The sequence below is a fragment of the Triticum dicoccoides genome, chromosome 2B, assembly GCF_002162155.2.
Source record: "Triticum dicoccoides isolate Atlit2015 ecotype Zavitan chromosome 2B, WEW_v2.0, whole genome shotgun sequence".
Lineage (NCBI taxonomy): Eukaryota > Viridiplantae > Streptophyta > Magnoliopsida > Poales > Poaceae > Triticum > Triticum dicoccoides.
In genome coordinates, this window is record NC_041383.1 from 579,205,541 (window position 1) to 579,277,629 (window position 72,089).

At 45.7% G+C, this 72,089-nt stretch overlaps 1 protein-coding gene across 1 annotated transcript; it reads left to right on the forward strand.

Moving 5' to 3' along the window:
• The first annotated feature begins 37,060 nt into the window (after nucleotides 1-37,060).
• Nucleotides 37,061-47,880, forward strand: LOC119364981 (endoplasmic reticulum metallopeptidase 1-like). Its single transcript, XM_037630558.1, has 14 exons — nucleotides 37,061-37,296; nucleotides 38,685-39,020; nucleotides 40,278-40,516; nucleotides 41,165-41,321; nucleotides 41,420-41,497; nucleotides 41,754-41,825; nucleotides 42,369-42,488; nucleotides 43,167-43,331; nucleotides 44,337-44,862; nucleotides 44,973-45,129; nucleotides 45,301-45,410; nucleotides 45,917-46,029; nucleotides 46,873-47,236; nucleotides 47,330-47,880. The coding sequence occupies exons 2-14, from the start codon at nucleotides 38,712-38,714 to the stop codon at nucleotides 47,647-47,649; spliced, it is 2,730 nt and encodes a 909-aa protein (XP_037486455.1). The 5' UTR covers nucleotides 37,061-37,296; nucleotides 38,685-38,711; the 3' UTR covers nucleotides 47,650-47,880.
• Nucleotides 47,881-72,089: the final 24,209 nt, after the last annotated feature.

The window sequence follows — 72,089 nt, forward strand, 5'->3', positions numbered from 1 at the left end:
GGAGGAGCTGCAGAGGAGCGGCTGGAGGCGGCAAGCCGGCAAGGGGACCGGGCGCAGGAGATGGCGCGACGGGCGATGAATCCGGCCAGGAAGAAGCGCCGGTGGCAGGAGCCTCGTGGGCAGCCACGACGAGGGAGACGAGGTGAGGAGGAGCGGCTCGGGTGGAGGGGTTGAGGCGATGGGAGGAGCGGACTGTGGCGCGGGAGCTGTGGGCGGCCGGCGAGGAGATGGTCAGGCGCAGGGAGATGGGGATCGAGGGGAGCGGCCGCGGTAGCGAGGGAGGTGACAGCGCTGAGGGGAAACGAGGGGGAGAGATTGGATCGGGGGACTCGGGGCTAGGGTTAACAGCAGGCACCGCGGCTGGGCCTTGGGCCATGGAGGAGCTGGGCTGCAGACTCTCTTCTCCCTCTCTCTTAAATTTCTGAAATAGAAAAGCCTGGAGAGAAGGAAAAAGAAGAGGGGGGGTTAGGGAAAGAAAATGCGCAAGGGGATAATTTCCTTGGACTCACAAAAATATGCTCGTACCAAGAAAAATAGAAAGAGGCATGATTGAAAGATTAAATTCAAACTCATTTGATTTAAATTCAAATGATTTGAATAGGAAGTGAGGTTTGGGAAGGTCCAAAAATGTTCGGATTTTTGCTGGAGCTCCGGAAAATGATGAAATAATTATTGGCAAGGTTTGAGGTCAAGAAGTGAGATAACAAAGGCATGGAGAATTTTGCAAGTGGGTTATGGTGATTTCCGAAATAAAGAAATACTTAATATAGCTCCCTAATATTGGAGGATATGTTATAAAGAGAAGTCACCATGTGAGTTCCCTCGGTTTAAATAGATCAAAAGATCTATGCAATTTATTTAGTTGAGTTTTAAAAATTAAATGGCATGATGGCATGATGACATGATGCAATGCAAAAAGCAAAAATAATTCACATAGCGAAACTCGGAGACCCTGGAAGGCATCTGGAGCGTCGGTCTCGGGGCGTCACAACACTCCACCACTACAAGAGGGTCTCGTCCCGAGATCTAGAATGGCACCGGAGAGAAAACGGAAGAGGAAGAGAAGAGGTAAAGCTAAGTTGCTTCTTCGACAAAAGAGTGAAACCAAAGAACCTTGAGAGGTTGAAAAGTTGAAAGAAAGAGCACAACGGAGTTGAACACAATTGAGAGCACTGCGGTAGAAAATAGAAACAAGGAACACCATTTGAACCTTGGAGGTTGCAAAGCTATGAATGACGAGTACAATGGACAAGAAGGAATTGGAACCACTCTGGTTGAAACGAGATAAACAAGGAACAAGGAAGATCAAATTCGGACAGCACTCCAGTTGAAAAGAGATGCAAGATTTGATAAGATGAAAGAACTTGAATGAGAACACAACACTCCGGTTAGATGGATAAGCACGAAAAGAACACGATCCTCAATACGAGAAGATGAGTGAAGAGAGAAACATCAAAATGCCTCCGGAAGAAATGTAAGAATGGAATGGAATGAACGGAGGAAAATTTGATCTTGAAAGAGCACGCTTACAAGAAAAGCTAGAATGGAGTTGTTGGATTAACAACAACGAAAGGATAAGCTTGTTGTGGGCTTATGGAAAACATCTCAAAATTATGAGGTGACAACCGGCCACTAACGGAAACAATTGCTTGCTTGAGATCAACGAAAAGATGAAAACTGCTTTAGCCGAGAGGATAGGAGAAAACTTGGATCATTGATAAGCACCACAATACAACATTACTTAGGGAAGGCTTTAAGTGAAATCTATACCAAGATAACTCCAACGAAGAGATTAATGGATTTAAAATACCTCATTCTTGACAACATATGAATCATGAAACATGAAGGAAATTGTCAAGAGTGACATAACACCATCTCAAAAGATAAGGTAGGAAGAATTGCACTTCGGATGCAAGATGAAGAATGCTTGAACTCCTCTGAAAAGAATCTCGATGAACACTTCGAGAAGGAATTAAATCCTTGATGAACCATCATGTAGAGCCTCCATGGAGAACTCCGGTAATAAAAGGATGATAGAAAAAAAGGGAAGTTGAAAACACAAGGTGAAGCCTTGCGATGATTTAGATGGAGCTTCGCGATGATATAACCGAGAGAAGTTGGAACTCCAGAAAGAAAAGATGAACAACAAGAAGCCAAGAATTTATTCCTCCTGAACAAACTCCGAAGGAAAGGATTAATCACTTGGATGAAACAAGAATAAGAATTATGTCATGCCTATCCTTCACCGATTTAAATTGTTTTCAAACAACGGATTTGGCATACTACTTATTCTCGTAGATAGGATTAAGAGAGACATAGCGTAAACTTGAGAAGCTATTGATGGAACCACCGGTGGGATTGAAACAACAAAAGAACGAATGAAATGATACGATAACGAAGGAAGAGAAATCTTGAACGAACCACCGTAATAATTGAAAATGAAAGTAGTGAAGGCACAATTCACCGGGAAGAATTGGAAAATGAATGAAGATACTTGGGGGGATTTAGATACATGAGAACGAAGAGATCATGAACTGATTAGAGGTTATTTGAACGATGCACCGGAAGAATTCAAGAACGAGAGTTGAAGGCTGAGAATGAATAATTATGACATGATGGCCTTCGTAGGAAAGAAAAGGAAACAACTCTTGAAATGCGTCGGATGGTTGAAAAGAATTCTCACAATCGAAAACAATTACGAGAGGATGGCATCAAGCTAGAACCATGAATCTCTGGAAGAACGGGTAAGGATTTAAGAGGAACTCTTCTTCGGTCTTCAAAATTCGAGAATGACAACGAGAAACACCACCATGAATTGTTGAGGCACTCCGGAATGACAATTTGAAAGGTTGAACCAAAAATGAAAGAATTTGAAAGATCTTGGAGAAAGACATTTGACTGATGATAATTCATTCTTACGTCAAACTTTGCAATGAATTTGAGAATAACTTCGGGAAAATTGGGAGAGTCAGGTAAGATCCTGGAAAAAGACCTGTGGGTTAGGGCCCACTCAAAAGGAAAACACCGTTGAACAATTGATTGAAATGGGGGATTGCGCCGGTTGAATTAAATGACTTGAATGAGATAATAATCTCGAAATAATTTGGACGGATTGAGAATGGAAAGACGAATCTTCCGAGATATCTTGAGCACTCCGAATAAGAATAGAGAGAGGTGAACAATTATGAGATGCACCGGCATAAGAAAGCATTTGAAACGAGGAAAGGATATGATCAACAAAGCTTGAATTGAATCCACCAGAGAAGAAAAGAATGAAAAATGATGAACTTGAAACTCCGTTAGTATCTTCTTGAGAATCACCGGATAGGAACATTGACGGAAAAGAATGGAGAGACTTCCCATCAATAAAATGGATACACGATTAAGAAATCTGAGTCCTTGAAGTTAAGGGTGGGAGGGCGGGAAAACAAAGGCAACTTGGGGCAGATGGAATGGATACCGTTGAGAAAACTTAGAATTGATCTTGCGGATGGGGAGAATGATGGGATCATCTCGAAGAGAAGCTCACCGGTTGGAAAAGAACTAACATGACAACCTCAATGATCAAGAAGAATAAGTATTCACATAGCAATATGAGAACACCATTTAGGGAAGGTATAGATTCAACATTTGACTTCGAAGCAACTCGAATACCACGACTCAAAACAAAACAAAAGATTTAGCTTGCAGAATAAGCCAGAACAAATATATGATAGAGATTTCGTCCGAAATTTTCGTGGTGGGGCCCACACGGGCTCGATTGTACAGCACCATCATGTACAAGGCAGTGCACATGACATACGAAGTGTCCCCGAACCAGCATAGCCAAGGGTTCTTTAAGACACAACGAGACCACTGTAAAAACGACCGTGGAAACGCGGACCACTAGACGTCAAACCCCAATCTCATATCATGCATCTGTCGAAAAGATTTTCTAGGAGCTACTTGAATTCCCACCTATAAAACTCCCGAAACTTTGTGGTTATGCAATCTGGTGTTGGGGATACAGGGGAAGCAATATATATCTCACCCAAAACTAGCAATTCCTACATCCAAGTTGTATCCATCCGTCAACACATAACCAAGAAACCTTCGGAAATCGTGTACCTCAACCTTCGAAAAGCATCCGTTATACGAGTTATGGCAATACTCTCGAGCTCGCCCCAGTACTGGGTTATCGAGGTTATCTCACCAACAACTGCATAAAAGAGATTTTCGATGTCGGCAAAACTCAGGTATTCCAGAACTGCAACGATAAAATTGTGACGACAACACCTCGGAGCTCAACTCCCCGGGTCAATGCCACATAATAGACAGGAGGCACCAAGAACAATGTTCTCGTCACAAAACCATCGGAACGATTCCAAGATACCCACGTGATCCTAAAAAAAATTAGTGAAATTTGAAGAGAGGAAAGTCAAAACATCTACGTCAGGAGACCTCACCAGAGCGACGAAGGGACTGGGGAGTAAAAAGAATCCTACTCTCCGATATATATAATCCTAAGACTCAAAACTTTTTTTTCTAGACTCAACAACACCAGCAAACAATCAAGCAGGGGGCTCCTAAGTCGGGGATGGCTCTGATTACCAACTTGTAACACCCACGATGCGGCTATATCTCCCACGTGTCGAAGCACGACTTAGAGGCATAACCGCATTGTGGTTTTGTCGCAAGAAGGGTCATCTTCACACAATCCCATGTAATGAACAAGAATGGGATAAAGAGTTGGCTTACAATCGCCACTTCACACAATGAACATATAATAAATCATACATCATTCAGAGTACACACACATAGTCCGACTACGGACAAAGCCAAAAGAAAAGAAGATAACCCAACTGCTAGATCCCCGATCGTCCCAACTGGGCTCCACTACTGATCAACATGAAACGAAACATAGCAACTATCCAGATCTTCGTTGAGCTCCCATCTGAGCTCGGTTGCATCGCCTGCACTGGTATCATCGGCACCTACAACTGTTGTGATAGTATCTGGTGAGTCACGAGGACTCAGCAATCTCAAAACCCGCGAGATCAAGACTATTTAAGCTTAAGGGAAAGGAAGGGGTAAAGTGGTGAGGTTGCAGCAGCGACTAAGCATATATGGTGGCTAACATACGCAAATAAGAGCGAGAAGAGAGCAAAAGGAATGGTCGTCAACTAGCAATGATCAAGAAGTGATCCTGAACTCCTACTTACGTCAAACATAACCCAAAACCGTGTTCACTTCCCGGACTCCGCCGAGAAGAGACCATCACGGCTACACACGCGGTTGATGCGTTTTAATTAAGTCAAGTGTCAAGTTATCTACAACCGGACATTAACAAATTCCCATCTGCCTATAACCGCAGGCACGGCTTTCGAAAGATTATACCCTGCAGGGGTGTCCCAACTTAGCCCATGATAAGCTCTCACGATCAACGAACGAATAGACCTTCTCCCGGGAAGACCCGATCAGACCCGGAATCCCGGTTTACAAGACATTTCGACAATGGTAAAACAAGACCAGCAAAGCCTCCCGATGCGCCGACAAATCCCGATAGGAGCTGCACATATCTCGTTCTCAGGGCAACACCGGATGAGACTAGCTACGAGTAAAACCAGCCCTCAAGTTTCCCCGAGGTGGCCCCGCAGGCAGCTCAGTTCAGACCAACACTCGAAGGAGCACTGGCCCGGGGGGGTTAAAATAAAGATGACCCTTGAGTCTGTAGAACCCAAGGGAAAAAGGCTTAGGTGGCAAATGGTAAAACCAAGGTTGGGCCTTGCTGGAGGAGTTTTATTCAAAGCGAACTGTCAAGGGGGTCCCATAAATCACCCAACCGCGTAAGGAACGCAAAATCCGAGAACATAACACCGGTATGACGAAAACTAGGGAGGCAAGAGTGGAACAAAACACCAGGCATAAGGCCGAGTCTTCCACCCTTTACCAAATATATAGATGCATTAATAATATAAGAGATATTGTGATATCCCAATCATAATCCTGTCCATCATGAAGCAATCTTCAACTTCACCTGCAACTAACAACGCTATAAGAGGGCTGAGCAAAGCGGTAACATAGCCACACAACGGTTTGCTAGGAGGGGTGAAAAGGTTAGAGGCTGACATGGCAATATGGGAGGCATGGTAAACACGTGATAGGTAGCGCAGCATAGCGATAGAACGGAGCAACTAGAAAGCAAAGATAGAAGTGATATCGAGGGTAATGGTCATCTTGCCTGAAATCCTGATAGGAAGAAGGACAAGTCCATGAAGAAGACAAGCAGACATAGTCGAACGAATCCTCACAACTCCGAAACGAAACTGAAGCTAACGAGAGAAGCAACCGGAAAGAAGAAAACAACGCGGTAAACACACAAGCATAATCATGGCATGATGCATAATCAAGTATGATGCATGTCCAGTTTAAAGAGGCATGGCATGGCAAAGTGCAAAAACAATACTACAAGTTAAATGGAGCTCAATATGCAACGAGTTGCATATTGACGGAACACCACATCAATTATTTAGTTCACTCTCGGTTAGGCTAACCAACAATATTAAATGTTGTTAAACATGGCAAGAGGTGAAGCATAATTAAACTACATATTTAGGCAAGTTTAAATGAGGTCGGAAACAAGAAACAACAATTCCGGAAAGTCCTCATGTCATTTAGTAGTTTAATGCAAACACAATTTTAAGCATTTAAATGGTTTATCATGATGCGGATGACATACACAAGTTTTATGCAATTTTTATGAAAACATTGACATCTAATATGATAGGGAGCATTTGGTCACCATGGCGGAACAAAAGGGGTGCCACGGCAACAATAACGAAAATGGTGCCACGGCAACGATAACGAAAATGGTGCCACGGCAACAATAAGGAAAATGGTGCCACGGCAACAATAGCGAAAATGGTGCCACGGCAACATTCCGGTCCTGATAACTCGAGTGAGATACCGATGCAAACGAGAAGTGTGACGTGAGCATGTCATGCAAGGATGGTGGGGTGATCCCGGATTCCGGGTTCCCACGGGTCGACGGCATGTCAAACGAGGAACGTGCACGAAACAAACGGGCATGGTGCAAACATATCGTACATCTCATACATGCAAGGGCATCTCATCGCGGTCGTCTCGGATTATACCTTCGCAGCGTGCGTTTGGGCGGAACGAGTTCGTAGTGGAAGTAGTCGTTAACGGCGTCGGTAGAGGTACTCGCGATCTTGGCGACGGTAGTTGTACACGGCAATCGTAGTGGAACTTGGTGTGTCCAAGGTCTTCGGTGTAGTGGTACACGGCGACGGCGGTAGTTGTACACGTTCCGTAGATGAAGTAGTTGTTCATGATCCGTAGATGTTCAGGGTCCACGGGGTCTTCGAGGGTCGACGGTAGGGGTACATGTTTTCGTAGATGTCCGAGGTCGTCGGGCTTGCCGGTCTTGTCGACTCGAAGGGGTACTTGGCGTCCGGTGCGGTACTTGGCGAAAACCACGAAGAGGGTACTTGTACTCGCATCATCGTGGAAGTAGTCGTTCGGGCCCCCGTGCGGACTTGGTGGTCTTGGTCTCCGCAGCGTAGTTGTACAAAAACAGCATCGGACTTGGACGAATCCAGAGGCGTGCACAGGCAGTGGTGGTCGTCCATGGAGGGGCGCTAGTTGTCGGAGAAGGACCACGCCACGGGGCTCAGCAAGGAAGGCGGGTTCGCGGGAGGCGCAGGAGGGCGACGAAGCAGCAGAGGCGATCTTGCCGGACCTGCGCCTGCGGCTGATGACGGCAGCACAGGAGAGCTTGGGGTCGGCCCTGGCATCAACTTGGCCAGGGAGATGGCGGAGGGGCTTGGAGCCGCGGGGACGGCTTGCGGAAGCTCCGGCGAGGGCACCGGTGGTCACGAACGGGCGAAGCGACGACGAGGAGGTCGGGGAAGGTCCGGGCGCGGCGTCGGCGAGAGGGTGCAGCAGCTGTTGCTACTGCCGGCGGCGAGGTCGAGGCGGAGGAGGAGCTGCAGAGGAGCGGCTGGAGGCGGCAAGCCGGCAAGGGGACCGGGCGCAGGAGATGGCGCGACGGGCGACGAATCCGGCCAGGAAGAGGCGCCGGTGGCAGGAGCCTCGTGGGCAGCCACGACGAGGGAGACGAGGTGAGGAGGAGCGGCTCGGGTGGAGGGGTTGAGGCGATGGGAGGAGCGGACTGTGGCGCGGGAGCTGTCGGCGGCCGGCGAGGAGATGGTCGGGCACAGGAAGATGGGGATCGAGGGGAGCGGCCGCGGTAGCGAGGGAGGTGATGGCGCTGAGGGGAAACGAGGAGGAGAGATTGGATCGGGGGACTCGGGGCTAGGGTTAACAGCGGGCACCACGGCTGGGCCTTGGGCCATGGAGGAGCTGGGCTGCAGACTCTCTTCTCCCTCTCTCTTAAATTTCTGAAATAGAAAAGCCCGGAGAGAAGGAAAAAGAAGAGGGGGTTAGGGAAAGAAAATGCGCAAGGGGATAATTTCCTTGGACTCACAAAAATATGCTCGTACCAAGAAAAATAGAAAGAGGCATGATTGAAAGATTAAATTCAAACTCATTTGATTTAAATTCAAATGATTTGAATAGGAAGTGAGGTTTGGGAAGGTCCAAAAATGTTCGGATTTTTGGTGGAGCTCCAGAAAATGATGAAATAATTATTGGCAAGGTTTGAGGTCAAGAAGTGAGATAACAAAGGCATGGAGAATTTTGCAAGTGGGTTATGGTGATTTCCGAAATAAAGAAATACTTAATATAGCTCCCTAATATTGGAGGATATGTTATAAAGAGAAGTCACCATGTGAGTTCCCTCGGTTTAAATAGATCAAAAGATCTATGCAATTTATTTAGTTGAGTTTTAAAAATTAAATGGCATGATGGCATGATGACATGATGCAATGCAAAAAGCAAAAATAATTCACATAGCGAAACTCGGAGACCCTGGAAGGCATCTGGAGCGACGGTCTCGGGGCGTCACACTCCGTGCCGCTCAAAATGGTCTAGCCAAAGCCAGAGAGCAGTATGTAAAAGACATACGGGTGAGTAAAATTGAAGGTTATATATGTTAGTAGCCCCCGAGACTTGAAACGGTTAAGATAATTGTTTTAAGGATCATATCTTATGCAGGGTCTTACAAAGAAGAACACGCAACTATCCCAGGAGCTTGAAGAGTGCAAGGCCCAACTCGAGGCCGCACTGGCCGCTTCAGATAATGCCAAGGGGACCCCCTCAGGTAATATATGCTTCAAAAGATAATTCCGTTGTGAAGTGCGGCATGTGTGCAACTCTGACGATAATAGTGCAGATGGGGCCGGAGTAAATCCGTACAAGCAACAACTCCTACGCCAACTAAAGGCTGGCGAGAGCGTGCTGACGAGGGTGAGGCAAGAGAAGAACAAACTTCAAGACGCCAATACCCAGCTAGCCGAGGAACTAAAGGATGTTCGTGTTCAGCTGTCTGCTTCCGTAAAGGAAAATCAGTGACTTCGACACGGCATTTTTAGTAAGTGCTTGAACGAATCTTCAAAAAAGGAATTCAGCGAGGAAGTCGTTTGACAGAGCTATGTCTGTAGGTATGCTGATAGGTCGTCCTGCGGAGGAGATGCCCGGTTCAACGGGGGACCTTCTTCCCGAGCTGTTGCAACTGCACGAACGAGTTTGGCAGGCGATGCAAGGCGTCGTCCAGGCTATGTGGCCATCCCTCTCCATGCCCGAAGGCCTTGGGGAGCTTTCAAAGAAGCTGGAGGGAGTGCGGCAGCGCTTCCGGTTGTGGAAGATATCGGCCTATCATCAAGGTGTTAGGGATGCCTGGGCCATGGTGAAGACTCGGTACACGAAGGCAGACCTGAACCATATGGCCGAGGTCGGCCCTATGGGGCCTGATAGAAAGGAGATCCCTGTCATTTTAGTATATGGCCAGGTAGAGCTGGCTGCCAAGTATTCTCAGCAGGACTATAAATTAGACAGCCTGTTGGATGGTATTGAAGCAGAATATACCGAGTCAAATTGACTATGTAATTTAAAATGACATGTAAAATGCCTTCTAGCCGAATTGTAGATCGTTTGTCATTGCGGACCTTTTCGCTTCGACCTCTGGACCCGATAGTCCGGAGTGTGTCCGAATACCCTCTCGGTTATGCAAGAACCGGGGCATGCATGGAGACCAGGCGTAGGGGTCATAAGTGCTTTAGCAGACAAGTGCCCAACTAGTTATGTTATATTACATGGTTAGTAAGAAACATCTTCCAGGGAGAATAGTTTCGTTAAGGGTTCCTTTCCCTGGGAGGCATGCCCTAAAGTGCATGTCCGAACTGCGAGAAAGAGCAGAAAAGCATCAGGGGGCAGATAAATAAACAAGAAAAATCATCTTTTAGTTCACCGACCGAATATTCCCTTAAGAACGCTAGCTTTCGGCTTCACCCAGTCTGAGGTACACATCCGGCTGACCCGGCAGTAACAATCGCAGAGGTGCTCCCTTTACCACCTAGCCGAACGAACGGGAATGTAGGGGTAAGCACAGGAGCCAGGCAACCCAACTTGGCCAAAACTTAAGTCATATCGATGCATATAATGGTGTATAAAAGGTTCATGCGGAAGTGTCACACATGTTTTGGGCATGAGGCCCATTAATATAAACTTCTGATAAAGAAGCCCCAAGGTATGATGAGCGTGGGTGGCACATCAAGTATGTGCGAACAATCGCGCAGGCAAGCCCCTAAGGGCTTGGGAGAGAAAAGTTAGGGAGAAGGAGAGAAATACCAGGCAGCAAATTTGAAAAAATAAAAAAAGGGACAGAGGAAGGAGACGAACACGGAGTCCGGCGCTAGGCGTAGAATCTTCGTAGGCGTGCTGCGTTCCATGGGTTCGGCTCGAGTCGGTTGTCCGATGCATTTCGCAGACGGTACGCTCCACCAGTCAGTATTTGATCGATTATGAAGGGACCCTCCCATTTGGGCTTTAGTTTGTCCTTTTTCTTGTCCGGTAGGCGTAGAACTAGTTCACCAACGTTATAAGTTTTGGCCCGTACTTCTCTGCTTTGATATCTTCGAGCCCACTGTTGATAGAATGCGGAACAGGCTTTTGCCACGTCCCGCTCCTCCTCCAATGCGTCCAAGCTGTCCTGCCGATCGAGATCGGCTTCTCTTTCTTCGTACATGCGCACGCGAGGTGAGTCATGAGTTATGTCGCAGGCCAGGATTGCCTCTGCGCCATATACCATAAAGAACGGTGTGAATCCGGTAGTGCGATTCGGCATGGTCCGCAGCCCCCAGAGTACGGATTCAAGCTCCTCTACCCAGTGTGTGTTAGATTCCTTGAGGGATCGCACTAGTCTGGGTTTGATGCCGCTCATGATGAGACCGTTTGCTCGTTCGACTTGACCGTTAGTTTGTGGGTGATAGACTGAAGCGTAGTCGAGCTTGATGCCCATGTTTTTGCACTAGAGTTTAACTTCATCGGCCGTAAAGTTTGTGTCGTTGTCAGTTATGATGCTGTGGGGGACGCTGTAACGGTGTACAACCCCGGATATGAAGTCTATCCCCGGTCCGGATTCGGCCGTCTTTACAGGCTTGGCCTCTATCCATTTGGTGAATTTGTCCACCATGACCAATAGATATTTTTTCTTGTGGGTTCCTCCTTTAAGGGGTCCAACCATGTCGAGCCTCCAGACCGCAAAAGGCCAGGTAATGGGTATGGTTTGTAGGGCGGTAGGCGGCATGTGGCTTTGATTGGCGAATAATTGGCAACCGACGCATCGCTGCACTAAGTCTTGAGCGTCTGCCCGGGCCATCGGCCAATAAAATCCGGTACGGAAGGCCTTGCTTATGAGGGCCCCGGCTACTGCGTGGTGCCCGCCGAGTCCGGCATGAATTTCAGCCAGAAGATTTCGCCATTCTTCTTCGGAGATACACCTCTGAAGGACTCCGGTTGTGCTTTTCTTATGAAGCTCTCCCTCGTGGACCCTATAGGCTTTAGATTGCCCCACTATGCAGCGGGCCTCGTTTTGGTCCTCGGGAAGTTCCTGCCTAGTTAGGTAGGCTAGGAATGGTTCCGTCCACAGGGCAATGACTGCCATTATTGTGTGGGCTGACAGTGTTGTTTCGTTGGCGGAGCCACCAACTGTGTCAGAATGTTCAGTGAGGGGTAGTAAAGTTGTGTCCGGGCTGTTGTTTCCGGACTCTCCCTCCCATGATACGGATGGCTTAAAAAGGCTCTCTAGGAAGATGTTGGGAGGGACGGCATCGCGCTTTGCGCCGATGCATGCCAACACGTCCGCTGCCTGGTTGTTCTCCCGATCTATATGGTGAAATTCGAGCCCCTCAAACCGAGCTGACATCTTTAAGATGGCGTTGCGATAGGCTGCCATTTTCGGATCCTTGGCATCAAAGTCTCCATTTATTTGGGATATCGCGAGGTTTGAATCCCCGCGGACCTCTAGGCGCTGGATGCCCATGGAGACTACCATCCGGAGACCATGTAGAAGGGCCTCGTATTCGGTTGCGTTGTTGGAGTCAGTGTACATTATCTGAAGTATGTATTGGATTGTATCTCCGGTTGGGGACGTCAGAACGACGCCAGCCCCCAGGCCATCCAACATTTCGGAGTCGTCGAAGTGCATGATCCAGTTGGAATATGCGCCGTACTCTTTAGGGAGCTCGGCTTCAGTCCATTCGGCGATGAAGTCAGCCAAAACCTGCGATTTGATAGCTCGCCGTGGCTTGTAAGTTATATCGAACGGGAGGAGCTCAATGGCCCATTTGGCAATCCGGCCTGTTGCGTCGCGGTTGTTTATAATGTCATTAAGAGGTACTTCGGATGCTACTGTTATCGAACACTCTTGGAAATAGTGTCGCAGCTTCTGGGATGCCATGAACACCACGTATGCTATCTTTTGATAATGCGGGTACCGAGACTTGCATGGAGTTAGGACAGTGGACACGTAGTAAACTGGTTTTTGGAGAGGGAACTTGTGTCCGTCCGTTTCTCGTTTGACGACGAGCACCGCGCTTACAACTTGATGGGTTGTCGCGATGTGTAATAACATTGGTTCGCCCGTGTTGGGCGTGGCCAGGACCGGATTTGTTGCCAGTATGGCTTTGATTTCTTCAAGTCCGGCCATGGCGGCATCCGTCCACTCGAAGTGTTCGGTGCGCCGCAGGAGGCGATAAAGGGGTAATGCCTTTTCTCCTAAGCGGGAGATAAAGCGGCTTAGAGCCGCCACACATCTAGTCAATTTTTGTATTTGCTTGAGGTCTTTTGGGATATCCAATTGTGACAGAGCTCGGATCTTGGCTGGGTTTGCCTCAATTCCTCTACCGGATACAATGAAGCCCAAGAGCTTTCCGGCTGGTACGCCGAAAACGCATTTTTCTGGGTTGAGCTTAATGTCATATGCTCAGAGATTTTCGAACGTGAGCCTCAAGTCGTCTACTAGAGTTTTGACATGCTTGGATTTGATGACCACGTCATCTACGTGCGCTTCAACTGTTTTGCCGATCTGGTTGGCCAGACATGTCTGAATCATGCGCTGATATGTCGCGACGGCGTTTTTGAGCCCGAAGGGCATCGTGTTGAAGCAGAATGGGCCGTATGGGTTGATGAATGCCATTGCGGCTTGGTCTGACTCTGCCATCTTGATTTGGTGGTAGCCAGAGTATGCATCGAGGAAACACAATGAATCGTGTCCTGCAGTGGCGTCGATGATTTGATCAATTCGGGGGAGGGGGAAGGGATCCTTTGGGCAAGCCTTATTTAGGTCTTTGAAATCGATGCATAGGCGCCAGGATTTGTCCTTCTTTGGTACCATCACCAGGTTTGCTAGCCAGTCCGGATGTTTTATATCTCTGATGAATCCGGCTTCTAGTAGTTTTGCTAGCTCCTCTCCCATGGCTTGTCTCTTGGGTTCGGAGAAACGCCGAAGAGTCTGCTTAACGGGCTTGAACCCTTTTAGGATGTTCAAGCTGTGCTCGGCCAGCCTGCGAGGGATTCCTGGCATGTCTGAAGGGTGCCAGGTGAAAATGTCCTAATTTTCTCATAGGAATTCTCTGAGTGCGGCATCTACATCAGGTTTTAGTTGTGCCCCGATGGAGGCCGTTTTTGTGGTGTCCGTTGGATGGACTTGGAACTTGACTATTTTGTCTGCCGGCTTGAAGGAGGTGGACTTGGAACTCTTGTCGAGTATCACGTCGTCCCTGTCCACCGTGGAGCGCAACACAGTTAGTTCCTCAGCCGCTAGGGCTTCGGATAATGCCTCGAGGGCCAGTGCGGCTGTCTTGTTTTCGGCACGGAGCGTTGTGTCCGAATCACTAGCAAGAGTGATAATTCCGTTGGGTCCGGGCATTTTGAGCTTCATGTACCTGCAATGGGGTATAGCTTGAAAAATTGTGAATGCTTTTCGCCCTAACAGAGCGTGGTATCCGCTGCTGAACGGGGCCACTTGAAATGTGACCTCCGCGGATCTGTAATTATCCGGCGTGCCGAACACCACGTCCAGTTTGATTTTCCCTGAACAGCATGCTTCCTGGCTGGGGATTATTCCTCTAAAGGTTGTGTTGCTTCGCTCAATGCGGCTCTAGTCTATTTCCATTTTTCGCAGTGTTTCCTCATAGATGAGGTTCAATCCGCTGCCACCGTCCATGAGTACCTTTGTAAGCCGGAAGCCGTCCACTATCGGACTGAGGACCAATGCAGCTGGTGCTCGGGCTGGCCGGAATTTAGGTTCGTCACTGGCATTAAAAGTAATAGTTGTGTCACTCCATGGATTTATTGTTGCTACTTGGTAGACTTCGGCAATGCTGCGGAGCGTTCACTTCCTTGCATTGTTTGATGCGAAAGTCTCGAAGACTGTTGACACCGTACTGGCGTTCCTGGGGTGGTGCTCTGCAGATTCTGGAGTTAGAAGCTCCTCGCCACTCCTGGCCACCTGTCAGAGTATCCAACATGCTCTAAGGCTGTGAGTTGGTGCGACTTCCCCTGAACTATGAATTTTACAGGGTCCATTGAGCCATCCCTCCAGTACGGTCCCATATCCTATAGAGGGTTTTTGTTTTCTGTTGTTTGGCTCACGTGCCTGGCGATAATGCGCCCTTTTGTTTCGGACTGGGATTGTATTCGGGGTCAGATTGTCCCAGAATTTCATTTCGGTTTTCCGAACGCTTTCTGTCGCACCGTACTTTTGTACTATGGATGTCAACTCGGCGAAGCGTGTAATTTCGCGGCGACTTATGGCGTTGAGGATTCCGATGTCCGTGCAGTTGTTACAGAAGAACGGAATTGCGTCCTTCTCACGGCAGTCCTTTATCCTGTTCATAACCAGGAGGAATCTGGCCCAGTAATGATGTACTGTTTCCCCGGGCTCTTGCCGTATTTGGGATAAGTCCCTTATATTTGGGTGGGCGGGTGGATTTAAATCCGGAACCTCGCCCGATCTAAGACTCAGGGGCCAAGAGAATTCCGAATTCGGAAGCTTGTTTTCTTGGACGTTGTTCAATGAATCCGGCCTGCTGCCTGACTTTAGGTTCAGGGCTTGGGCGACGTCCTCCCCTCCGTGGATGTCCAGCTTGGAGGGGTCGGGAATCTAGACACATCTGGTCCTTAGGATGGGTGGGGATTCGCCGCATTGTTCTTCCACCACTTCAACGTGGTGGGTGACCTGGGGAGAGCCGATCTCTCTCTGATCGGGTTTAGGCCCAATCTGGCCATAATCTGTAGTGAATCCCAGGGCGGCGATGCGATCCAAGAGCTCGTTTAGGAAAGAGAGCTCCATTGGATCTAACTGCTCGGTGAGTTCTGAGCTGATCTGGAGATTGCTTTCGATGACCCGAGAGGTCATCGCCGGCGCGGCGGCCGAACAGGCGGTCATCAAAAAACTGCCTAGCCATAGAGTTTGGCCGACAGCCAGAGCTCCTTTAGCAACAGTGCCGTCTTTAAAGATGGGGTGCGGCATCCTTCCTGTCAATGACGACACAGAGGAACTCTCAATGAAAGCACCAATGTCGGTGTCAAAACCGGCGGATCTCGGGTAGGGGGTCCCGAACTGTGCGTCTAGGCGGATGGTAACAAGAGACAAGGGACACGATGTTTTTACCCAGGTTCGGGCCCTCTCGGTGGAGGTAAAACCCTACTCCTGCTTGATTAATATTGATGATATGGGTAGTACAAGAGTTGATCTACCACGAGATCAGAGAGGCTAAACCCTAGAAGCTAGCCTATGGTATGATTGTTGTTCGTCCTACGGACTAAAACTCTCCGGTTTATATAGACACCGGAGAGGGCTATGGTTACACAGAGTCGGTTACAATGGGAGGAGATCTTCATATCGTATCGCCAAGCTTGCCTTCCACGCCAAGGAAAGTCCCATCCGGACACGGGACGGAGTCTTCAATCTTGTATCTTCATAGTCCGGGAGTCCGGCCAAAGGTCATAGTCCGGCCATCCGGACACCCCCTAATCCAGGACTCCCTCAGTTACCACTCAAGCTGAGCAAGTACTTAAAGCTAAAGTGATTTGCTCGATGAATTAAATAATAAACATGACTTTGCTGTTAGAGTGGCTACTAGAACCGATAGAATGACTCAGGAACCTCTGTATCCTGAAGGCCACCCTAAGAGAATCGAGAAAGATTCTCAGAGAAATAATTTAGAGGCACCTAGTTCTTCAAAGAAGAGAAAGAAAAACGATAGGACTTTGCATGCTTCTAGTGAACCTGTTATAGACACACCTAAGAATCCCAATGATATTTCTATTTCTGATGCTGAAACTCAATCAAGTGATGAACATGAACCTGGTGATAATGTTAATGATAACGTTCATGTTGATGCTCAACCTAGCAATAACAATGAAGTAGAGGTTGAACTTGTTGTTGATCTTGATAACCCACAATCAAAGAATCAACGTTATGATAAGAGAGACTTTGTTGCTAGGAAGCACGGTAGAGAGAGAGAACCATGGGTTCAGAAACCCATGCCTTTTCCTCCTAAACTATCCAAGACAAAGGATAATGAGGATTCTGAGCGCTTTGCTGAAATGATTAGACCTATCTTCTTACGTATGCGCTTAACCGATATGCTTAAAGTAAATCGTTATGCTAAGTACATGAAGGATATCATGACAAATAAAAGAAAGATACCGGAAGTTGAAATTTCCACCATGCTTGCTAATTATACTTTTAAGGGTGGAATACCAAAGAAACTTGGAGATCCAGGGGTACCAACTATACCTTGCTCCATTAGAAGAAACTATGTTAAAACTGCTTTATGTGATCTTGGAGCCGGTGTTAGTGTTATGCCTCTCTATTTATATCGTAGACTTGAATTCAATAAGTTGACACCTACTGAAATATCTTTGCAAATGGCTGATAAATCAACTGCTATACCTATCGGTATTTGTCAGGATGTGCCTGTTGTGGTTGCAAATGTCACTATCTTAACGGACTTTGTTATTCTTGATATTCCCGAGGACGATAGTATGTCGATTATCCTTGGTAGACCCTTTTTGAATACTGCAGGGGATGTTATTGATTGCAACAAAGGCAATGTCACTTTTCATGTTAATGGTAATGAGCATACGGTACACTTTTCGAGGAAACAACCTCAAGTTCATAGCGTCAATTCTATTGGAAAAGCTCCGACTATCATTATCGGAGGTTTTGAATTTCCTCTTCCTACTGTCAAGAAAAAGTATGATATTCTTATTGTTGGCGATGTTCATATCCCCGTTGAGGTAACCTAGTGTTATTCAAAATTTCTCCAGTTCCGTGTTATTCGAAATGAGTTTGTTAACAAGACTTGATCAACCTTGTTAGTGGATTCATTTTGATGATCATGAGATGGATGAAACTAGAAGGCAGAACCTTCTGTACCCTCTTTTTACTTTCTGTTATTTAGAATAAATAAAGCAAAAATAGTATTATCTGTCTGTTTTCTGAATTATCCGTGCAATAAAAAAATATCCCGAAAATAAAAGTGCTCCAAATGCCCTGCAAATTTAGTATGATTTTTTTATGGATTATTTGAGGATTTTAGGCACTGAAAACACTTCAGGGGGCAAGCACCTAGCCACGAGGGTGGAGGGCACGCCCACACCCCCTGGGCGCGCCCCCCTATCTCGTGGGCCAATAGTGGCCCCTCTCCACTTATTCCTACACCCACACACTCCATCTTCTTCCCAAAAAAATTCTCATCCAGCTCAAGCACGAGTTCTAGCTCATTTTGCTGCGATTTTCGATCTCCTTGCTCAAAGCTCCATTCACAAAACTGCTTTGGGAGATTGTTGCTTGGTGACCCTGTTCTCGAGCTTGCATGTCAAATTTATGAGGTCCCAAGTAATTCTAATGCATGATATAGGCTCTAGGCACTTGTAGGAGTAGTTGCTACCAATCTTGTTTAGTTTTATTCACTTTGATTTTGAAGTTACTAAAAATTTCAGAAATTTTTCAGAGAAAGAATTATGTCTAGGAGAATGTACCAAGGTGGTTCCTCAACAAAGAGAGGACCTAGGCGTGCTATGCGTGAGCAAGACGATGAACCACCAAGGGATGCCGAAGTGCGAGCTTGTGAGTGGCCATCAGAAGAGTTTATGGTCAATGCATGCATCAAGGATGAATTTAACGCATATGTGCGTAATGCCGATCTTGAGGACTTCTTACAAGATAAGTGTCCTCAGTACTACCAATTGACTGATTCATTCGTAAGAAGGTTTAAATATAAATCTTCACGTAATTCTCAGAGTGTCCTGTTTGATATTTATGATAAATCTTATACCATGGACTTAGAAGATTTTACAACTGCTTGCAAACTCCTGCAGTGGGGCAATGTTCATGAACCACACAAATCTGAATATAAAGACTTTCTTGCTAGTATTACTGTGGGAGAATCTAGGGATATAGCACAAGCTACCATAGGGAGCATTCATTTTCCTGCTATACATTATTTTGCTCTCTTCATTGGTAGATGCATTAACGGTAAAGATGAAGCATGTCACATGTGTGTCCCTGATCTTTGTGTCCTTAAGAGTGTTGTGTTAGGTAATAAAGATTACAACTTGGGGGCAATAGTTGCACGTAGGTTGCATAATAATGGTATATCTAGAGATTTATTTGGAGGGATTTATGCGACCTGTGTTGCTAATTATCTTGGTATAGCCCCACGAGAGGAGGATATGGAGTTGCTTCCTGCTTATTTAGATTATGACGCGATGGTCAACATCGTTTTCTTTTGAGGAATGAACAATTCCTCCTGTATCAACTAATCTTTGACAGGCGTAGCTCTGTCCATGTTACTCTCCCTGCTCCTCCCCTTTTTGATTACCAGGCAAAACGAAGATATGTTGTTACCAGGGAGGAGGCAGCTGAACACGAGGGGAGAGCGGAGGCGGCTCGCCAACATGCCGCAGCTCAGGATGCATTTGCTGCTGCATCTCAATACGACTGTAGTTATAACTTCGGATATCAGCCAGGCTATCCTTGGCATTAGACCAACTTAGGCCAAAAGCCTAAGCTTGGGGGAGTACGTTTTTCTCACCGACTTTACATTCATGTTCACACACTATTCTAGTCATCGATGCTCATACTCTTTCATTGTATTATCCATGCTAGTTTAATTTCTTTTTCTAAGCTTTCTTCCTGTGTGTTTGTTAAACCTTAAGGAAAAAAAAGAAAAAAATTAGTTAGTTTAATTTCCATGCTTGTAGTAGTAATTAAAATGAAAAGCCAAAAAGATTTCCCGTTCTTCTTTTACCTGTTGGGAGTTTTCCCGTGTAAATAGTTTTATTTATTTTCTTTTCTTTGTGGGTCGAGAGTAGAAGACCATATTTAAAATGTTTAGTGGCTCCCATATGCATGATTGTTGATTTAACTTAGAGCCCATATTATCTGTCTTCTCTCTTGAGTTCAATGCTTGCAGATTCCAGCTTAGTCCAATGCATGTGCACTATTATCATTATACACATCGTTCGGTCGTGCGAGTGAAAGGCAATAATGACGATATATGATGGACTGATTGAGATGAGAAAAGCTGGTATGAACTCGACCTCTCTTGTTTTTGTAAATATGATGAGTTCATCGTTCCTGATTCAGCTTATTATGAAGTAAACATATTTGCAATAACATTTAGAGATTGTAGTTTATTGTGCCATGCTTAATTAGCTATGAGTTATAATGGTTTACCTTGCGTGCCAACATGCTATTAAAATGATTATGATGTGGTATGATGGGATGGTATCCTCCTCTGAATGAATTGAGTGACTCGACTTGGCACATGTTCACGCATGTAGTTGAAACAAATCAACATAGCCTTCACGATATTTATGTTCATGGTGGATTATATCCTACTCATGCTTGTACTCGGTGTAAATTAATTTTAATGCATGGTCATGACTGTTGTCGCTCTCTCAGTTGGTCGCTTCCCAGTATTTTGCTAGCCTTCACTTGTCCTAAGAGGGAATACTGCTTGTGCATCCAAACTCCATAAACCCCAAAGTTATTCCATATGAGTCCACCATACCTTCCTATATGCGGTATCTACCTGCCTTTCCAAGTAAATTTGTATGTGCCAAACTCCAAACCTTCAAATGAAATTCTGTTTTGTATGCTCGAGCAGCTCATGTTTCAACTAGGGTTGTCTGTATCTTCCATGCTAGGTTTGTTATTCTCAAGAGGAGTGGACTCTGCTCCTCATTCACGAGAAAATGGCTGGTAACTGGGATGCCCAGTCCCATGATCAAAAGATCAAAGCAAATCAAAATAATTAAACAAAACTCCCCCAGGGCTGTTGTTAGTTGGAGGCACTCGTTGTTTCGAGCAAGCCATGGATTGATGCTTGTTGGTGGTGGGGGAGTATAAACTTTTACCATTCTGTTTGGGAACCGCCTATAATGTATGTAGCATGGAAGATATCGAGATCTCATAGTTGTTGCGTTGACAGTGAAAGTATGCCGCTCAAAATGTTATTCATCTCTATTTTAAAAATCGAGCTCTGGCACCTCTACAAATCCCTACTTCCCTCTGTGAAGGGCTTATCTATTTACTTTTATGTTGAGTCATCACCCTCTTCTTAAAAAGCACCCGCTGGAGAGCACACTGTCATTTGCATTCATTACTATTAATTTATATTGGGTATGACTTGACTGGATCTCTTTTACCATGAATTACAATGTTTAGTCAGTCCTTGGTCTTTAAAGGTGCTCTGCATTTATGTTTTGCGGTCTCAGAAAGGGCTAGCAAAATACCATCTTGTTATATTATATTATGATTATTTTGAGAAAGTATTGTCATCCAAGTTTTATTATTATTGCTCGCTAGCTGATTATGCCATTGATATGAGTAAATGTGAGACCTAAGTGTTATTGTGAATATGGTTAGTTCATAATCTTTGCTGAAAACTTGAACGCTGGCTTTACATATTTACAACAACAAGAGAAAATAGAGTTTGTAAAAGTTTTTCTTTATCACTTTCAGTTTATCAACTTAATTGCTTGAGGACAAGCAAAGGTTTAAGCTTGGGGGAGTTGATACGTCTCCAACTATCTACTTTTCCAAACACTTTTGCCCTTGTTTTGGACTCTAACTTGCATGATTTGAATGGAACTAACCCGGACTGACGCTGTTTTCAGCAGAACTGCCATGGTGTTGTTTATTGTGCAGAAAACAGAAGTTCTTGGAATGACCTGAAAATCCACGGGGATAACTTTTGGAAAATATAAAAAATATTGGCGAAAGAATCAAGGCCAGGGGGCCCACACCCTGTCCATGAGGGTGGGGGGCACGTACCCTGTCTCGTGGGCCCCCTGATGCTCCACCGACCTCAACTCCAACTCTATATATTCCGTTTCGCGGAGAAAAAAATCAAAGAGAAAGTTTCATCGCGTTTTACGATACGGAGCCGCCACCAAGCCCTAATATCTCTCGGGAGGGCTGATCTGGAGTCCGTTTGGGGCTCCGGAGAGGGGGATTCATCATCGTCGTCATCATCAACCATCCTCCATCACCAATTTCATGATGCTCACCACCGTGCGTGAGTAATTCCATCGTAGGCTTGCTGGACGGTGATGGGTTGGATGAGATTTACCATGTAATCAAGTTAGTTTTGTTAGGGTTTGATCCCTAGTATCCACTATGTTCTGAGATTGATGTTGCTATGACTTTGCTATGCTTAATGCTTATCACTAGGGCCCGAGTGCCATGATTTCAGATCTGAACCTATTATGTTTTCATGAATATATGTGAGTTCTTGATCCTATCTTGCAAGTCTATAGTCACCTATTATGTGTTATGATCCGACAACCCCGAAGAGACAATAATCGGGATACTTCTTGATGATGATCGTAGTTTGAGGAGTTCATGTATTCACTATTTGTTAATGCTTTGGTCCGGTACTCTATTAAAAGGAGCCCTTAATATCCCTTAGTTTCCACTAGGACCCCACTGCAACGAGAGGGTAGGACAAAAGATGTCATGCAAGTTCTTTTCCATAAGCACGTATGACTATATTCGGAATACATGCCTACATTATGTTGATGAACTGGAGCTAGTTCTGTGTCACCCTATGTTATAGCTATTACATGAGGAATCACATCCGCCATAATTATCCATCACTGATCCAATGCTTACGAGCTTTTCACATTTGTGCTTCGCTTATTTACTTTTCCATTGCTACTGTTACAACTACTACAAAACTGCTATCTTTACTTTTGCCACTGTTACCATTACTATCATACTACTTTGCTACAAAATACTTTGCTGCAGATACTAAGTTATCCAGGTGTGGTTGAATTGACAACTCAACTGCTAATACTTAAGAATATTCTTTGGCTCCCTTTGTGTCGAATCAATAAATTTGGGTTGAATACTCTACCCTCGAAAGCTGTTGCGATCCCCTACACTTGTGGGTTATCACATCCCGGAAGAACTTTGACCCGAGTGGCGAGAAACCATGGAGGAGGTGATCCGCAAAAACAACAAATTCACCTTCTTTAGGTTGAGGTTTAGTTTCACCATGGAACTCGCCAATGGATGACATCTTTTGCTGGCAAAACTCCCATAGTAACATACTCATTGAGAGAAACTTTAGAAACTTTAGAAGCAACCCAATCACAAGAAGTGGGAGTCTTAGTCATTGCTGGCGGCTTAAGAGTTATGGCCTGGGATTAAAAGTATGGCATGTTATTATCAGGGTGCTGAACCGCCTAAGGTTTACGAAATCCATATTTAAGCCAACCATTTGTTGGCAAATCACTAATTCATGGTTAAGCCGGACACATGACATCGGGTTATAAAGTAATTACTTAAGCTACCCGGATAGCATGGACAGGGCAGTTATTTACAGATCTAGGGTTGATGGAATTTTGCTAAGTATTGAACAAACATGTTTCACAGATCATACATATATTTTTGGATCTACGACAATTCAAGAAATGAAGAACAATTACTAAACCTGAGGTACATTGGTGGGAGAATAGCAGGCTGTGTGTGGATTCTAAAGAGGAAAAGATTTGTGCTAGATGCAAAATAAGGGCTTAAACAAGTACCGTTTGGTTGTTCCTAGTTGGGGGATTGAACTAGGCGACAAATGGATGAACTACGGTGAACTCGGACGAACACGATGAACACTGACGAACTAGGGCGACCTAATGCGGATCTGAGGTGAAAAAAGATGAATATCTGATGATGCTAATGAATAGTAGGAGTGCGTCGTGATTATCTGGACCAATCAGGTTGATGCAATGGCCCAGTTGAAGTCGTTGGTGAAGAACGGCGGCGGCGAAGCTTTGGTCGCGGTGACGGCGCAAGGAAGATGAAGAAGAAGTTGGGGCGAAAGGGGGCAAAAGTGAAAAAGGGACCCCCCGTGCCTATTTATAAGGGAAAAGTGAAACAATGAAATGGCAGGCACAGTAATCGAGGAGGCATCGTAATTATCTCAACAGTGGAGCCGCCTTGATTCTCGGATGGCCAGTCAATGCAAAAGATCTGTTGTGATGTCATGGGATTTTCTGTATTTATTTTGCATGACGTCGTGGCGGGTTACAAAAATCTGGTTCGGATCAATTATTGGGAGACATCAAAGGAAGACTCGCCGACCAGATGAAGTGAAGATTGACATGAATGGGTTCAAATCAATCTGGGTCCTAATGTTGGGGATATAATCCCTAGGTGTGACCCGCCCTGGAGGGGCCGGGTTACATGGTTGGCGGCTCATAGGTGAAGGCCCAAATAGGCCTGAGAAGATATGAACTAAAGATTGGAGGTGGCTTACAAGATGGGCCAGTTGAAGGTCCAAGACCCGGAGAACGATGCTGTGACCCGACGATATGAGCCGCCCTATGGCGACTTGCCTTGTAAGGCACGACGACTTAGAAGCTGAGCCGGTCACGTTGTGTGATCCGGCTTGGAGTCTTGTAAGCCCAAGGCCTCGACCTACGTATATAAAGGCAAGACCCTGAGGCGGGTTAACCCAAGAAAGATCTAATCAATAGCGAGGTCAAGCGATTCCGCTCCCTTGTAATCGATACTCAAGCAATACAACGTTGAGCAGGAAGTAGGCGTTTACCTCATTGAGAGGGGCCGAACCTGGGTAAACTCGCATTCCTTGTCCCGTTCAACCCCTTCGAGCTAACCAACATTGCGATGGCTCCATGCTTAAGTCCTCTGACTAGGACATCTGCCGTGATAAATCCACGACAGGTCTGGTATCTCCTTTGAAGGACAACATTGGAAGCATTCTGATCCAAACTTAAGCGGAAAGTCCCTGCCTTGATACGTTGTGACTCAACATCAACCGAGCCCATTCTGTCACCATCCTGACATTTTCCGCATTCAGGTCCTCCCGAGCTTTGGCTATCTGGTCTTGCACCTTTGCAACCTCTACATTATGCTCCACCTAATTCGCCCTAGTAACCTTCGTTGCCAATAGGGTTGTTAAGGTGCCCAATAGTTCAAACAAAACTTGAGCCAGCTGCTGGACCGAGCCGCCAGCTGCAGCCGTTGCAGCCGCTGAGCTAGACATCATAGTTGTAGTTGTCGATGAGTTAAGAATCGGCCCTATACCAGCCATAAAAATTGTAGACCTGGATGGCGGCTCATAGGGGCCTGGAATACTGTCATCATCGGAATAACCCCCAAGCCCGCCATCTTGAAGTTGATAAATTGACTCTGTCTCTCCGGTTGAAGATTCATTGCCATATTAGATGGCGGCCTCTCCTCCGGACTCAGAACCTTCCACAAATTCCATGCCTTGCACACAACCGACGAAAACATGCTTCCGACGGGGTTGAACCCGGGCGGATCGCCCGCGCCGAGCCAACTCGACGAGGTCGGTGGAGGTTTCCGGGTCAGGCTCAGATTTGCCAATCTTGTTGATGATGACATGAATTCCACGGAAGGGGACCCAGTACCCGTACTCGATTGAGCCGGCCTTGGGGCCCAAGCCAGCGTCATCGATGTAGAGCTTTCCGCGGTGATTCTTGGTCATCCTACCAACGGCGTATCCCTCGACCCCTGGGAATTGCCCTTCAAGAACTTGAAACCACCGTGTTCTGGCCCTACGGTGGGCGCAACTATCATGGTTTTGTCACGGCAGATGCCCTTGCAAAAGGACTTAGGTGTGGAGCCATCACAATGTTGATTAGCTCGAAGGGGTTGAATGGAACAAGAGATACGAATTTACCCAGGTTCGGCCCCTCTCAACGAGGCAGCCTACTTCCTGCTTTGTGTTGCATTGCTTGAGTATCGATTACAAGGGAGCGAAATCGCTTGACCTAGCTATCGATCAGTTGTTTTCTTAAGTTCACGTGCTGCAGGGTCTCGCCTTTATATACATAGGTCGAGGCCCTGGGCTTACAAGAGTCCAAGCCGGATCACACTATGTGACCAACTCGGGTTCTAAGTCGCCTTGCCTTAAAAGGCAAGTCACCATAGGGCGGCTCACATCCCTGCTGTCGGCGCCTTCCTCGGGGTCATGGGTCTTCCGCTGGGTCTTGGGCCTTCAACGGGCCTGTCTTGTAAACTGCCTCTAGTCTTCATATCATATATTCTTAGGCCTATTTGGGCTTTCACCTATGAGTCACCAACAGTGTAACCCGACCCCTCCTGGGCGGGTCACACCGAGGGGTTATATCCCCAACATTCCTTGCTACCCCTTCTGTCACTGAGTGAGGACACCGAAGATTGAACCCCTCTCCCACTAAAGATAAATCGATCCAATTGGCCAAACTAGATGGATAGGTCGGAGAGAAATACAAAGCTATAGAAATTGTTGGAAATATGCCCTAGAGGCAATAATAAATTAGTTATTATATTTCCTTGTTCATGATAATCGTTTATTATCCATGCTATAATTGTATTGATAGGAAACTCAGATACATGTGTGGATACATAGACAACACCATGTCCCTAGTAAGCCTCTGACTGACTAGCTCGTTGATCAATAGATGGTTATGGTTTCCTGACCATGGACATTGGATGTCTTTGATAACGGGATCACATCATTAGCAGAATGATGTGATGGACAAGACCCAATCCTAAGCCTAGCACAAAGATCGTGTAGTTCGTATGCTAAAGCTTTTCTAATGTCAAGTATCGTTTCCTTAGACCATGAGATTGTGCAACTCCCGGATACCGTAGGAATGCTTTGGGTGTACCAAACATCACAACGTAACTGGGTGGCTATAAAGGTGCACTACAGGTATCTCCGAAAGTGTCTGTTGGGTTAGCACGAATCGAGACTGGGATTTGTCACTCCATGTAAACGGAGAGGTATCTCTGGGCCCACTCGGTAGGACATCATCATAATGTGCACAATGTGACCAAGGGGTTGATCACGGGATGATGTGTTATGGAACGAGTAAAGAGACTTGCCGGTAACAAGATTGAACAAGGTATCGGTATACCGACGATCGAATCTCGGGCAAGTACAATACCGTTAGACAAAGGGAATTGTATACGGGGTCGATTGAGTCCTTGACATCGTGGTTCATCCGATGAGATCATCGTGGAACATGTGGGAGCCAACATGGGTATCCAGATCCCGCTGTTGGTTATTGACCGGAGAACGTCTCGGTCATGTCTGCATGGTTCCCGAAACCGTAGGGTCTACACACTTAAGGTTCGATGACGCTAGGGTTTTAAAGGAAGTTTGTATGTGGTTACCGAATGTTGTTCGAAGTCCCGGATGAGATCCCGGACGTCAATAGGAGTTCCGAAATGGTCCGGAGGTAAAGATTTATATATGGGAAGTCCTGCTTTGATCACCGGAAAAGTTTCGGGTGATATCGGTAATGTACCGGGACCACCGGGAGGGTCCCGGGGGTCCACCAGGTGGGGCCACCAGCCCCAGAAGGCTGCATGTGCCAAGTGTGGGAGAGGACCAGCTCCAGGTGGGCTGGTGCGCCCCCCACCAAGGCCCAAGGCGCAGGGAAGAGTGGGAGGGGGCAAACCCTAGGGCAGATGGGCCCTAAGGCCCACCCCAGGTGCGCCTCCCCTCTCTCCCCCTCTGGCCGCCACCCAGATGGGATCTAGGGGCTGCCGCCACCCCTGGGGAGGGAACCCTAGAGGGGGCGTAGCCCCCTCCCCTTCCCCTATATATATAGTTGAGGTCTAGGGGCTGCCGAACACATGAGTTTGACCTCTCCCTGGCGCAGCCCTACCTCTCTCCCTTCTCCTCTCCCGCGGTGCTTGGTGAAGCCCTGCAGGATTGCCATGCTCCTCCATCACCACCACGCCGTTGTGCTGCTGCTGGACGGAGTCTTCCTCAACCTCTCCCTCTCTCCTTGCTGGATCAAGGCATGGGAGACGTCACCGGGCTGTACGTGTGTTGAACGCGGAGGTGCCATCCGTTCGGCACTAGGATCTCCGGTGATTTGGATAACTAGAGTACGACTCCTTCAACCCCGTTCTCTTGAACGCTTCCGCTTAGCGATCTACAAGGGTATGTAGATGCACTCTCCTTCCCCTCGTTGCTGGTTTCTCCATAGATAGATATTGGTGACACATAGGAAAATTTTGAATTTATGCTACGTTCCCCAACAGTGGCACCATGAGCTAGGTCTATTGCGTAGATTCTTTGCACGAGTAGAACACAAAGTAGTTGTGGGCATTGATTTTGTTCAATATGCTTACTGTTACTAGTCCAATCTTGTTTCGACGATATTGTGGGATGAAGCGGCCCTGACCGACCTTACACGTACACTTACGTGAGACAGGTTCCACCGACTGACATGCACTTGTTGCATAAGGTGGCTAGCGGGTGCCAGTCTCTCCCACTTTAGTCGGATCGGATTCGATGAAAAGGGTCCTTATGAAGGGTAAATATCAATTGACATATCACGTTGTGGTTTTTGCGTAGGTAAGAAATGTTCTTGCTAGAAACCCATAGCAGCCACGTAAAACATGCAAACAACAATTAGAGGACGTCTAACTTGTTTTTGCAGGGTATGCTATGTGATGTGATATGGCCAAGAAGAATGTGATGAATGATATGTGATGTATGAGATTGATCATGTTCTTGTAATAGTAATCACGACTTGCATGTCGATGAGTATGACAACCGGCAGGAGCAATAGGAGTTGTCTTTATTTATTGTATGACCTGCGTGTCATTGAACAACACCATGTAATTACTTTACTTTATTGCTAACCGGTAGCCATAGTAGTAGAAGTAATAAGTTGGCGAGACAACTTCATGGAGACACGATGATGGAGATCATGATGATGGAGATCATGGTGTCATGCCGGTGACGATGATGATCATGGAGCCCCGAAGATGGAGATCAAACGGAGCAATATGATATTGGCCATATCATGTCACTATTTTGATTGCATGTGATGTTTATCATGTTTATACATCTTGTTTGCTTAGAACGACGGTAGTAAATAAGATGATCCCTCATTAAAATTTCAAGAAAGTGTTCCCCCTAATTGTGCACCGTTGCGAAAGTTCGTTGTTTCGAAGCACCACGTGATGATCGGGTGTGATAGATTCTTACGTTCACATACAATGGGTGTAAGCCAGATTTACACACGTGAAACACTTAGGTTAACTTGACGAGCCTAGCATGTAGAGACATGGCCTCGGAACACAAGAGACCAAAAGGTCGAGCATGAGTCGTATGGAGGATACGATCAACATGAAGATGTTCACCGATGATGACTAGTCCGTCTCACGTGATGATCGGACACAGACTAGTTGACTCGGATCATGTAATCACTTAGATGACTAGAGGGATGTCTATCTGAGTGGGAGTTCATAAGATGAACTTAATTATCCTGAACATAGTCAAAAGATCTTTGCAAATTATGTCGTAAGCTCGCGCTTTAGCTCCATTGTTTAGATATGTTCCTAGCGAAAATATAGTTGAAAGTTGACAGTAGCGATTATGCGGACAGTAGAAAGCTTATGTCCTTAATGCACCGCTCAGTGTGTTGAACCCCAAACGTCGTCTGTGGATGTTGCGAACATCGGACATACACGTTTTGATAACTACGTGATAGTTCAGTTAAACGGTTTAGAGTTGAGGCACCAAAGACGTTTTCGAAACATCGCGGAACATATGAGATGTTCGAGGGCTGAAATTGGGATTTTCAGGCTCGTGCCCACGTCAAGAGGTATAAGACCTCCGACAATTTTCTTAGCATGCAAACTAAGGGAGAAAATCTCAATCGTTGAGCTTGTGCTCAGATTGTATGAGTGCAACAATCACTTGAATCGAGTGGGAGTTGATCTTCCAGATGAGATAGTGATGTTTCTCCAAAGTCATTGCCACCAAGCTGCTAGAGCTTCGTGATGAACTATAACATATCAGGGATAGATATGATGATCCTTGAGGTATTCACGATGTTTGACACCACGAAAGTAGAAATCAAGAAGGAGCATCAATTGTTGATGGTTGGTGAAACCACTAGTTTCAAAAGGAAAAGGGCAAGAAGGGATACTTCATGAAACGGCAAATCAGCTGCTGCTCCAGTGAAGAAACCCAAGGTTGAACCTAAACCCAAGCCTAAGTGCTTCTGTAATGAGGGGAACAGCCACCGGAGCAGGATTACCCTAGATACTTGGTAGATAAGAAGGCTGGCAAGGTCGATAGAAGTATATTAGATATACATTATGTTAATGTGTACTTTACTAGTACTCCTAGTAGCACCAGGGTATTAGATACCGGTTTGGTTGCTAAGTGTTAGTAACTCGAAATAAAAGCTACGGAATAAACGGAGACTAGCTAAAGGTGAGCTGATGATATGTATTGGAAGTGTTTCCAAGGTTGATGTGATCAAGCATCGCACGCTCCCTCTACCATCGAGATTTGGTGTTTGCGTTGAGCATAGACATGATTGGATTATGTCTATCGCAATACGGTTATTCATTTAAGGACAATAATGGTTACTCTGTTTATTTGAATAATACCTTCAATGGTCCTGCACCTAAAAGAATGGTTTATTGAATCTCGATCGTAGTGATACACATTTTCATGCCAAAAGATATAAGATAATAATGATAGTACCACTTACTTGTGGCACTGCCATGTAAGTCATATTGGTATAAAACGCATGAAGAAGCTCCATGTTGATGGATCTTTGGACTCACTCGTCTTTTTGAAAAGTTTGAGACATGCGAACCATGTCTATTGGTGTATACGCATGAAGAAACTCCATGCAGATGGATCGTTTGGACTCACTTGATTTTGAATCACTTGAGATATGCAAATCATACCACATGGGCAAGATGACTGAAAAGCCTCGTTTTTTTAGTAAGATGGAACAAGATGGCAACTTGATGGAAGTAACACATTTTGATGTGTGCAGTCCAATGAGTGTTGAGGCATGCAGTGAATATCGTTATGTTCTTACTTCACAGATGATTCGAGTAGATGTTGAGTGTATTTACTTGATGAAACACAAGTCTGAATTATTGAATGGTTCAAGTAATTTCAGAGTGAAGTTGAAGATCATTGTGACAAGAGGATAAAATGTCTATGATATGATGATAGAGATGAGTATCTGAGTTACGAGCTTTGGCACGCAATTAAGACATTGTGGAAATTGTTTCACAATTAATATCGCCTGGAACACCATAACGTGATGGTGTGTCCGAACATCATAGTTGCACCCTATTGGATATGGTGCGTACCAGTCTCTTATCGAATTACCACTATCATTCATGGGTTAGGCATTATAGACAACCGCACTCACTTTAATAGGGCACCATGTAATTCCGTTGAGACGACACTGTTTGAACTATGGTTTGTAGAAACCTAAGTTGTCGTTTCTTAAAAGTTTGGGGCTGCGACGCTTATGTGAAAAGTTTCAGGTTGATGAGCTCGAACCCAAAGCGGATAAAAAATGCATCTTCATAGGATACCCAAAATTGTTGGGTATACCTCCTAATTCAGATCCGAAAGCAATAGGGATTCTTTCTTGAATCGGGTCCTTTCTCGAGGAAAAGTTTCTCTCGAAAGAATTGAGTGGGAGGATGGTGGAGATTTGATGAGGTTATTGAACCATCACTTCAACCAGTGTGCAGCAGGGCACATGAAGTTGTTCATGTGGCGCCTACACCAGTTGAAGTAGAAGCTTATGATAGTGATCATGAAGTTTCGGATCAAGTCACTACCGTACCTCGTAGGGTGACAAGGATGCGTACTGCTTTGGAGTGGTACGATGATCCTGTCTTGAAGGTCATGTTGCTAGACAACAATGAACCTACGAGCTATGGAGAAGCGATGGTGGGCCCAAATTCCGACAAATGGTTAGAAGCCATGAAATCCGAGATAGGATCCATGTATTAGAACAAAGCATGGACTTTGGTGGACTTGCCCGATGATCGGCAAGCCATTGAGATAAATGGATCTTTAAGAAGAAGACGCACGTGGACGGTAATGTCACCGTCTATGAAGCTCGACTTGTGGCGAAGAGTTTTTCACAAGTTCAAGGAGTTGACTACGATGAGATTTTCTCATCCGTAGCGATGCTTAAGTCCGTCGGAATCATGTTAGCATTAGCTGCATTTATGAAATCTGGCAGATGAATGTCAAAACGAGTTTCCTTACCAGATTTCGTATGGAAAGGATGTATGTGATACAGTCAGAAAGGTTTTGTCGATCCTAAGGATGCTAAAAGGTATGCTAGCTCCAGCGATCCTTCCATGGACCGGAGTAAGCATCTCGGAGTTGGAATATGCACTTTGATAAGATGATCAAAGATTTTGGGTTTATACAAAGTTTATGAGAAACTTGCATTTCCAAAGAAGTGAGTGGGAGCACTATAGAATTTCTGATGAGTATATGTTGTAAACATATTGTTGATTAGAAATGATGTAGAATTTCTAAAAAGCATATAGGGTTATTTGAGAAGTGTTTTTCAAGGGAAAACCTGGATTAAGCTACTTGAACATTGAGCATCAAGATCTATGAGGATAGATCAAAACCGCTTAATGGTACTTTCAAATGAGCATATACCTTGACATGATCTTGAAGGTGTTCAAGATGGATAAGTCAAAGAAGGAGTTCTTGCCTGAGATGTAAGGTACGAAGTTAAGACTTAAAGCTCGACCACGGCAGAATAGAGAGAAAGGACGAAGGTCGTCCCCTATGCTTCAGACGTAGGCTCTAGTATGCCATGCTGTGTACCGCACCGAAAGTGTGCCTTGCCATGAGTCAGTCAAGGGGTACAAGAATGATCCAAGAATGGATCATTGGACAGCGGTCAAAATTGTCCCTGGAGTAAATAAGGACATGTTTCTCGATTATGGAGGTGATAAAGAGTTCGGCGTAAAGGGTTACGTCGATGCAAGCTTTAACACCTATCCGAGTGACTCTGAGTAGCAAACCGGATACGTATAGTGGAGCAACCATTTGGAATAGCTCCAAGTGGAGCGTGGAAGCAACATTTACAGAATGACCTAGAGATTTGCGAAGTACATACGGATCTGAAAGTTGCAGACCCGTTGACTAAAACCTCTCTCACAAGCAAAACATGATCAAACCCCAGAACTCATTGAGACTTAATCACATGGTGATGTGAACTAGTTTAGACACTAGTAAACTCTTTGGATGTTGGTCACATGGCGATGTGACCTATCAGTGTTAATCACATGGCGATGTGAACTAGATTATTAACTCTAGTGCAAGTGGGAGACTGTTGGAAATATGCCCTATAGGCAATAATAAATTAGTTATTATATTTCCTTGTTCATGATAATCGTTTATTATCCATGCTATAATTGTATTGATAGGAAACTCAGATACATGTGTGGATACATAGAAAACACCATGTCTCTAGTAAGCCTCTGACTGACTAGCTCGTTGATCAATAGATGGTTACGGTTTCCTGACCATGGACATTGGATGTCATTAATAACGGGATCACATCATTAGCAGAATGATGTGATGGACAAGACCCAATCCTAAGCCTAGCACAAAGATTGTGTAGTTCGTATGCTAAAGCTTTTCTAATGTCAAGTATCATTTCCTTAGACCACGAGATTGTGCAACTCCCGGATACCGTAGGAATGCTTTGGGTGTACCAAGCGTCACAACGTAACTGGGTGGCTATAAAGGTGCACTACAGGTATCTCCGAAAGTGTCTGTTGGGTTGGCACGAATCGAGACTGGGATTTGTCACTCCGTGTAAATGGAGAGGTATCTCTGGGCCCACTCGGTAGGACATCATCATAATGTGCACAATGTGACCAAGGGGTTGATCACGGGATGATGTGTTATGGAACGAGTAAAGAGACTTGCCGGTAACGAGATTGAACAAGGTATCGGTATACCGATGATCGAATCTCGGGCAAGTACAATACCATTAGACAAAGGGAATTGTATACGGGATCGATTGAGTCCTTGACATCGTGGTTCATCCGATGAGATCATCGTGGAACATGTGGGAGCCAACATGGGTATCTAGATCCCGCTGTTGGTTATTGACCGGAGAACGTCTCGGTCATGTCTGCATGGTTCCCGAACCCGTAGGGTCTACACACTTAAGGTTCGATGACGCTAGGGTTATAAAGGAAGTTTGTATGTGGTAACTGAATGTTGTTCGGAGTCCCGGATGAGATCCCGGACGTCACGAGGAGTTTCGGAATGGTCCGGAGGTAAAGATTTATATATGGGAAGTCCTGCTTTGATCACCGGAAAAGTTTCGGGTGATATCGGTAATGTACCGGGACCACCGGGAGGGTCCCGGGGGTCCACCAGGTGGGGCCACCAGCCCCAGAAGGCTGCATGGGCCAAGTGTAGGAGGGGACCAGCTCCAGGCGGGCTGGTGCGCCCCCCCCCCCACCAAGGCCCAAGGCGTAGGGAAGAGTGGGAGGGGGCAAACCCTAGGGCAGATGGGCCCTAAGGCCCACCCCAGGTGCGCCTCCCCTCTCTCCCCCTCTGGCCGCCACCCAGATGGGATCTGGGGGCTGCCGCCACCCCTGGGGAGGGAACCCTAGAGGGGGCGCAGCCCCCTCCCCTTCCCCTATATATAGTTGAGGTCTAGGGGCTGCCGAACACATGAGTTTGACCTCTCCCTGGCGCAGCCCTACCTCTCTCCCTTCTCCTCTCCCGCGGTGCTTGGCGAAGCCCTGCAGGATTGCCACGCTCCTCCATCACCACCACGCCGTTGTGCTGCTGCTGGACGGAGTCTTCCTCAACCTCTCCCTCTCTCCTTGCTGGATCAAGGCATGGGCGACGTCACCGGGCTGTACGTGTGTTGAACGCGGAGGTGCCGTCCGTTCGGCACTAGGATCTCCGGTGATTTGGATAACGAGAGTACGACTCCTTCAACCCCGTTCTCTTGAACGCTTCCGCTTAGCGATCTACAAGGGTATGTAGATGCACTCTCCTTCCCCTCGTGGCTGGTTTCTCCATAGATAGATATTGGTGACACGTAGGAAAATTTTGAATTTCTGCTACGTTCCCCAACAGAAATCACAAATGATAAAGTTCAGAAAATACTCGGTTAGTTTCAATGAATAATATGATCATAAACCCACAAGTTATCGGATCCCAACAAATGCATGCAAAAGAACTACATTGAATCAATCTTTGAAGAGAACATTCTATTGAAGGTCAACACACACACACACACACACACACACACACAAAGAGAGAGAGAGAGAGAGAGAGAGAGAGAGAGAGAGAGAGAGAGAGAGAGAGAGAGAGAGAGAGGTGTAGCTACTGCTATGGACCCATATGTCTTGTGGGGAACTACTCACGCATCATCATGGAGGCAACAGGGTTGATGTAGAAGCCCTTCATGATCGATTCCCCCTCCGGCAGAGTGTCGTCGGAGGCCTCCAGATGGGATCGCGGAAGAATAGAGGCTTGTTGCGATAGAATAATTGTTTCGGGTCTCGCTTTGGTGGTTTCTGAATTTTAGGGAATTTATAGCATTGGAATTAGGTCAATTAGATTTACAAGGGTCCCACAACCACAGGAGGTGTGAGCTTGTGGCTTTCTCGCACATCTCCTGCACCCCCTTCGAAGCTTCTAGTGTCTCTTCTGGTCCAGAAAAAATCATCATAAAGTTTCATCATAGTTGGACTTCTTTTTGTATGTTTTCCCGCGAAACAATAAAATAGGCAAAAACGGGAACTATTATTGGGCACTGAGTTAATAGGTTAGTTCCCAAAATAATATAAAATTACATATAAAGAATACATGATTGATAATATAATAGTATGAAACAATCAAAAACATAGATACGTTATAGATGTATCAGGCCTCGGCTCGTGGCGGACTGGTGCGCAGTTGTTAGTGGTGGTGGCGGTCTAGCGCTATATGTGGTGATGCGGTGGCGACGAGGAGGTTTGCCGGATGAGCGCACAGTGGCGGTTTGGGCCAGCCAGATCTGGCTCGGGCAATGATCGGCCCGATCTAGGCCCGATGTGTGCGGGGCGCTGGGTTCTTTGGTAAGCAGCGGAGTCGCCGGTTGTCCTCTGGCCGGGATGGAAGGAGCATCTGTCTCCAGTTCTTGTGGCTCTCTCCTACATCTGGCATAGGTGCGCATTTCTACGGACGAAAGTCTCACTCTTAGCCAGTGATGGCAACATCGGCGGATGTTGCTTCCTTGTTGAAGGCTTCACCGAGGAGTTTTGCACCCATCCCGCTCTTGAGTTCTTGTCTCGGGTGAAAACCGAGATCCGCTTATTGGATCGGCGATGGCGGCGTTCTTGGCGGCATTTCTTTGATGGAAGCACCGTTTTGGAGATTTGTCCTCTGGGCAGGAGCACCTTGTATGTGGTTGAGCAGTTGACCGAAAGCTTCTAGTGGCGAGATGTTTGCGGTGGTGCATTAGGTTGTGGCCAGTAGTTGGCCGACAGTGTTGCACGACTGGAGCACTCTAGACATGCGGGCAACGTTAGACAAGTCAGGTTGGTCGTCCTGTCGAGACCATAGTGGCACTTGCCCGCTCCTCTATCGGACATCTCTTCTCCCTCAGGTGTCGATGAGGCCGTCAAACATGCTTGTGGCGGTCATGATCAGTACAACGGAATGGTCCTCTTGGGTGAAGTTCTGGCAAAGCCGAAGTCGTCGGGCCGTGAGCGCAGATGGCGATGTATGATGACACCGACCTCCTCGGCGATGTGCCTTTCTATTTGTGTTGTGTTGGCTCGGCCTTTGGGGATTTCTGTATGTCTTGATGCTTTAGACCTAGTTTAGCTAATCGAGCACTTTCATCCATGAGACTTCTTTTTGTAAAATGGAAACTTAGCAGCTTTTCTTCTAACTTAAAAATAAAAACAAAAAACTTTTAAAAATTTAAAATCACGGGAAAGCAGTTCGAGATCTGGACGGACAAAACCGTGTCACCAGCCAGCAACAAAGATGAGCACGGGACGCTTCAGCGGGGACCCTGACCTCCTTGCGGTCCTCCACGCCACGGGAGGAACAGAAAAGTAGGGGACGGACGATGGACGGGCTCGTCGTCACAGAGGCAGCAGGGCGCACAGTGCCTCGTCCCGCCCCATATGGCCCATACACCCCGCGCAACACGACACCGGACCAGCATCTCGTGTCTGTCTACGTCCAAGCACTCGTAGCACGGGCCACGGGTCAGGCACGCGATGCGATCGCCGTCCTTCCTTCTCCCTCCCTCCCTTCCCCTCATCATTAACCCCGAATCTCCGCTCCGCGCGGCGCGGGCGTCTCCCTGCTGCTTCCCCTCCCTCGCGTAAAAAAAGAGAGAGGCGACCGAAATCCTAACGGCCTGCCGCCTCACCCCCTCCAGACTGCAGTCCACGCTGGGCCGGCCTCCCCGCCGAAGCAGGACCTCCGCTCCCCACGCCGCCGTCCCCCACCCTGGAGGTCCGTACGGACGTGGATTCTTCTTCCGCTGGTGAGTAAGCACTGGTACTAGCTTGCTGTTATACAATTCTGTTCTGTTTCTTCCCTTCGTAAATCGAATCTGAATCTTCCTCTCTACTAGTAGCTCTCTCCATCATGGTAGTTAGTTGCGGGTCCGGTTACCATCTTCTTGTTCGTTCTCATAGACGATCTCTCAGATGACCTCGGCCCCATAGGAAACAGGATAGGATTATCCAAGGAGCGGCCCGGCCTTGGCTGTCAATTATACAGAACTAATACTACTGTCGATAGCAGTTTAATATGTAAAAGGAAGCAGAGATTTAGGGGGAAGTCTGAATCCCCAATGCACTCCGTGGCTAATTGCGCCATTGGCTCGAAACTTCAGAACTGATACCACCATTAGCTGGGGTAATTAGTTTCAGATGTCACACGGTGCTGCAATCTGTTCTTGGTAATTAATGGCTGGCCGGCTGCTCCTTTTCTCTGGCCTGACAGGCAGGCCACAGCTTTCCCATGATCTCTGGTAAATGCATCGTCTAGAACTGCAAGCTGGGACCCTTTTTGCCGCCCTTGTGTGAAATATTCAAGGCTGAAAAATTCTCCTGCCATATGGTGGTATTAGTAGTAGTTCCCTGCTGCCCTGGTCCACACACACTGGCTTCTTAAAAAGAACCTTGGACGCAGTAAATGTGAATCAACCTACCAATTTTTTGCCTCTCTTTTATGGTAACGTAACATGTAGTAGGATGCCTGCCAAAAGCGGCCACTTCTCATCGATAGACTCTCAGAGTTTCAGTTCCTGTTTCAGGAACTTGTTGTGGTCGTCTTGAATAGCCAATCCGTTCTCTTGGTTTCAAGTTTCCCGTTTGTAACCAACCGACTATGGAGTTGGACCTGTACTACCTTGCTTTTGAGAGTTGGGAGCATCCCTGCTCTGAAACTGTGAACCTTGGGGTGTCGCTTGAACTGTGCGAAGAACATTACTGAAAAATTAGGACACCCTGAGACTCTGTGTGGTGTCTGATTACTACTGCTTAGACTGTGCATGCATTTTATCATGTGGAACGTGGGAGATTAGCTGTTAGCACACACCCAGTTCTTACAGTGGTGGAACATACTGATTTCTAATCCTGAACAAAACCGGGATTGTCCGATCCGTGTTTTATTTAGCCTGGATCCATGTGAAATATTTCTTTTTGGTAGCTGGAAGCCTGGAACTCAAATCATTTATCATCTTGCATTGTGGGAATTCCATTTTAACTTGCTCTTTTGCGTAAAAAACGAATGTTAAATGCCACCTAATTTCTGCATATGGAATTGAATGCTTACTAATTGTATTTTAATTTTCTGCTACAAGTGGTAATATCGTGTACTGTTTGTTATGGTGCTGGGTAGATAATTGTTCCCATTCTTCTTCAGGCGTTTCACTACATTTAAACACGCAGAATGCCTCGAGGGCGAGGTTCGTCTGTGTCAACACACGAGAAGCCTAATGTTGATGCAGCAGTCGATTCTGATAAAGATAACAGCAGGCATAAGAGGAGCGCTTATTTGTTGCTGGGGTTGTTTATACTTTTCCTTCATGGATCCTGGTCTGTTTACCGTATGCAGTTTGCAAATCTTCCTTTGCCCCTTGGTGCCGAGCAGGCTGGTAAGCGGGGGTTTTCAGAGGCTTCTGCCCTTAAGCATGTGAAGTACTTGACAGGCCTGGGTCCTCATGCAGTTGGTTCAGATGCCCTTGATCTTGCTGTGCAGGTTGTCCTCCCAACCTTGCTTACTGTTTTTACCTTACAATTTCAATCTTCAGATCAATTTTAACATTGCTGTTATTATGCATTAATATGTTCTAAACATGGGTGATCACTGACACTTTCCTATTAAGGTGGTACTAGCTGTTGGGTGTTGAATTGTCCATACTAATTGTAGTGTCCTGTTTAATGAGTAGAGCTCTAGTAGGAAAGAGGCTTCTTTAAGTCTGCATCTTATTTCTTGTTAAAAATATTGTTAAGTCATAATAATCAGTTATGTGGTTGGGGGAAGCTGGAACACTTACTTTTGGGCCGTATTTTGGATGCTTGTTTATATTTGACCAAACAGTTCTATTTAGTGATAAAAATCTGCATCACGTGGTTAAATACTTCTACTAAGCTCATATTTCTTTATTATAATAATTAAAAGGGCACCTAGAAACTTGCATGTATTCAACCCATGGTGGGTCACTGAACTTATGCACCGTGTGAGTTGTTCGTTTGGCCACGATCTGCAGAAAAAAGCACATCTAGGCAAGCATGGTGGGTCACTGAACTTATGTAGTGTGCGAGTAGTTCGTTTAACCATGGTACTTAGAAAATGCAAATCTAGGTAAGCATGGTGTGTCACTGAACTTGTACACCATGAGCATTGTTCGTTTAGCCATGGTACGCAGAAAATGCATGTCTAGGTAAAAAAAATCTTTGAACACCAGGTCACTAAAGTGCAGTCAGACACTGCGAAGACATTGGATGCCAATTCTTGCCAACATTGTATGAGTACGTGTATAACCCACTTTCTCTCCCTTCTTACCTGTACCATAACCAAGATGCAAAAGGCAACACCTTCGTTGACTTCTCTCAGGCTCTCAGCCGTTCCACCTTGCAATCGTCGTCCTGATCCTGGTTGCTAGTTGCTAATCTTGTCCGTGCTTCTCGCCGGAAGTCCAGACGAGATCAGCCTTTGCTTTGACCACCAGAAGCGCACACCACACTGGCCATGGAGGAATTGGGGGTTGAGCAAAAAAATTGAGGTCTGGTGTTCGGGCATAGAACTAGAAAGGGGAATAACTGGAGAAGAATTACGAGTTGAAGTGAGGAGACACCCAATTATTTCTTAGTCTTATCTTTCATTTTTACTGTTTTTTTATTTGGATGGTGTTATGATACAATCGTACTGTGCGATATTGTTGTTGGAACTTATCATTTTTCTACAGCATCTATTTTTAGTTGTACTATCCATCTTGACATGTCCATGCAATAGTATGTATATGCAGAAGCAGAGAAAATAAAGAAGACAGCTCATTGGGATGTTGATGTTCAACTGGAGCTGTTCCACACAGATATTGGTGCAAATCGTCTAGCTGGTGGACTTTTCAAGGGAAAAACACTCTTGTACTCAGACCTTAAGCATGTTATCCTCAGAATTGTTCCCAAGTATTTACCGGAAGCTGAAGAAAATTTGATTCTTGTCTCTTCTCATATTGACACGGTTTCCACAACGTAAGGCTCTATCTTCTCCCTTATGAGGCAATTTTGCTATGTAATGTAATCAATATGCTTAATCATCAACATGTTAATTGGTTACATCAGATACAAAGAGTTTCCGCTTGCCTTTTTGACACTTAGTGGTCAAATTGGTACATTGTGTATTTATTTTTGTAGACGTAATATGCAATAATCCAACTTGAGTACCACATTATTATTCAATTGAGGAAGGAGTTGGTGTAGAGAGTGGATTAAATGAAATTTATGCGGAATAGGTGAGATTAGACAAATATATGGGCTCAGTCGTGCATGGTTCTTTTAATTATAAGCAGGAGATGTCGAGATCTAAAATTTGCTAAGATAGCATGACATGAAGGCTGAACGAGAATATAGCTTTGAGGCATGTTTTGAATGAACAGTTCTGTTGACGATGATTTTTACAAGTAATTTAGGAGGTATTCAGACTGTTCAAGTGTATATCTAATGTTAATAGGATGTATCTTATTGACACACTAATGCTTATTTTAAATGACACGCTAACGCTTATTTATTGCAAATACATGCACTGTAGCAGACCAACTCTTGCAATAACTTTCACTTTTTTCTTCTTCCCCATTGTCACTTTTTGGAAAAAAAATACTTCTAACTTGTATTCTTTTTCAGGGGAGGTGCCGGAGATTGCAGTTCATGTGTAGGAGTCATGCTAGAGCTGGCACGGGGAGTAGCTCAGTGGGCTCATGGGTTTAAGAGTGGTGTCCTGTTTCTGTTCAACACAGGGGAAGAAGAGGGTCTTGACGGGGCCCACAGTTTTATAACTCAGGTCACTATTTTCATATGTCACACATAAATCATGTTGTAACTGGTACATAAGTCATTGTCGTTATGCTCCAATAATGTGATTTACTAATAATTGTGCAGCACCACTGGAGAAACTCAGTACGTTTTGCTGTTGATTTGGAAGCTATGGGTATCAGTGGGAAATCCACCCTTTTTCAGGTCAGGCTCACGATTTGTTTCAGAAATTATGCTTGCATTTACAATTGTAAAAATCATAAACCTGTTTTTTATTTTAGTTTGTTGCTGATGCCTAATGCTGGTAAATAAGGTTTCTGAACATTTTACGCAAACCATGGTTTAGCTTGTCGCTGATGCATCAGAGTTTTTTTTAGTTGTTATGCATTGCTCAATTTTCACGAAAGCATTGATTTTGAACATTTTCAACTTACCTTGCTATTTTCTGTTCACATAACAGGGTACTCACCAATGGGCTTTGGAGAGCTTTGCTGCTGTAGCGAAGTATCCATCTGCTCAAATAGCTACACAGGTATGTGTTTATTTGATTCTCGAGTTTAGCTGTCTTAGTCAGAACAATTTTCACTTTTGATAGAGGTTCATTTACCCTGTCAGGTGCTGTCCGCATACATTAATTGTCCAGCTGTAGAAGTTTGAATGATTTTCCTGTTCAAAATTATTGTTGGGTAAAAAGTAAATTTATATTTTGTCCAGAAGCAGGGCACATTGGATAATATTCCCTCCGTCCCATAATATAAGAGCGTGAGCATTTTTGACACTACACTAGTGTAAAAAACGCTCTTGTATTATAGGACGGAGGGAGTAGCAAATAAACTTTGTCATGATTCCAGCAACTCTGAATCAAACAGCTAAGAGCAACATGGAGTGATTTGTACCCACTGTCAATTGAAAATGTCCTATTTAATTCACCTTTTCATAAGAAAAAAGATAGGCAATTGTTTCATCCACCTCACACCCACTTATAGAAGACAGTTCGACATGTCACTTTACTCAATCAGTGTAGTTCAATTGTAGGAGCTTGTAAATATGACATGACCCAAACTTGTAATTGCAGGATGTTTTCCGTTCTGGAGCGATAAAATCTGCTACTGATTTCCAAATATATCAGGAGGTTGCTGGTCTTCCTGGCCTTGATTTTGCATATACAGATACGACATCCGTGTATCACACAAAGGTTTGCTTTGATGACTTTATCCGTGTATGTATGTAGTACTCCCTCCGTCCGGAAATACTCGTCGGAGGAATGGATGTATCTAGACATATTTTAGTTCTAGATACATCCATTTTTATCAATTTATCCGACAAGTATTTTGGGACGGAGGGAGTATTTGTTATGAACATGATAACTAATATATCTATATCATCTACTCGGTGAAAGAATCTACTGCTCATAATTACCTGTTTGAAGAGCTAGAGATTACCTTGAGATTAAGCTATGTTGCTGCCATTCCCTATTGACGCAAAAAGGAATGTAACGAGTATACATATCTCCGAACCAAAAGTAATTTTTTGATAGGTTACAAGGTGGAAACATCACATGTGAACTTCACTTGAGGATCCAGCTGATTGCTCCATGGCCTCGTAGAGTATGAATGCGAGCTGTTTAATTCTTAAATGTACTATCCAGCCATCTTTTTCCTAGTGAGTTTTGGTTACAATAATTTCATTGCCATGAGATTGTAATCTATGTCTTCCAAACAGAAACTAGTACGAGGTGATAGCTTTAGATGTAATGGTAACTTTTGTTGATATTGTGAGTGTAAATCAATATCAGCAGAATGGCAGCTTCAATCTCTTTTTTTAGTGGCAAACACTGTAGACTCATGATATTTCATTGCTCTCTTCTGTGCAGAATGACAAAATAGAGCTCCTGACACCTGGATCCCTTCAGCACAATGGAGAAAATATGCTTGCCTTCCTACTCCATGCTGCTTCATCACCAAAATTTATGAAAGATGCACACCAGGCAAAGCAAGAGAGCACAGAGCAGAATAATGCTATTTTTTTCGACATTCTGGTATGTAAGATTTAAAAAAATTGGTATCAAATATTATGAATGTACCATGCAATATCTGTTTTTTCGTTAAGCTAAGAGCACGTGATATATTTTCTTTTTTGCAAGTTCGCTGTAGGTCTTCATATGCTAATTTTCCAGATAATAAAGGACCATATGAATTTAACCAATTTTATAGTTTAAAAAATTGTCAGGGCATGTAGTATCTCAGGCGACAGTAAGGCCAATGAATGATGTGTGAATTCTTTATTATCAACAATTTGTTATGAAATAAAGATGTATTCTTTGGAGCAAAATCTTTGTGAATTGTGACTTTTGGCCTAAGTAGGGGGTATGGGTATAACTGGGGCAAAGAAGAGAAAATAAATGCCTCATATTTGGTCCTAATAGAATTAACAATATATTTACGTCATATATAGCTTTGAGGAATGACCCGATTCTTAAATGAGTTGTCCATCTTTGATGGCATGGTACGTTCTTTGATTCTGTTTGTTTAGAGCAATGGAATGGACAATGGAGTCACCCAATGTTTTTGCATGGCATCCCCCTCCTTTTTGACTTCATGATCACCTGAAGTGCCATGGTTCTGTTGTCAGACCATACCATGATTGAAACTAAACATCAAAATTAGATTTGAAGCCAGGATCAGATGTTCCTGTGCTCCCGGTTCCATATGATTCCTCGAAAACCTCTAGTGCTTTTGATAATTGGTGTTGCTTGGCTTTGCTGGCATAAATATCAACAATGGATTCCCTGAAAAGAAAACTTAGACCATGATATAACCAAGGAAAATATGCAGATAATTCTAGTACGTGTTCGCATGTATTGGTGGCATCTGGAAAATATGCAACATATTTGTCTATATCTGCAAAAACAAAGTGCACCTGGGAAACAGACAAGATATTTGTTCGTATCTGGAAAAGAATGCAGATTTAGTTACTATGATTTCTTATTCAACTGAATTTTCTTTTGTTTCAGCTTCTTACTTGTATGTTACTACTTTTGCAGGGCAAGTACATGGTGGTCTATCCACAGCGGTTAGCAACCATGTTTCACAACTCAATAATATTTCAGTCGCTCCTGATATGGGGAACATCACTGCTTATGGGTGGACGTCCTGGTCTTGTGTCCTTCGGAATAGCATGTTTGAGCATTATTTTGACGTTGATATTTTCTATCTTCTTACCGGTTGTGGTGGCATTTTCCCTGCCGCATATTTGTCCTTTTCCTGTTCCATTTGTTGGAAATCCGTGGTTAGTTATTGGCTTATTTGGTTCACCTGCACTGCTTGGCGCATTCATTGGTCAGCGTTTTGGATTTATTCTCCTGAAGAGGCACATTCAAGAAGTGTATTCAAGAACAAAGCCAGGTCTAACTGGTAACACGATGGATTACATTGTTGGCCTGGAAGCTGAGAGGTGGATTTTCAAATCTGGTTTTGTCCAATGGCTTATAGTTTTGATACTTGGAACCTATTTGAAGGTCGGCGCATCCTATATAGCACTCATCTGGCTTGTTTCGCCTGCTTTTGCATGTAAGTTGGGGTGACTATCTGGGAGTTGTGTTTTTTTTTGTGGGAGACTATCTGAGAGTTAATATGTTAATATTCAACTTTGAGTATTAATGGCTGTTGTTTCGTTGCAGATGGTCTTATGGAAGCAACACTAACTCCTGTAAGGTCACCTAAACAGCTTAAGGTCTTTACATTGGTCCTGGCTTTGGCTGTGCCAGTTATGTCATCTGCTGGTTTGTTTATTCGCTTGGTAGATGTGATGGTTGGCAGTATTGTACGTGCTGATAGGTAAATATCTAGATCCTGCGACGTCCAAACTTGTTCTTTATTTTCTCATTTGCTGTGTCAGTTAGGGCCATGATTAGTTTCATACTTAAATTCTGTTAACGGAGAGTATTGTGTCAGTTAATCTATGCTAACCAAACTAATTTCAACCTCGGTGCACATTTATATATGCAGGAACCCTGGTGGACTACCAGACTGGCTTGGAAATGTAGTAGTTGCTGTTGCCATCGCTATAGTCGTGTCCTTCACGTTTGTGTATCTTCTTTCGTATGTCCATATTTCAGGTAAACCATATCATGCTTGATATATCATCACATTTTGCTTCCGTTACATGACTTATCGATTTTTGTTTTCTTGTTTATAATTTTTTTTTGCTTTGATTTGGGACATATACTGTAAGGGGTGTGTTGGAATGATCATTAAATATTGCCCCTCAAACTTTCATCATGCTTTGTCATTCTGTGTTAGAGTAATGCCAAAATGGTGCTAAATTTAGAGGCCACCAAAGGGTGATCACGAACCCACACTAAGAAAATACTAAAAACCAAAATTACCGAGCAGCTTCAAAACTAAAATAATCCAAGGAATGATCATAGGTTTGTTAGGATTGTGGTTTTCCCTGGTCAGAAGAAGGCCCCCCTCCCTCCCTCTCTCTCAAACATTGCTGTACTCAACAGCTATCATTGCATCCAATTTTCGTACTTCTCCAATATGTACATACATCTGCGGCCTTCTGTTTTATACATAACACATCGAAATAAGCTGATATCCGAGATAATGTTTTCTGCAGGTGCCAAAAAAACACTTCTTTCTGTGTTGTGTGCTTTCTTTGGTCTTGCCCTTGTACTGGTATCAAGTGGCATTGTTCCAGCATTCACAGAGGATATTGCTCGTTCTGTAAATGTAAGCATTGCTATGAAAACTTTGACCACCGATATTGCTATAAATATTTGGATCGGGAACTTGGAAGATCATGTGCATAACTTGGTCTCGAGAATTACTTCCAAAATACCACTCCCTCCAGTCCATATTAATTGTCACTGATTTAGAAACTAGTGGTCAAAATTATATTTTGAAGACCGTGTTAATATACACAACATCACTTTTTCGTGTATGGGAGGGAATATGAGTTTATCTTGACACATGCTATCCTAATATTTTGAGCCGGTGTTTAACTGTTTTTACTCATATGATGTTGTCATGTGATTCCATAATTTGTCGTCATTTGCTATCTCTGTAACCTGAAAATTATAATTTTTATTTTAAAACACCCGGTATCCTTTTAAGATAATCTCTTATGCATATCATAAAGGAGAGCCTGTTCTTCAAAGAAAATTGGAAGTAAATGTTTACCCCTTCCAATTGAAATATAAGTTATTGTAGTTTTGTGTATTAGGATTAAGGAATGCAAGAAATGACTTTTGTGTCCTTCAAACGTTCGCAAACACAATGAATTATCTTGCGCTGCCATTAACCGTGTAGTATCAATTGCCTATGTAGAAATGCCAATTGTTGAGCAAGGGAATAATAGAGAAATCAAGAAACAGATTAAATTGTCTCGGAATTTCTATTATTTCAATTTTCATAGGCATAAAACACCTTATATTAGCAAATAATTTCTGGGATGTTCCTGAAAATTTGTTTGCCTGAAATTGTCATAATGTTCCCCATATTTGTATTAAAAAGCTCATACTAGCAATGAATACTCCTACTTATTAAATGATAACTGATTCACTATTTCCTCAGGTTGTGCATGTTGTTGATACTACAAGAATGAATGATGGAAACACAGAACCATTATCCTATGTTTCCCTGTTCTCGAACATGCCTGGAAAGTTGACACAGGAATTGATGGACCTAAGAGGGGAAGAGTTTTCTTGCGGAAGGAATATGACAACTGATTTTGTGACATTTACCGTGAAGTATGGCTGCAGGAGTTACAAAGGGAGCAATGCTGGATGGAGCAAATCAGAAGTTCCAGTGCTCCATGTTGAAAGCGATTCTGCTGCCGATCATGCCCGCAGAACAGTAGTATCAGTTGATACCAAGTCATCTACACGGTGGTCACTCGCAATCAATATGCAGGAAATCGATGACTTCACTGTTCAAGGTGAGTTACAATTAAATAGGTCGATTAATCTAGGTGAAGTAGATCGTTGTTATTTGGCATCTAATTGACCTCTACGTTCGTTATTTTACTCAGTGGATTCAGATAAGTTGGTTCAACTGGGTGGTAAGAGCGAGGTCGATGGATGGCATACAATCCAGTTTGCAGGCGGCAAGAACGCGCCAACAAAATTCCAGCTAACCCTTTTCTGGTCAAGCAATGCGACACAGGCATCTCCAAAGGAAGCTAACGCAGAGGACCCTCCTCTCCTGGTAAAACTAAGAACGGACGTGAATAGGGCCACACCGATGGTTGAGACGGTTCTCGAGAAGCTTCCACGCTGGTGTGCAGCTTTCGGTAAGTCCACATCTCCTTACACGCTGGCGTTCTTGACCGCTCTTCCTGTCGATATTTAGGCGACGCACATTGTGTGCCCCAACATTGTAGGGTATTAACAGTTTGACATAGTGTTGATTTACGCTGTATCTAGCTATTCGTATTAGATTCAATTGCATTCATAGCTTCAAACTTATAGGGCAGCCCCGTGTCAAAAATGTGCCTGATGAATGAAAGGTCGGTCTGTTTGATGTCGAAAAACTTGAGGTTAGAATGGTGGTTGCAATAAAGACAGGTGTTGTGTGATGTTACTTATGGAGGCAGTTGAATGGGCATGGCCAGATCAGAGACATTCTGTATCGTCGATTTTCTGATTGGTGTGTATAGTGATAGTTTGGTCCCGTGTCTGAATCGTGGACAAAGTTGGCTGTTCCAGTCCAAAGTCCAAACTTGAGGAAAGTGTCGGCTCGATCATGGGACGATGAACATGGATACAGTTGGGTGTTAAGTGTGTTACTTTTTTGGAGTCCCCACTGGCAGTGCCAGCAGTAGACTATCCAGACAGGTACCGTAGCTCTTCACAAGCTATAGTGCCTCAAGCATGCAGTGCTCAACCAATGCTTCTGATAGGAGTGCTATACCTGAAGTTCTGAAGAAACAAGAAAGCCAAGAACTATGGGCGTATGTACTCAGCCGGTAGAGGTCGAAGATTAAGTAACAAGCATGAATACGGCTAAAGACATGGTATAACTACTCTACAGAAACATAATATAACTGAGTGGTGCGGAAGCAGTATGCCGTGTGCTCATAGAGAAGTCTGAAAACCTTCATCTGGAACGCCGTCCGATCCATATTACTAGTTGTCTTAGATTTGTTTAGATACGCTATTTTTGCAGAATTGTGGATGATGCTCCGAGGAAACAACTCAAATTCCAAAAGGACGAATAATGCAGTAGCAGCAGTAACAAATTATACTACATGTCCATAATCCAGACATTGGACTGAAGCCAGCAGACCAGCCAAAGAGGGAACCGAGGATACGTTGCCATCATCAACTCGTCGATTGATTAATGCGCGCTGCTCCCGGCGCACAAAAGACGGTGAGGGCAGCAGTGCCCGAGGCCGTTCGTGCGCATGGAGTCTTCCATTCCACCAGCCCTCGCGCCCAACCGAGGCCTTGACAAACAAGAACGCACGCTCTCCTCCCCTCCCCTCCCCTCCACTAGCTTCTCCCCGGGAACACCGCACCGAGCCCCGGCACCGGAGCAAGTCCCGCCGGTTTTCCGTGGCCGAAGCTCGTCGTCACGTACGTGCCCGGCCCGGTCAAACCAACATTTTTCTACGAAAACGTTTATCAACAGGGCTTGCGTTGGGGCGTGCGTGCGTGCAGGCGTTGGGATCGGCGAGGCCGTGCAGTGTCCATCCTACTGCTACTACATCGATCGCGATGTTTCTGTCTCCCTGTGGATTGAACCTGTTGCTGTGTGGGCACTGAAAGCAAGGCGTACTAGCTAGTACTAGCTGGCTTTTTCTATTTGGCTAACTATAGATGCGTTGCGTTGCGGTGCGTATGGGCTGTGGAGTGGTGCTGGGCTCAAAATTGGCACCCCCACGTTATCATGTTGCGTCCATAGGTTGCATGGTTTAGGCTGGTCACAGTGGGGAGGAACTTCAGAGTAACATCACACACTCCGATACAGATTTGCTTATGTGGCATGTATTTAATGAAGAGAGAGGTGCTTGTGGTAACTAGTTAAGTTACCGGAACATCACACACTTCAAGAAACAATGAGTCTATAATCTAATAAATACATCATTGCATGACACTACATAGATATTCATACCCATTATGGAGGTAGTAATATAGTCTAGGAAAATGCGTAAGTTACTAGCTTATGTTCTTGTCCATTGTGACCCGCCTTAGGATCGCTGGGTATAGGATCAGGATGCTACGAGGATTATTGCATGCGCGCGCACGTGAGGCGTGGGTAGACGCGCTGGAGACATGGTTGCGTTGCGTGGAGTGACTTCCTTGGGAGGAGGACAGCACCACTACTGCACTTAATAGTGCATTTATAAGCTTATTAATCATGATCATCACAAAGGAAACAAGCACTCTCTTGCGCCCACGGTACTACTTCAGTTTCCGCGGGAGAAGTACTAGTAGTCCTAGGAGTAATCTTGTACCAGCTGCACCACCTGGTTAAAAAAAATCACCGGTTGGTTTTGTAGGTTCCTTGTCCTTGCCATATGGCAAGCAAACGTACACACCACCATCTCCTCTTCCCCCATAGTAGATTCTAGTATCACTTTCTTGGCACCTCGCCGGTGAGACGCGGGCGGGAAAAGAGTGAGCATTGCCCGTGCGACGGTGCAGGCGGAGAGAGCTACGCGGTCAACGTGGGGGGACAGGCGTCAGATGGCGCCCCACACGAAGCGGCGGAACATTCGCTCGCCCAGTCTGCCCTGCCTGCCGCTCTCGTCACCGCGGCATCACCCACCACCTGCTATACCCTCGCCAATTAATTACTAGTGCTCGAGGCGAGGCGAGGCAGGGAGGCCGGCCCGGCATGGTGCAGTGTGCCACGGCGCCCCCACCGCGCCCTCGCCCTCGCTGACTTCTTGACTCTCTCGTGCGTGCGTGCTGACTTCTCTCCCGTCATGTGGTGCGGCGCGCTAGCTAGCTGTCCGTGTGCGTGCGTGCGTGTGCTGCTTGGCTCAGCCCGACACGCCGGGCCGCACGCTCCGCGATCGCACCTGCGCACCGCACCCCACCCCACCGACGCTAACCTTTCTTTATCTCGTACCGCCTGCTTGCTTGATCTCTCATGTCATCTCACCTCTCGCGCCAACATTTTTTCGGCATCACACACGAACGGGAGCTTGTAGAGTTGGTCCTGTAAATAAACTAGCAACCAGAGGCCGATGGATGGACGTGTGCAGATGTGAATTATATGGTTCGACCGACGTCCATCTGCATTCTGCAAGCATCACCCGCCCCTTGTTTCAAGGGAAAGCAACCGGCCGGCAGCAGACAGGAATGGGTGCACGCACCGGCACCGGCGAGAAAAGAGATACTGGAAAGAAACATTACCGTGAACAAGACAGACCGCGACCAACCGGGACATACGGGCACCAGCACCGCGAACAAAATCTGTGGTTATTTCAAGTGACAAGGACCCTTCAACCGTGCAGTAGTTGCTTTGTTTTCGCTTTGCCATTTGCAGAGGTGGCTTGGACGCATCGCTCACCCACGGTGCCACAACGCAGAGGTGAATGGAAGTTTTCCCAAGGATCTGTGTCGATCACGCACAGAGACTACGGGAGCTTTCAAGTCCTGTGGCTGCCGGCCGGCCGGCCTCTGTATGTGGTTTGGAACGGAAAGCGCACGTACATGGCCTCTCTGGCTAGCTCATTGGAAGAGGCTGTTAGTACGTAGTACTATGTTATGATAGTGGTTTGGGTCCCCGTACCATTGACAGGCATAGTTTTGCAATCCCGATGGACAAGCCAAGCAGTTAAGTCCACTATTAATTAGTGCGAGCACGTACTACAGGCCCGACACTTGCGGCAGCAAGCGTGGCAACTTGTTGCACCGGAAGTCCTAAACTTGGCTACCAAACCAGCCCCTTGACCCGCCATCATGTCCATCCCGAAATGCTCTGCGTACGATCAAACTACACACGGCCTTCCACTCTTCTTTACAAACAGGAACAGAGAAGCGACTCCGGTTGGTAGAGCAGCTCCAATGGGACGACCCATTTCGTATGCTGGCATTCGTTTGGGTCGGTGCGGACATAAAAATCGGCCCAACGCGCCGACTCAAACGGACGTGCGTTTGCTTTTCGTCCGCCTGTCGACCCATTTCCGGTTTATTTTTGAGCCGGATTTGCATCGGCGCGGACACAAGACGGACGCGTGCGTGCGCCTTCTCCTCCGCCGGACCCGCTGGTCGGTGACAGACCCCACCATTTCCCCCAACCCCTCCCCCCCACGCGCTCCCACTCCACCGCCATGGACGACGACCTCGCCGCCGCCGCCGGCCTTGCCTTCCTCGCCTCGTCCGGCATGACGACCGCCCCCTCCGACAAAGGCAAGCCTCGCGCCCCCGGAAGACCGCCGCCGCGCCGAAGCTGAAGAAGACGCTGACGCCCGAACAACGGGCAAAGGAGTCGGCCAAGAGAAAGGGTCGGAGGCATGCGGCAGACGCGAGGTATGAAGCCATTGCGGCAGCGGCGGCGGCCGCCGCCGCGCAACAGGATTTCACCAACGCTCGCGTCGCGGCGACAACGAGGGAGGCGCTCTATATGCTAGGGTTAAACCCTGGCCAGCACAGCCTCGTCAACGGTGTTGTGGCCACGGCTAGCACCGGTTCATCCGCGTTCCCTCGGATGGTGCTGCCCGACTCACCCCGTGCGTCAGCTTGCACCCCAATGCCCGGCTTCCACGTCTACCCGCAGGCCTCCTGCCTCTCCGAGGAGTGCTCGCCCGAGGTGAGCATGGTGGCACCTTCCACGTCGGCCCGCGCCCGCGCCCATGACCTCAGCGCCACACCGGCGGCCGGCGGCTCATCATCCGGAGGCGCGAGGAAGCGCACGCGGCAGATGCCAGCCACCGTGCTGCCGGGCGCACGCAACCTGTTCGACGGAATGCCGGCCTCCGGCGACGACAACTACATGCAGAACATGATCTTCGAGGGTGGTGCACACCGCTGGCGGTGCCGCCGGGGCTGGCTACGATCCCGACGAGACACAAAGGCAGGACGGCCGAGGGGCGTTCATGCCGTCGACCTTTGATCAAGATCAGGCGGCCTTCATGCATGATCAGGTCGGCCTGGACCTGGACGGATTCCCACTCAACCACGAGTTTTCGGAGGACTGCATGCAAGAGGAAGAGGACGAGCGCGACATTGAAAGGGAGCCTTTGTTCAAGGACGAGCTCACCAACCAAGCCGTCGAGGTGAAGCCGAAGCAGAAGAGCAAGCGGAACAAGGCATATACGGCAGCCGAGGACAAGCTTATTTGTGAGTGTTGGAGAGACATTGGGCATGACCCCAAGACTAGCTTTGAACAAAACCATTCAACTTTTTGGATTCGTGTCCACCGTGAGTTCCATGAGTGCAAGAAGTTTCCGCCGTACCAAATAGTAAGCACGCGCGGGTGGGTGTCCATTTCGAAGCGATGGAGGATGAGCCAATAAGAGTGCAACAAGTTTTGTACCACTCTTGAGAGCGTCAAGGCCCGCCCCATGAGCGGCATCGGCATGCAAGACATGGTATGCTATCAAGCCGACCTCTTTTGTGTCATTTCGTTTATGCTTGCGTGTTCATTTTGCAAACCATTTTGCCAATATGCTTGCATGAAATACATTTGTAGGCATTTCAAGCTTTGGAGGCGTTCAAGGTCCAACACAATGGCAAGTGCTTCAACCTCTCCCATTGCTTTAGGGTCATCAAAGACGAGGAGAAGTTCAAGGCGCAATATGCCGCCCTCAAGTCGCATGGGTGGAAGCAAGCCACGGAGGAGGTTGGGGACATCGAGAAGGCACGACCGCGGGGGAAGACCAACTCCAAGAAGGAGGACAAGCAGGATGCGGCGTCGAACGCCTTGATCGCAAGCATGGAGGGCATGATGAGCAAGAAGGACTCAAGGGAGGAGGAGCGCCGGTATTACAAAGAAGAGCAACTGAACGCTGCTGGGGATATAACTATTGGGTATGACCCGCCTAGGAGGGGCCAGGTCATACCACTGGCGGTTCGTAATGACAAGGCCCATGAAGATGTTGAAGATGGCAGTTCACGAAGCAGGCTTACTAAAGGCCCAAGACCCAAAGGCGACTTGAGGCCCACAGGCGTAAACCGCCATATGTTAACTTGTATGTTAAGGAAAGTATAGATTCTGTCACCGAGCCGGACACATTGTGTATGAGCCGGCCGGGACTCCGTAGGCCACCGGGCATCATCCTATGTATATAAAGGGGTGACTCGGCGACGGTTTATGGCAAGAAAGCAGAGATCGAGAAGTAGGTCAAGCGTATACGCTCCCTAGTAATCAAAGCCCAAGCAATACAACCCTAAACTGGACTAGGCCTTTACCTCCACTATGAGGGGTTGAACCAGTATAAACTCTCCGTGTCCCTTGTCCCGTTTTAACCCCTTCAAGCTAACTACGTTGCTATGGCTCCACACATAAGTCCTCATCCTAGGGCATTTGACATGACAATTCCACGACAGTTGGCGCCCACCGTGGGGCCAGAGCATGGTGGTTTTGAGTTCTTGAAGGGCAGCTTCGCAGGGCTCAAGGGGTACGCTGTGGGCCGGATGACCAAGAGTCACCGCGGCAAGCTCTACATCAACGACGAGGGCTGGGGCCCCGAGGCCGGCTCAATCGAGTACGGGTACCGGGTCCCCTTTGGCGGAATCCACGTCTTATTGGCAAGACTGGTGAGTCGGAAGCTGAGTCGGACATTTGCACCGACATCGTCGAGTCGGCTCGGCGAGCATGACCCGCCAAGGTTAAGGCCGCCCCAAAGCATGTCTTTGTTGGCTTCGTTCATGGAGCGGATCTAGAAGGAGGATCTGAATCTGGTGGTGAGACGGTTGTCTACTCACGCAACGAGTCCTCTATTGGTGAGACCAACTCCATCTACTAGGTTCAGGATGGTGGGCTTGGGGGCTGTTCCGATGGTGATAGTATTCCGGACACCTATGAGCCTCCACACTGGGTCACGATCTTCATGGCCGGTACACAACCAGGGTAGGATTCTATGACTGCAGCAGCAATGATCTCCGGGTCAGTGACGGAGACGGCTGCCGAGGCAGGAGGCCCTGCGCGCCCGCCAGCTCAAGTCTTATCCGATCTATTGGATGCTCTGACAACGTTGTTAACGGCGGAGGTTAACCCGGTGAATCAAACTCAGCATAACGCGGAGGTTGCAAAATTGCGTGATGAGATAGGACAAGCCAAGGAGGAGCTAAACACGGAGAACACCCGGATGGCAACGGAGCGAGCCGCCTTACTGAGGGAGGCAGAACGGCTTCAGGCAGGGAGCTTCTTCTTAAGCCTGGACCGGGATGCATCAAACGATGTCTTCAACAGAAGGCATGTGAGCAAGCTGCCCCCGACTTACGACGCGAGGAACCTTTTCAACACGCCTGGGGCAGGAACCAGTAACCCGTCAGGTGTGGATCGGGCCATTGAGGTGCCGGCGGCTGGAGAACCGGTTCAACCACGTGTTACAGACCCCCCACATTTGAATTTGACACCTCCTCAGCATGTTCCGACGCCTCCGGGGCATTTTTCTAACCCCTTGGATAACAAGATAGCCGCGGCTACTCGGCTGGCGGCTCTCCCAGTTCAGCATGAGTCGCCAGCGGCAATGGAAATACGGTGAGCCAGAGAACTTCTTCAGACAGTTGTGGCCCAACAGGCGGCCTATTCCTACAGTCGTGATCATATCCACTCAACACCATGTCCAAGCAGGAGTTATAGCAGGCATATTGATGAACCGGCCGTGTCAAGCAGTGAACGTCACCGAAATCAGCCTCGTAGCCCTGACCCGCCGCGTGCTGGTAATGATGCTCAGGCTTTGGTAGACCAGGCAGAGCGCGGCATGAGGTGGAGCTGGCGGCTCAGTTAGCGGCTCAACAACAATCTCCGGTTTATCCTTCAGCGTCCATGGAGGCAGGAGTGACCTCTAGAACCTTGGGTGTGCCATCTTTAGTGCCACCTCTACGCAATGAGCGCTTGCCTAAGGATTTCAAGGGCCCCCGTAAGGTGCCTAATTACACGACGGATCAGCCCCTAGAGGCTTAGATTGAGAGTTATGAGATGGCTATGGAGATGCTGGATATCGGTGATGCTGCATGTGCTAAATATTTCACCATGATGTTGGATGGGCCGGCTCGTATTTGATTGAAAAGCCTGCCCGCTAACTCCATTGGATCATGGGCAGAGTTGAAGAGGTGTTTTATTCAAAATTTTAAAGACACATGCAAGTAGCCTATGTCGATTCTGGATTTGGATTCTTGCGTTCAAGGTGAAGGCAAGTCAACAACCAATTGGGTGCACTGGATTTCAGCTGTTATACACTCGTCAGACAGTATTAACGCCGGTTCAGTGGTCCTTATGTTAGGGAAGAATTGTCGCTTCCTTCCCCTTAAGCAGAAATTGGGGCGGCTTAAGCGTCACTTCAATGATATGGGGGAGCTCATGGCCGCTCTCGTCAAGTATGCCGACTCTGATAGCACTAAAGATCCTGAGTCTGATGATGAGAAGAATAGGAAGGGGAAGAAGGGTGGCAATGCAAAGGGACAGCATAACACGGTAGGTCAAGGTGGTACTGGTAAGCATAAGGCGGATGGCGGTTTAGATTTTGTGGCTAACACCAGCACGCAGAATAATAACCAGCGTCATAGGGGGAAAGCTCAAGCACCCCGGTTTGGAGGGCCAAAGTTCAACCTTGAAGCTATGATGACTCAACCTTGTCCAAAACATGGGACCCAGGATAAGCCGGCCGACCATCTGTGGAAGGATTGCTTCATCATGAGGGAGTACAGGAATTCTAACTTTTTTCAGAGCAATCATGGCCCAAACGGCGGTTCAGGTTCCGATTCTCAGGGACCTGGCTTTGGAGGTGGCGGCATAAGCTCTGGTTTTCAAGGCCAAGGTAATCATGGTGGTTTTAATCAACAATCTGGCCAATGGAATCAGCATGAGCAGTCTGGTTATCAGAATAATCCAAAGCAGCTGAATGATAGTCAGTATCATGTGTTCACCACAAGCTTTCGCAAGCGAGATCAGAAAATCCATAAGCGGGCAGTGAATTATGTTGAGCCGGCAGTGCCTCATTATTTAAGGTGGTCTGAGCAGCCTATTGTATGGAGCCGTGAGGATCACCCGCCCTGGTTGACAATCCAGGTCAGTTGGCATTGGTGGTTGCCCCATAGGTAGGAGGATATAAGCTCACGAATGTGCTCATGGATGGGGGCAGCAATATCAATATCCTTTACTATGAGACCTTATGTCGTATGAATTTGACTGACAAAGATCTTAAGCCTTCTTCTACTGTTTTTCATGGGGTGGTGCCCGGTAAGTCGGCGTATCCAGTAAGAAAGACAATACTGGAGGTGGCTTTTGGAGATGACCATGATTCCAGAGCTGAGAAGTTGACCTTTGAGGAGGTGAAGATCAAGAGACCGTATCATGCTTTGTTCGAGCGGCCGGCTTACACCAAGTTTATGGCACGGACATGTTATGTGTATTTGCAGCTTAAGATGTCGGGTCATAAGGGCACTATCACGGTGCATGATAATAGAAGAATTGCTCTGGATTGTGAAGAGGGTGATGCTGCTTATGCTGAGTCGGCCTGCGCCACGGAGGAGTTGAAGTTCTATAAGGACAATGTTGACCCGGCTGATATGACCCCTTTGAAGAAGCCAACCACTGAGAATGACCCCCTGTTAAAGTTTAAGTCGGTTGATGACACTAAGCTGGTTGGTTTTGTGCGTGGCGACTTGTCCAAGCAGTTTAGCATCAGTGCTAATATGGATCCAAAATAGGAAAGCGCGCTCATCGAGTTCATCCGTGAGAACCGAGACATCTTTGCATGGAAGGCTTCTGACATGCCAGGTGTATCCAGGGAACTCACTGAGCACACTATTAATGTGGATCCCAAGTTTAAGCCGGTCAAGCAGTTTCTTCGTCAGTTTAATGAGGAGAGGCGCAAGGCAATTGGTGAAGAGGTGGCCCGGCTCTTGGCAGCAGGGTTCATCATTGAAGTTTTTCATCCTGAGTGGTTGGCTAACCCGGTGCTAGTACTTAAGAAAAATGGCACTTGGCGTATGTGTGTGGTTTATACAGACTTTAACAAGGCATGTCCGGCTGATCCTTTTGCTCTCCCGCGTATTGATCAAATTATTGATGCTACGGCGGGTTGTGAGTGTTTGAGTTTTTTATATGCTTACTCTGGTTATCATCAGATCAAAATGGCAGTTAAGGACCAGGACAAGACAACTTTCATCACTCCCTTTGGAGCCTTCTGCTATGTGTCTATGCCTTTTGGGTTCAAGAGTGCCCAGGCGACTTACCAATGGTGTGTTCAGAATTGCCTTCATGGCCAGATTGGGCGCAATGTTCATGCTTATGTGGATGATATTGTTGTGAAATCCAGGAAGAAGGAAACATTGATTGAGGATCTGAAAGAGACCTTTGACAATCTCCGGGTCTACAAGATGATGCTTAACCCGACCAAGTGTGTTTTTGGCGTGCCAGTAGGCAAGTTATTGGGTTTCCTGGTTTCTGAGAGGGGCATTGAGGCTAACCCAGAGAAGATCAGGGCTATCACCTCTTTGGCTAAGTCGGTGTGTATCAATGACGTCCAGCATTTGGCGGGTCGTATCGCGGCTTTGAGCCGGTTTATAAGCCGCCTGGGAGAGAAGGCTATCCCTTTTGTATCAGATGATGAAAAAGACCGATGATTTTGTTTGGAGCGGCGCTGCTAATGAGGTGTTTGAGGCACTAAGCTATTGGCTGAGCCGCCGGTTCTTGCAGCTCCTATTGACAAGGAGCCCTTGCTATTACATGTGGCTGCAAGCAACAGGGCTGTCAGTGTGGCAGTTGTGGGTGAAAGGAAGGAGTCAGGCAAGAAGTATCCGGTTCAAAGGCCAGTTTATTATGTTAGTGAGGTGCTCATTGAGTCTAAGCAGAGATACCCACATTGGTAGAAGCTGGTTTATGGCGTGTTCATGGCTAGTCGCAAGTTGAAACAATATTTCCTTGGTCATCCCATCACTGTGATTAGCTCTGCTCCATTGGGGGATATTATCCAAAACAAGAAGCCACAGGTCAGGTAGCTAAGTGGGCCATTGAGCTTGGACCCCATGGTTTGAAGTATGTGCCTCGGACGACTATAAAATCTCAAGCACTCGTGGACTTTATCAATGATTGGATAGAGCTGCAGATGCCTGAGGACAAGCCAGATAATACATATTGGACTATTCATTTTGATGGATCCAGGCAATTGGAAGACTTAGGGGCTGGAGTTATATTGACTTCCCCACGAGGTGAAAAATTTTGTTATGTTTTAAGGTTGATGTTCCCTTGTACTAACAATGCAGCTGAGTATGAAGCCTTACTCCATGGCCTTCGTATGGCTAAAGAGATGAATCTAAGCCGGGTAAGATGTTTTGGTGACTCAGATTTGGTGGCTCAGCAAGTGTCAAGGACTTGGGATTCAAAGGATCCACTCATGGCGGCTTATCGCCAAGAGGTTGATAATATTGCTGGTCATTTCAAGGGTTATCAAGTGGAGCATGTTGATCGCAGGAAAAATGAGGTTGCTGATACCTTAAGCCGACTGGGATCTTAGCGTAAGCCGGTCCCCCCTAATGTTTTCCTTGATGTTTTACATAACCCATCGGTAAAGTTGCCTATAGAGGAGGACTTGGTAGTTCCTGACCCAAAGTCACAGTTGGTGGCGGCTCTCCGTGCTATTCCTGATTGGACCGTTCCATATCTGGCTTATATGACTCGAGGCGAGTTACCTGAGGATGAAACTTTGGCCAGGCAGATAACCCGGAGATCTAAGTCAATGACTATCATCAAGGGTGAGCTCCACAGATGTAGTGTTACTGGAGTGTTTCAACGATGCGTTTCTCCTGAGGAGGGCCGTGAAATTTGAAGGGAGATCCATGAAGGAGATTGTGGTCATCATGCCGGCTCTAAGTCTCCCGTTGCTAAGGCCTTTCTTTATGGGTTTTATTGGCTGACGGCTCATGCTAATGCAGAAGATCTGGTCAGTAAGTGTGATGGTTGTCAGAAATTTTCAAGACGAGCTCATGTGCCGGCTCAAGAATTGAGGATGATTCCAATTACTTGGCCGTTTACAGTCTGGGGGCTGGATATGGTTGGGCCTTTCAAAAGGTCTAAGGATAAAAAGACTCACCTCTTGGTAGCAGTTGACAAGTTTACAAAGTGGGTTGAGGTTTAGCCGGCCAGCAAATGTGATGTAGCCACGGCGGTTCAATTCATTAAAAATGTGATCTTTCATTTTGGATATCCTCATAGTATCATTACTGATAATGGTACTAATCTGTCTAAAGGGGCAATGAAAGAATTATGTCAACACGAGAATATCTGGCTTGATGTGTCGTCAGTGGCTCACCCCCAGTCTAATGGCCAAGCTGAACGAGCTAATCAAGAAGTCTTGGGAGGTATCAAGCCCCGACTTATGGTCCCTTCGCAGAGGACACTGGGTTGTTGGGTGGAGGAGCCGCCTTCAGTGATTTGGAGTATCAATACCACCCCCAAAAGGTCTACGGGTTACACGCCTTTCTTCATGGTTTACGGAGCTGAGGCGGCTCTCCCTAGTGACATACGTCACAATTCGCCTCGTGTGGCGGCTTATATTGAAACTGATAATGAGACAGCACGTCAGGATGCTATTGACCTGTTAGATGAGGAGCTGACCTTGTGGCGGCTCGTTCGGCGATTTACTAGCAAGATCTGCGTCGTTATCACAGCCGCCGGGTTAAGACTAGGACCTTTCAAGAAGGAGATTTGGTGCTCCGGCTCATCCAGGATCAAACTGATATGCACAAGCTATCCCCACCTTGGGAAGGACCATTTGTGGTCAGCAAAAATCTGAACAATGGGTCATACTACCTTATTGATGTTCGAGACCACAAGGACTCACGCACGTCGGAGGAGGAGACCAACCGACCATGGAATATTGCTCATCTTCAGCCGTATTATACCTAAGCCACTAGCTCTTGTGACGTACATATTTTTATCAATGTATATATTATCATAAGTATAAAGCCGACATCCCGGATGATTCTGGGCCTCTGTCATTTCATTTCTGAGAATCTGAGTCTTTATTTACTTCATAAGGTCAGTTGGGGGCTTCCTTCTCATGGAGCATAGCTATGACCCTTTTGATCCGGCTTGTACGCCTTGATTGCAAAAACTTGGGGGCTTCCTACTCATTGAGCATAGCTGTGACTACCCTACTAATCCAACTTATATGCCTGGATCACAACATTACTTGGGGGCTCTTTGTTAAATGAACAAAAGCTTTGTTATCCCTCGTAATAAGCTTGGTCGCTAGGTGTATTCACCAACAACCCGAGTTATCCTGCCTGTGTAAGTTTGGCACTCCAACCAGGTAATCCTGGAATGACTCATCATACGCTTGACAGTTAATCTTTTAAAGACCCCGAACTTGTCAAAGTTAAAATGGTGATTTGGTCATGTGAGGCCGGACTTACAGGTTTGAATTAAGGAATAACTCAGTGGCTATGCAGCCCTTGAATAACACTTGATGTTGAGGCCTGGCAACCTTTGAATGCCTTGATTTTTTCTGTTTTCTTTTGCCTTTGAATATTTTTGATGACTTACATACTTGTGCTATATTGATATATGGTCAAAATTTGATTTAGTCCATGGAGGAGTCATGTCCTGTGAATCGAGGCACTTTGACCTTCTTGTTGTCGACGTCATAAACCGGTTGATAATGTGAAAGATTGGTATCTTCAGCTAGCTTACTGGCCAGAGGACGCATTTCCCTCACAATTGTGGCAAAGTATTCTGCGCTGAAGGGTGGCACGTCTTCTTTTACGCTCGGGCAGCCGTTTACCAAGTCTGCCGGCTCAAGATCAACTTGCCATGCTTTGGCCCGGGTTAGCGCGGTGAGTGCACCGGCTCTGGCAGCTGATTTGTTCAATTCTTCGATCCGTAGAGGCAACAGAGATAGCTTCTCTAATGTGTCCTCGATGAGGGTTGGAGGTTGTTTCTTGTGAGCAGCTGTGCAGATGGCTCATTGTGCGCCGGTGTATAACTACTCTATGAGCGTATAGGCGGCTTTCAATTTTTTGCGCATGTATGTGCCAAGGTGGGCAACTCTGGAGCCTGCATCATCAAGAAAAATTTATAAGCCAGATGAATATTTATTAAAATGCATCCAAAGCAAATATTGAGATGAAGTTACTTACCAAATATGGCAACAGTCATGGCGTTGACTTGATGTTTTAAGCCGGTGAGCTCTTCAGCTACCGGCTTAAGAGCCGCTTCAGCATCCTCTGCTCTCTTTAACAGGGCTGACTTGTCTGTTTCCCAGCCCGCTTGATCAGCTTTGAAGTCTTTCCTCGACTTCTCCATATCTGCTAAAGTAGTGGTCAGTTCATTTTTTGGCCTTGGAGGTTTCTGCTTGCTGAGTCTTGATGTTTTCTTGAAGGTCGGCGACTTGGGATTCTTTGCCATTAAGCTCGGCCTACAAGAGATAAACAATGAGTGGGATTTCCATGAATTTATTTGAAGTCCCAAGCACAATACAATTATTTTACTTGGCACTTGGGGGCTAATGCCCTTTGTTCTTTTTTAAGACAAGTTTTTGATGACCTGGTTGTTATATGCTGATTATAGCCGATTCTTGGGGGCTATGTGTTTAAATTTTCTGGATATGTATGGTATTGAGACCCGGTTTATCTTGATAGATTAAGCCGGCCTTGAGGGCTATAGATGAAAATTTAATCATTATTATATAAAGTCTCGGCTCATCTTGACAGATTAAGCCGACCCTTGGGGGCTACAATTGCAAGGTTCAAGTACTGCTATTGGAAGTTCCGGTTTATCTTAAAAGAATAAACCGGCCCTTGGGGTCTACTGGAATTGATCTATGAAGCTATTGAAGTTTACAACACATTCTATTCTATCATGTCCAGTAAACTTGGCGGCTAATGGAAGTATATCCATACGAAAAGAGTTGCAATGTTTACCTCATAGCGCTCCTTCATCAAGTTTACTAAGCCGGCTTCATAGTCGCGGCTTGTGTAAAGGCGGTTCAAATACCCATAGTGAATCTCTTGGGCACTGAAATTGGCATAACTGTCTAGATTGGCTGACCACTTGCTCTTGTTAGCAATGGAAATTTCTTCATTGGCTTTGCTTGGAAATGACAGTGGGTTTGCCTGGCTCTGTATAGCCATGCCCGGTGATGGTAACATCATCGTCTTTTTCTTCAGCCGACTTTATAGGGGTTGCCGGCTTGATGGGGCTTGGCGGATTGGTAATGGCCGGGTCAACATCCATCTAGTCAACATCACCATTGTGATCAACCAGTGGCGGTTCATCAACTGTGGCTTCAGGAGCGTGATGAGAGGTTTCTGCTGATTGCTACTCCAGCTCAGAAGGATTCTCAGGAGTTTTGGTCACCTCCGCCTTCTTACTGGGCTTTGCCATAGCCCTGTGAATGAAACACAAGACAAGATAGTACAACAGTTGAGTATATAATTGAAAGTAAAGGCTTGATAGTCTTACCCTGGCACCGGTTTGAAGGTCGGGACATGAGTCCCCATTGAGTCGCCAGAGGAAGAGTGAGATGTTCCCTGATAATTTGAATCGGAGGATTAAGAGGTTGTCGTAAATACTGGCCTTGGCATAAGTTAAGTCAGAGTTTGTTAAGACCTCTAAATGACGTTTATGAGGGGCTGGAGTGTTTGGTAAGCCGGAGGAAAGGATCCCGCTTCCGCTATTCCGGGTCGTGCGGCAAGCTTCATGTTGCTGCTTCTTCAAAATAAAGTTGGGATCCAAATAAGCCAAAGGATGTAAAAACTTTACTTTCCGGCTTGCCTGACAATTTTTCTATTTTGGCACAGACTCTGAGCCAGAGGAAAGAACAATTACCTCATCGTCACCCACACGGTTGGCCTCGGTTTCCTCTTGATAACAATCATTGTCAATGAGATGTATAAAAAATGAGCCAAGAGAGTCAAGTTATACCTTCGACTCATCGTTATCACCGTCATCATCCAAGTTTAACTCGGCAGCTTGGCATAGGGAAAGCTTGCTTCTTTCCTCTTTTGAATTGAAACTCCACCAAGTTCCAAGCTGGGCCCGTTAGTGAACTTTGTCTGATGGTTTAAGTAGTAAAACTCTCTAAACAATTCAACTGTTGGATCCTCTTGAAGATAAGCTTCACAAAATACTTCGAAGTTACAAATGTTGGACATGGAATTGGGTCCAATATCTCTAGGGTGAAGTTGGAAAAAATGAAGTACGTCACGAAAAAACTTTGAGCCGGGTGATACGTCTCCAACGTATCTATAACTTATGAAGTATTCATGCTGTTATTTTATCATTCTTGGGTGTTTTACAATCATTTTATAGCAACTTTATATCATTTTTTGGGATTAACCTATTGACCCAGTGCCCAGTGCCAGTTGTTGTTTTTTGCTTGTTTTTTACATCACAGGAAATCAATATCAAACGGAGTCCAAACACAACGAAACTTTACGGAGATTTTTTCTGGACCGGAAGGAACCCAATGGGCCTGAGCTGCACCTGGAGAGTGCACCGAGGGGGGCACAACCCACCAGGGCGCGCCAGGGCCCCCTGGCGCCCAGGTGGGTTGTGGCCACCTTTGGTGGCCTCCCCCACCCCCTCTTTGCACTATAAATTCCCAAATATTCTGAAACCCTTCCGGGTAGCCCTAGATCAGAAGTTCCGCTGCCGCAAGGTCTCTATATCCGTGAAAACCAATCTAGACCCCATTCCGGCACCCTGCCGGAGGGGGAATTATCTCCGGTGGCCATCTTCATCATCCCGGCGGCCACCACGATGAGGAGGGAGTAGTCCACCCTCGGGGCTGAGGGTTTGTACCAGTAGCTATGTGTTTGATCTCTCTCTCTCTCTCTCTCGTGATCTATGTCATGGGCTTTGTTAATATAGTCGGATCATATGATGTTTCTCCCCTCTATACCCTTGTTATGATGAATTGAATCTTTACCCTTCAAAGTTTTGTCTTGTTGGATTGAGTATTCAAAGATGAGAACACATGATATATGTCTTGCAATATGAATACTTGAGGTGACAATGAGGTATTCACTTGATATGTGTTATGGCACTCAACTCGCGGATTCCCGCGGTGATATTGGGGTAATCTATGCATAGGGGTTGATGCAGGTTTTTCTCCGACGGAAACTTTGGGGTCTCTTCATAGTTCTTTGTGTGGATTGAGTATTATGAATATAAATTTGCTTTGGTGTTATTCTAGTACGAACTCTAGGATAGATCAAACGGAAAAAATAGCTTTGTGTTATTTTAGTACGAACTCTTGAATAGATCGAGTGGAAAGAATAGCTTTGAGGTGGTTTCATGACCTACAAACAATTCCTATCTTTTGTTCTCTGCTAATAGGAACTCGGGAGTGATTCTTTATTGCATTTTGAGTGATAATCATATGATCCAACTATGTTAGCATTGTTGAGAGGTTGCACTAGCGAAAGTATGGACCCTAGGCCTCATTTTTAAGCATTGCAACTCCGTTTTTGTGCCCGTTTACTATTTGCTACCTTGCTGTTTTTATTTATTCAGATTATAGAAATATATTTCTACCATCCATATTACACTTTTATCACCATCTCTTCGCCGAACTAGTGCACCTATACAATTTGCCCTTGTATTGGGTGTGCTGGGGACACAACAGATTTCTTGTATTTGGTTGCAGGGTCGTTTGAGAGAGACCATCTTCATCCTACACCTCTCATGGATTGATAAACCTTGGTCATCCACTTGAGGGAAAATTGCTACTGTCCTACAAAGCTCTGCGCTTGGAGGCCCAACTCGTGTCTACAATAATAAAGTTGCGTAGTAGACATCACTGGGCGGGCTGAACCCCCGGATCAGGTGGTCAGTGAAAACAATCACTTCTCTGTCCTTGGGCTCACGAGGATTTTGTTCACCTGGGACCCTCTAGTGGAGGTCCTCTCTCTTGGCTAGGGTACCAATTGCAATGAAATTGTTCAGGTCTTCTTCAGTGACCCGGGATCGGACCCAGTTGCAGGCAGTGTATGTCTTAGTCATTTTTGATGATTTGAAAGGAAGATTATGCCAGTTTAAGATTATATGTTTAAGCCGGCTGTTGGTTTAAAGGCAAATAATAATGAAGAATGCATGCAGAGGTATTAAACGTAGCATTGAAGCTATAAAGGTGAGCTATTGGCGGCTTAAGAGGGGACTAATGGTATCTGGTGGGTTACAGTTTCTGAGTTAAGCCGCCCACACAATTATTGATTTATAGATCTGAGAGTGGAAAAGTTGCTAAATTTCTGAGTTAAGCCGCCCACACAATTATTGATTTATAGATCTGAGAGTGGAAAAGTTGCTAAGTGTTGGAAAAACAGATTTCACATATTGATGCTATAATTTTGGATCTACGACACTTCAAATAATGGAAAATATCTAGACCTAAGTTGTAGCAGTGGAGCGGTTCATGTGTCCAGATTGGATTTCTCACACAAAGGAGATGCTCTAAATATAAAAAATGAGTAATACAACTGCTGCCGTGCAGGAGGAGTATAAAGTTTGGATCAAAAATCTCAAACTACAATGAAGAACAAAGAAAAGCGGAGATGAACTTTGATGAACTCGTGGAAACCCTAATGGGATCTATGGTGGGAGGAAAGGGGAAAACTCACCGGAACTGCTGAACAGCGGAGGCGCACGGACGGACTCTGGTCAGTTCAGGCTGATGCAGCTATTGGGGAACGCGATAATTTCAAAAAAAGTCATATGATCACGCAAGATCTATCTATGTGATGCATAGCAACGAGAGGTGAGAGTGTGTCCACGTACCCTCGTATGTAGACCGAAAGCAGAAGTGTTTAGTTAACACGGTGGACGTAGTCGAACATCTTCGCGATCCAACCAATCCATGCACCAAACGTAAGGCACCTCCGCGTTCAGCACACGTTCAGCTCAGGGACGTCCCTCGTACTCTTGATCCAGTTGATGCCGATGGAGAGTTTCGTCAGCACGACGGCGTGGTGACAGTGATGATGAAGTTACCAGCGCAGGGCTTCGCCTAAGCACACGACGATATGACCGAGGTGTGTAACTGTGGAGGGTGGCACCGCACACAGCTAAACAATGTCAACTTGTGTGTCTTTGGGGTGCCCCCTTCCCCCATATATAAAGGAGTGGAGGAGGGGGGAGGGCCGACCCTCTATGGCGCGCCCTAGAGGAGTCCTACTCCCACCGGGAGTAGGATTCCTCCCTTCCCTAGTTGGACTAGGAGAGAAGGAAGGGGGAGAGAGGGAGGAAGAAAAGGGGGGCCGGCCCCCCACCCAATTCGGATTGGGCTTGGGGGGCGCCCTCCACCTCCTCTCTCCCACTATGGCCCAATAAGGCCCATACACTCCCCGGGGGGTTCCGGTACTCCGATAAATGCCCGAACTCATCCGGAACCATTCCGATGTCCAAACATAGTCGTCCAATATATCAATCTTCATGTCTCGACCATTTCGAGACTCCTCGTCATGTCCGTGATCACATCCGGCACTCCAAACTATATTCGGTACATCAAAACACATAAACTCATAATACTAATCGTCATCGAGCGTTAAGCGTGCGGACCCTACGGGTTCGAGAACTATGTAGACATGCCCGAGACACGTCTGCGTTCAATAACCAATAGTGGAACTTGGATGCTCATACTGGTTCCTACATATTCTACGAAGATCTTTTATCGGTCAAACCGCATAACAACATACGTTGTTCCCTTTGTCATCGGTATGTTACTTGCCCGAGATTCGATCGTCGGTATCTCAATACATAGTTCAATCTTGTTACCGGCTAGTCTCTTTACTCGTTCCGTAATACTACATCCCGCAACTAACTCATTAGTCACATTGCTTGCAAGGCTTATGGTGATGAGTATTACCGAGAGGGCCCAGAGATACCTCTCCGAAACACGGAGTGACAAATCCTAATGTCGATCTATGCTAACCCAACAAACACCTTCGAAGACACCTATAGAGCACCTTTATAATCACCCAATTACATTGTGACGTTTGGTAGCACACAAAGTGTTCCTCCGGTATTCGGGAGTTGCATAATCTCATAGTTTGAGGAACTTGTATAAGTCATGAAGAAAGCAGTAGCAATGAAACTAACACAATCATAATGCTAAGCTAACGGATGGGTCATGTCCATCACATCATTCTCCTAATGATGTGATCATGTTCATCAAATGACAACACATGTCCATGTCTGGGAAACTTAACCATCTTTGATCAACGAGCTAGTCTAGTAGAGGCATACTAGGGACACGATGTTTTGTCTATGTATTCACACATGTATCAAGTTTCCGGTTAATACAATTCTAGCATGAATAATAGAAATTTATCATGATATAAGGAAATATAAAATAACAACTTTATTATTGCCTCTAGGGCATATTTCCTTCAGTCTCCCACTTGCACTAGAGTCAATAATCTAGATTACATAGTAATGCTTCTAACACCCATGGAGCTTTGGTGCCGATCATGTTTTGCTCGTGAGAGAGGCTTAGTCAAGGGGTCTGCAACATTCAGATCCGTGTGTATCTTGCAAATCTCTATGTCCCCTTCCGACACTTGATGATGAATGTAATTGAAGCGTCTCTTGATGTGCTTGGTTCTCTTGTGAAATCTGGATTCCTTTGCCAAGGCAATTGCACCAGTATTGTCACAAAAGATTTTCATTGGACCCGATGCACTAGGTATGACACCTAGATTGGATATGAACTCCTTCATCCAAACTCTTCCATTTGTTGCTTCCGAAGCAGCAATGTACTCTGCTTCACACGTAGATCCCGCCACAACGCTCTGCTTGGAACTGCACCAACTGACAGCTCCTCCATTCAATAAAAATATGTATCCAGTTCGCGACTTAGAGTCATCCGGATCAGTGTCAAAGCTTGCATCGACGTAACCGTTTACGACTAGCTCCTTTTCACCTCCATAAACAAGAAACATATCCTTAGTACTTTTCAGGTATTTCGGGATGTTCTTGACCGCTGCCAGTGCTCCACTCCGGGATGACTTCGGTACCTCCCTGCTATGCTTATAGCAAGACATACATCAAGTCTAGTACACATCATTGCATACATGATAGAACCTATGTCTGAAGCATAGGGAATGACTTTCATTTTCTCTCTATCTTCTGCGGTGATTGGGCTTTGGGTTTGACTCAACTTTACACCTTGTAACACAGGCAAGAACCCTTTCTTTGACTGATCCATTTTGAACTTCTTCAAAACTTTATCAAGGTATGTGCTTTGTGAAAGTCCAATTAAGCATCTTGATCTATCTCTATATATCTTGATGCCCAATATGTAAGCAACTTCTCCAAGGTATTTCATAGAAAAACTCTTATTCAGGTATCCCTTTATGCTATCCAGAAATTCTATATCATTTCCAGTCAACAATATGTCATCTACATATAAGATCAGAAATGCTACACAACTCCCACTCACTTTCTTGTAAATACAGGCTTCTCCAAAAGTGTGTATAAAACCATATGCTTTGATCACACTATGAAAGCATTTATTCCAACTCCGAGAGGCTTGCACCAGTCCATAAATGGATCGCTGGAGCTTGCACACTTTGCTAGCACTCTTTGGATCGACAAAACCTTCCGGTTGCATCATATACAACTCTTCTTCCAGAAATCCATTCAGGAATGCAGTTTTGATATCCATTTGCCAAATTTCATAATCATAAAATGTAGCAATTGCTAACATGATTCAGACAGACTTAAGCATCGCTACGGGTGAGAAAGTCTCATCGTAGTCAACTCCTTGAACTTGTCGAAAACCTTTCACAACAAGTCAAGCTTTGTAAATAGTAACATTACCGTCTGCGTCGGTCTTCTTCTTTAAAAACCATTTATTTCCTATGGCTTGCCGATCATCGGGCAAGTCCACCAAAGTCCACACTTTGTTCTCATACATGGATCCCATCTCAGATTTCATGGCCTCAAGCCATTTCGCGGAATCTGGGCTCATCATCGCTTCCTCATAGTTCGTAGTTTCATCATGGTCTAGTAACATGACTTCCAGAACAGGATTACCGTACCATTCTGGTGCGGATCTTACTCTGGAAGACCTACGAGGTTCAGTAGTAACTTGATCTGAAGCTTCATGATCATCATCATTAGCTTCCTCACTAATTGGTGTAGGAATCACAGGAACCGATTTCTGTGATGAACTACTTTCCAATAAGGGAGAAGGTACAGTTACCTCATCAAGTTCCACTTTCCTCCCACTCACTTCTTTCGAGTGAAACTCCTTCTCTAGAAAGGATCCATTCTTAGCAACAAAGATTTTGCCTTCAGATATGTGATAGAAGGTGTACCCAATAGTTTCCTTTGGGTATCCTATGAAGACGTACTTCTCCGATTTGGGTTCGAGCTTATCAGGTTGAAGCTTTTTCACATAAGCATCGCAGCCCCAAACTTTAAGAAACGACAACTTTGGTTTCTTGCCAAACCACAGTTCATAAGGCGTCGTCTCAACGGATTTTGATGGTGCCCTATTTAAAGTGAATGCAGCCGTCTCTAGAGTATAACCCCAAAACGATAGCGGTAAATCAGTAAGAGACATCATAGATCGCACCATATCTAATAAAGTACGGTTACGACGTCCGGACACACCATTTCGCCATGGTGTTCCAGGTGGCGTTAGTTGTGAAACTATACCATGTTGTTTCAAATGAAGACCAAACTCGTAACTGAAATATTCTCCTCCATGATTATGTCGTAGAAACTTTATTTTCTTGTTACGATGATTTTCCACTTCACTCTGAAATTCTTTGAACTTTTCAAATGTTTCATACTTATGCTTCATCAAGTAGATATAACCATATCTGCTCAAATCATCTGTGAAGGTAAGAAAATAATGATATCCACCACGAGCATCAATACTCATTGGACCACATACATCGGTATGTATTATTTCCAACAAGTCAGCAGCACGTTCCATTGTTCCGGAGAACGGAGTTTTAGTCATCTTGCCCACAAGGCACGGTTCGCAAGCACCAAGTGATTCATAATCAAGTGATTCCAAAAGTCCATCAGTATGGAGTTTGTTCATGCGCTTTACTCCGATATGACCCAAACTGCAGTGCCACAAATAAGTTGCACTATCATTATTAAACTTCAATCTTTTGGCTTCAACACTATGAATATGTGTATCACTACTATCGAGATTCAACAAAAGTAGACCACTCAGCAGGGGTGCATGACCATAAAAGATATTATTCATATAAATAGAACAACCATTATTCTCTGATTTAAATGAATAACCATCTCCAATTGAACAAGATCCAGATATAATGTTCATGCTCAATGCTGGCACCAAATAACAATTATTCAGGTCTAATACTAATCCCGATGGTAGATGTAGAGGTAGCGTGTCGACCGCGATCACATCGACTTTGGAACCATTTCCCACGCGCATCGTCACCTCGTCCTTAGCCAATCTTCGCTTAATCTGTAGCCCCTGCTTCGAGTTGCAAATATGAGCAACATAACCAGTATCAAATACCCAGGCGCTACTGCGTGCATTATTTAAGTACACATCAATAACATGTATATCAAATATACCTTTCACTTTGTCATCCTTCTTATCCGCCAAATACTTGAGGCAGATCCGCTTCCAGTGACCCGTCCCTTTGCAGTAGAAGCACTCAGTTTCAGGCTTAGGTCCAGACTTGGGTTTCTTCTCTTGAGCAGCAACATTTTAGCCATTCTTTTTGAAGTTCCCCTTCTTCCCTTTGCCCTTTTTCTTGAAACTAGTGGTCTTATTAACCATCAACACTTGATTCTCCTTTTTGATTTCTACCTTCGCAGCCTTTAGTATTGCGAAGAGCTCGGGACTAGTCTTGTCCATCCCTTGCATATTATAGTTCATTATGAAGCCTTTATAGCTTGGTGGTAGTGATTGAAGAACTCTGTCAATGACAAAATCAACTGGAAGATCAACTCGCAGCTGAGTCGAGTGATTATGATACCCAGATATTTTGAGTATGTATTCACTGGCAGAACTATTCTCCTCCATTTTGCAGCTGTAGAACTTGTTGGAGACTTCATATCTCTCAACTCGGGCATTTGGTTGAAATATTAACTCCAACTCTTGGAACATCTCATATGCTCCATGACGTTCAAAACGTCTTTGAAGTCCCGATGCTAAGCCGTAAAGCATGGCACACTGAACTATCGAGTAGTCATCAACATGTGTCTGCCAGGCATTCACAATGTCTGCAGTTGCGGGCACGGGTGGTACACCTAACGGTGCTTCCAGGACGTAATTCTTCCATGCAACAATGAGGATAATCCTCAAGTTACGGACCCAGTCCGTGTAGTTGCAGCCATCATATTTCAACTTAGCTTTCTCTAGGAATGCATGAAAATTCAAAGGAACGGTAGCACGCCATTGATCTACAACAACATAGACATGCAAAATACTATCAGGTACTAAGTTCATGATAAATTTAAAGTTCAATTAATCATATTACTTAAGAACTCCCACTTAGATAGACATCCCTCTAATCTAAGTGATCACGTGATCCAAATCAACTAAACCATGTCCAATCATCACATGAGATGGAGTAGTTTTCAATGGTGAACATCACTATGTTGATCATATCTACTATATGATTCACGCTCGACCTTCGGTCTCAGTGTTCTGAGGCCATATCTGCATA

Bases quoted from the DNA above. Each gene is read 5' to 3' on its own strand.
- LOC119364981 (XM_037630558.1), top strand. From the start codon at position 38,712: ATGCCTCGAGGGCGAGGTTCGTCTGTGTCAACACACGAGAAGCCTAAT. The intron at 41,322-41,419 runs GTCACTATTTTC...ATAATTGTGCAG, and splicing joins CCCACAGTTTTATAACTCAG to CACCACTGGAGAAACTCAGT. The intron at 43,332-44,336 runs GTATGTAAGATT...CTACTTTTGCAG, and splicing joins CTATTTTTTTCGACATTCTG to GGCAAGTACATGGTGGTCTA.